We start from the raw sequence: 72,089 nt of genomic DNA on the forward strand, positions 1-72,089 counted from the left end.
CTCCACCTTGGTATTGCAATTGCAAATTTTTTTATATGGAGTTGATTTTGGTAACGGCGAGTACTGATGCTCGGTGTCGAAGGTATGAGTCCCTTGTCTTCTTATTTGTTTTTAATCATTAGGGACAATGATTATATTAAGTTTTTTTTTTTTTTTTTTTGGGGGGGGGGGGGGGGGTAAATCAGTGTCTGATATTTTTGTGTGGTTTATAGTTGATTAGTTAAGTTTTATTGTGTGCTTCATAGATAAAATTTTTGTTTGAGTTTATTTGTTGTTTAAGAGAGTTGAGTTGAAAATAAGTCGAGAAAGAAATGGATGCATGGCCAATGATGAAAAATTTTTGTTTTGTGCTATAACTGAAATCCATGATTGTCTACCTACCTGACAAATATTTTTGAGAAAATGGAACCAATTGGATGAACAATTTCCCATATACTCTGTGATTAATACTTGAATCTGATTTTTGAGACATACAGACATAGATATGATTGAGGCATTGTTTGAAATTTTTGGGCCTGAATTTCATTGAAATAATTTATCCATTAGTTGCCCATTTGAGATACACGTATATTTGTACATTGAGGTACAGAAAATCTGAATTTGTTGTGAAAATCATCGTTTACTGCTGATGATTAGTTTTTCTGCACTGATTGAGATTTTTATGAATTAATTATGGATTAAGATTTGTCTAGAACTAGTTCGAACACTCTTCGAGGCGAAATACTGATTAGGCAATTTTTCTGAATTCGTTTGAGCCTTTCAAGCTACCTATTTATATATTTTATCCCTAGTACCTTGTTTGAGCTTTATTGAAAATTGAATGGCATGCATGTAAACGTGTGATAAAGCCCCCATTCGTCATTGTTCAAGTTCCTACTTTGACTACTTGAATAGCCTATACACTATTTCCTACCTTTAAGGGAGTAATTTGAATGCTAAAATGTTATATGCTCCTAGTTCTTATTTGTGAAAATGGTATGGTGTGGTGGATGAATAGAAAAGATGAAAAGAGGTTTGAAGAGTTGAAAAAAAATTGGGATTGAAAAAGAAAGAAAAGAGTTGTGAAAGAAGTTGTGAAATAAGTTGTGAAAGAAGTTGAAAAATCATTGAAGTGAAGAAGAAGTATGAAAATGTGAATGAAAAAGGAGTTGAAGTTAAATTGAGCATAAATATAAATTACTCCTTATTTTGAATTCGTATTCCTTCATTTGTAGCCATGAGCCAGGCATTACATTACAAGTCGATTAAGTCCTATTGACTGATTCTCAGTTGCCCAATATACTAGTGGAGAAGAGTTGCGAGAATTTAGCCTATGGACTATTTATTGATGCTTTTAATGATTATGAATTTTGATCAAAATACGCACACACTATTATTCTTTGCATTTAACTGATTGTGAGTATTTTTTGATGTCATATCCTTTATTTGATCCTATTCTACTTTTAAAAGTCCTCATGATCTATGAATGTGTGAATTGAACTTGGATAAGGGTGTTTTGAAACGTGAGTTGCGGAGATTGTGAGTTTATGCGGTTATTTTGTTATGGCTGAAACTTTCAAATGTTCGTAGGTTGGATGGGATTGGATTTGACTATTTTGAAATTATTTCTAAGGCCATTGCTCCATAATATTTCTTGACTATCATTGTTGATTTTTGGTTGTTAGTTTTGGTGATTTGAGTTTGGAATTTGGTTTTTATTAGTTTTTGCTCGGGACTAGCAAAAGTCTAAGTTTGGGGGTATTTGATAAGTGTATTTTAAACATTTAATTTATATATGATTTTAATTATTAAATATTTTTTTCGAGCAGATTTATGCGCTAGTTGTGTTGTTTTTGTCGTTGTAGAAATTATTGAAGTGTTGTTGAAAAATGAGATTTAAGAAGAGAAAATGGAGAAAGGAATTAAAAGAATAAAAGAAAATAAAATAAAAAGAATAAATAAGAAATAAGAGAACAGGAGAAGAATCGAGAGATGTTAATGGACTTTTGTTATTGGGCCTTGATTGAAGAAAGTCAGCACTTGTCTTTAGCGCTTGAAGAAGAGCTAACACGCAAGTTTTGTGAAGGAGTGAGAAATTCAGGCAGAGACTCATCCGCGCCCGCCTAGGATTGTGAAGCCCCCGCGTGACAAGATTTTAGAGTTTTATCGGGAAGGAAATATTTTATTTTCTTGGGATTTTGAGTGGGCTTTTGCATGACGTTATAAAAGGGATTTTTATCAGACTTGAGAGAGGGAGCCGCCACACAAATACACAGTGCATATCAGAGAAGAGATCGTGATTTTCCGTGGGATTTTTCTGAAGAATTCTGGGCAGAAACTTGAAGAACGAAGACGGAGATTGATAGACCGGACATGGCATCGACGATGGATTTGTTTTCTACTTTTTATTTATTTAATTCTGAATTTATGTCTGGATTTTTGAACATGATTTGTTTTATTCAGAATTTTATTATGAACTAATTTTTTATAGTCTAGAGGTCGGATAGAACCTGGTGTAGACGCTTTCATGAATTTTTGATTTTATTGAACTGAGTTTCTTCTACATTAATTGTTTTTTTCTAGAATTGATTGTCTTTTCAGTTATCTGATCAATAATTGATTTGTAATATTTATTTAAAATCTGGCACTCGAGAGAGGAGATTTTGAATAGGACCAATAGAAAATACACTGTTATTTATTTATATCGCTCGGGAGAGTGTATAATTTTAACAGAGCTTTTAAAAAGAACATTGTTTTGAATTGATCATTGCAATTAGATTTTTAATAAAGATATTGGAATTGAATTGTAGTTGATATATTTTATTCGGCACTTGGGAGAGGGAATAATACACTTAAGTGTTCTTAGCTATTAATTCATTGAAATTCATGAAGATTAATTAATTAGGATTGATTTTTGTTGAAACCAGGTGAAATCTATACCTCTAGACCATTTTTCTCTGATTGATATTTATCTGAAATTTGTGTGTGTGCTATAAAATCATCTGCTTATTTTTATTTTTATGCAAATCTCTCAAATATTGATTTTCTATATAAAGTTTGGACTATTTTAATTACAAGAACTAAATATTTTCATTTTACTCTCTGTGGGAACGATACTTGATTCATTCACTATATTAAAACTTGACACTCGTACACTTGCGAGGAATTTTCACAACAGACGCATGTATAGCTATGATCTCCTTAAATTATTTAGAAGTATCTATTATCTTAGTTAAGGCTTTTAGAGCTTGTTTAGTAATGCATGATTACTTTGCATTGTAAAGCTGATGATAGGCTTGGAACCTAGAGTGGGACTGCTAGGACTGCCTTTAGTGAGGTACGCAAGTACTGACTGAGATAGCCAGCATGATATATGATATATGTGTTGCATGAGTATGTGCTATGTGTTTTTCATGTTTTACTGCTTTAGCACATGCATATTTTTATATGTACTGAACTGCATCCGCGAGATGTGAGTCATGACAGTTTCCATCGGTGATGAGTTACTCTTTATGGATTTGTTTCTGGGGAGGCTCAGCCCCTGGTTTTTGCTATCACTAGGAGTGAACACGACGGTGGAGTAGTGACCGCTTAAATCGGTATGATTAAGAATCTACTGGCAAGCGTACTAGGTCAAGTAATAGTAAAGTGGACAAAGGTCCAGATGTCGAACCCACAGGGACTGTATAATTATGAATACCAAAATATGATTATTCCTACTTAATCTAGACTAATGAATAAGAGTGATTTCAGATTTTAAACTAAGAAATTAAATAGCAAATAAAATTCAACTCAGTAAAAACGCAACAAAGATTTTGGATTAAAATTCAATTTGGGAAAAGCTCGATCAAGGACACACGTAGGTACCAGACAAATTATGTAACAAGTAGTCGATTCAAGACTCAGATTTAATCTTAATTCACGGAAATTCTCCTAATTTGTTCAAAGGACTATTTCTATAACAATCAAACATATTCAAATATTGACGGATTAATATTTCGTAATTTTAATCAAATTTGAATGCATGAATAACTGTGAGAATTTAGTAAACACCTAAATTGCACATTGAAACCGAATTCTATTTCTAGTCGATTTTACAATATGTTGATTATCAAAGTGATTGAAATCGAAACCTCCTCCGTCGGCTTGGAATCGATTAACATGCAAGCAAACAGTTGATCAGGCTATTCATAAGATAAATATAAATATGATAATCAATAAAATAAAATCAAGTTTAAAAAATCCCAAACAAACATCCAAGTTTTCTACATAAATTTGTCTAGCCCAAACACATGCCCTTGATCGAAAGAAAAACTACTCACGATCCAAAATCATGATTCAAACAATGTTTTAATCATGAACTAAAAATAAAAATAAGAAAAGAAGAAGAAATGAGAAATCTTCTCTCCCAAGTTGTTGTAGCCGCCCTCTGCGTTTTCTGCATGTTGGAACCCTTTAATCTGATGATTAGATTTGTATTTATATGCCTAAGCGTCTTCAAAAGATAGCATCCAATCCGAGCAAGAGTTTTCAAAAATACAAATTCTGCACGCTCCGCTCGCTTGAGCGAGCATAGGTCTCGCTCGAGCAAGCATGACTCTATTCCGAAGGATTTCTGGGTTCGCTTCGCTCGCTCGATCGAGCATGACTCTCGCTCAAGGGAGAAACTTTGTGTCTCGGAATATTTTTGGCACATCTCGCTCGCTCGAGCGAGTGGATTTTTCTGCTCCGCGCGACAATTTTGAAAAATTCATATCCTGAGTTCTATCCTTTGGATCGAGCTGCAATTTGGACAGCAGCTTCAAAACATCTTGAACTTTATTTTGAACAGTGGAGATCGGATTTGGGTCTCTATAAAATTAAATTTGAATTTTTTACCAAGGCTGCTCCGTAATTTATTCTTCAGAAATCCATTTTCCTACAAAATTAACCCGGAGAGTGAAATGCACAAGCATGCACTAAAACTCATAAAAATACATAAAAACAATATGAATGCACACAAAATAGACATAAACCTATCACGAACTAATGCATACAAAATGCACTCATCAGCACCCCATTACTTAACTCTTGCTCTCCCTTGAGCAAGACATACAAAAACAATATGAAAAAAAAACATAAGTAAGAATGAATCATGAACAACATAGCCTCCGATAAATCCAACTTCAAAAATTAAAAACCACAAACTTCTGATTATTCACAATACACTGTCAGTTTAACGTAAACGTGTGTATGTGCCATGTTATTCTAGTTTCGTGCAACTTCAAAAGAATCCATCCTAAGAATGTTTAGCGACCTATGACAATTCAAAGCAAGTATCACAATCCAGCACTCCGTCATCTCAACAATCCCAAACAAAAACATGTACTTTTTTTAGATTAATTACGTACCTCCGGATTTTGCACCCGATATTTTTTTATAAGCCCCAAAAATTACCCGCAAACTTAACTATAACTAAGATAGGATTCGGATTTTAATCCCCTCGTCTATAGCCCGGAAGGAGCATCAATCTCATTTAACCCGCAAACTTAGCTATGAAACAATGATTAGGATTTCAATCATTATCCAAGCCCGGATGGAATTGTTATTTTAAAATTTCAAAATTATTAATCCCATGAAATCCGCATACTTAGTCAAGAACAATAGATTAGGATTTCAATCTCTGCTCGTAACCCGGATGGAGTTAACTTAATTTTCAACAAAAGTTTTTTCAAAAATTTTATAGGTACGCCCAATATCACACATGCAATGTCTAACAATCATAAAGAATCCAAAGGCACTATCATGATCAACAAGCATCTATTGCCGTGCAATGGTAAAAAAAACACTAACTTCATCAATTACTTCGCTACACTACATCAGTCTAACATGCGTGCTTAAGATGATTCACGATTCAACCAACAGTTTCTCATGTTCAATCAAAAGCAACATTTTTCAAAAACAATTTTTTTTCAACTCTATCCTCATCGGCTAACAGTTATCATTCTACTTGTATCCACAACACAAACAACAACACATTGATAGCCATGATTACGAACTATATGCAAAGAACTAAACCATATGAATGCAAAACACAATGATGAACGAAACAAAACTAAATAATACCCCCCATACTTATCCAAATCATTGCCTTCAATGCTTCAGAAACAATGAACAAAATGCATAACAAACACACAAATTCAAGACGAACAAAAACAAAATGAAAAAGTAACACTCTCCTGGTTGCAGATTCATCCGCTTCCTTCTTAGTACTGGGACGATAGCAGCAGGCTGGGTATATCAGTCAGGCACGACAAACTGGCATGGGAAAAAAGTAAAAATAAAATAAAAAGAAACACAAACCAAAAACCAAAAATAAAATAAAAAGCAAGGTAAAGAACACTGGGTTTCCTCCCAGTCAGCGCTAAATTTATAGTCTATATCCCGACTATAGTCCTCTCTTGAGTGGAGACATTCAAGGTGACTTATCCACCATCATGGAAAAACTCAGATCAGTCATGCAACTGCATTCTTCACTTCTATAGAAATTTTTCAAGGGACCAATTCCTGCGGAGAGCTGAACCTGCTGACAGTCCCCCAACATAATTAATCACATCAATAAAATTAACAGAAGAGAAAGATTTTAAATTCGAACTATCACTAGCCGACTTAAACATATACAATACTACTTGCTTATCATTCAAACTCAAAACTAACTCTACCTTTTTAACATCCACTAAGGTTCAACTCATGGCTAAAAATGAACGTCCAAAAATCAGAGGCACCTCACAATTTTCATCTATGTCAAGAATAACAAAATCTACAGGATAAATAAATTTGTCTATCTTGACTAAAATATTTTCCACGACTCCTCTTGGGTATTTAATAGATCCATCAACAAATTTAAGAGAAATATTTGCAGGTTTAATGTTGCATATACCCAATTTCATAGCAAGTGCATGAGGCATTAAATTTATACTTGATCCTAAATCACACAAAACATTATCAACTGATAAACTTCCAATTTGGCAAGGTACAGAAAAACACCCTGGATCTTGATATTTTTGCGGGAGCTTATTCTGAAGCACAGTCGAACACTCCTCATGCATTGTGACCTGCGTCACATCATTCAACTTCTTTTTATTCCTCAGTAAATTCTTCAGAAATTTAGCATAGTATGGCATCTGAGCTAAAGCGTCTGCAAAAAGTATGTTAACATGTAGTTTCTTGAAAGTTTCAAGAAAATTTTTTAATTGAAAATCAAACAATAACTGCTTAGATCTTTGAGGAAAAGGTAAAGTAGAAATATTAACATTATCATTAACCTCAAATTTTAAAGTCTTACCTTTCCTACCTGCCATGGAGGAATTTTCAGTACGCGCGTCCTTCTTTAATTATGAACTTTTCGGCCCCTCCATAGTGTTTTCTTCGTTCCTCTGCTGCTCAAGTTTTTTAGATTGTGATCTATTAACTACCATGATAACATTCACTCCTCTAGGATTTGTTTTGGAGTTACTTGGCAACGCTCCAGTAGGACGAGTAGACAGTTGGGTTGCTATCTGAGCCATCTGAGTCTCCAACTTCTACAGCATAGCTTCTTGATTATGTAGCCGAGCCTTAGTACCAGCCACATATTTCATCATAATATCCTCAAAACTCGGCTTATTCTCCTCTTGATTGGGCTGCCAGTTCTGATTGTAGTTGTTATTGTAGGAGTTGAACGGATGCCGTCCTTGGTTTCCTGCAAAATTAGCCGCTTCAACTTCAAATAACTGTTGTTCCTCTGGCAGATTTCCTTGTACTTGAGTCGTTGGTGCTACTTTCATAAGTTCCACTTGGTGTGTCAGAGCGTCAATCTTTGCATTCAGGGCCATTAAAGCATCAACCTCTAGAATTCCAGCCTTCTTCTCCTTCTTCACATCCGGCCACCCAATGTTACTCTCTGCCATATTACCTATAATCTCCCAAACTTCTGCCGGCGTCTTCCTGAATAAGCAGTCATTAGCAGCAGCGTCCAACATAGAACGCACTGATGGATCTGCTCCATTATAGAATGTCTGCGTCTGCTGGCTCTGAGTGAGATTATGTTGAGGACACATCCTCAACATCTTCTTAAATCTGGTACATGTTGCATGTAAGGACTCTCCCTCCTTTTGCCTGTAAGAAATAATGTCAAAAAATAACTTCGCCATCTTTTTAGGAGGAAAACACTTGTACAAAAAAGTTTGAACAAGCTCAGTCCAAGTAGTGATAGAACCGGTAGGCAGATCATCTAGCCACTCAAGTGCATCTCCCTGTAGAAAAAATGGGAATAACCGTAGTCGCACTGCATCAGATGTTACTCCATTAACCTTGAACGTTTCGCAGATTGACACAAAACGCTCCAGATGAGCATAGGGGTCCTCCACAGACGTACCCCCAAATCTCACTTGCAGTTGGATCAGCTGAATAGTAGAGGGTTTCAGCTCAAAATTGTTCGCCTCAACAGCGGGGTGAACTATGCTAGATCCATAACCTTCAACTGGCGGCCTAATCAGATCCGATACAGTACGGTTGTCCGCCATCTCTTCTTTTGTTTTTGAATCGAGTTCCAGATTAATATCTCTCCTAGCTCTTTGAATCCTGCTAAGTGTGCGCTCAATCTCCAAGTCAAGTGGTAAGAGATCTTTGGTGTGTAGAGATCGGTGCATGCACTAGCAGATGAGTACCTGAAAATCACCAAGAAAACAAGAAAATTTCAGAATTTAATAAAATAAATTAAAATTAAGTCTAATCTCAAGCGAAATAAAAATTCTGATATCAAACAGTCCCCGGCAATGATGCCAAAAACTTGACCGCTTAAATTGGTATGATTAAGAATCTACTGGCAAGCGTACCAGGTCAAGTAATAGTAAAGTGGACAAAGGTCCAGATGTCGAACCCACAGGGACTGTATAATTATGAATACAAAAATATGATTATTCCTACTCAATCTAGACTAATGAATAAGAGTGATTTCAGATTTTAAACTAAGAAATTAAATAGCAAATAAAATTCAACTCAGTAAAAACGCAGCAAAGATTTTGGATTAAAATTCAATAATTTGGGAAAAGCTCGATCAAGGACACACGTAGGTACCAGACAAATTATGTAACAAGTAGTCGATTCAAGACTCAGATTTAATCTTAATTCACGGGAATTCTCCTAATTTGTTCAAACGACTATTTTTAGAACAATCAAACCTATTCAAATGTTGACGGATTAATCTTTCGTAATTCTAATAAATTTGAATGCATAAATAACTGTGAGAATTCAGTAAACACATAAACCGCACATTGAAACCGAATTTTATTTCTAGTCGGTTTTACAATATGTTGATTATCAAAGTGATCGAAATCAAAACCTCCTCAGTCGACATGGAATCAATTAACATGCAAGCAAACAGTTGATCAAACTATTCACAAGATAAATATAAATCTGATAATCAATAAAATAAAATCAAGTCTAAATAATCCCAAACAAACATCCAAGTTTTCTACATAAATTTGTCTGGCCCAATCACGTGGCCTTGATCGAAAGAAAAACTACTCACGAACCAAAATCATGATACAAACAATGTTTTAATCATTAACTAAAAATAAAAATAAGAAAAGAAGAAGAAACGAAAAATCTTCTCTCCCAAGTTGTAGTAGCCGCCCTCTGCGTTCTTTGCGTGTTGGAACCCTTTAATCTGATGATTAGATTTGTATTTATATGCCCAAGGGTCTTCAAAATATAGCATCCAATCCGAGCAAGAGTTTTAAAAAATACAAATTCTGCACGCTCCGCTCGCTCAGCGAGCACAGGTCTCGCTCGAGCGAGCATGACTCTATTCCAAAAGATTTATTGGCTCGCTTCGCTCGCTCGAGCGAGAAACTTTCTGTCTCGGAAGATTTTTGGCATTTCTCGCTCGCTCGCTCGAGCGAGAACAAGTCTCGCTCGAGCGAGTGGATTTTTCTGCTCCGCGCGACGATTTTGAAAAATTCATATATTCAGTTCTAGCCGTCGGATCGAGCTGAAATTTGGATACCAGCTCCAAAACATCTTGAACTGTATTTTGAATGGTGCAGATTGGATTTGGGTCTATATAAAATTAAAGTTTAATTTTTGACCAAGGCTGCTTCGTAATTCATTCTTCAGAAATTCATTTTCCTACAAAATTAATCCGGAGAGTGAAATACACAAGAATGCACTATAACACATAAAAACACATAAAAACAATATGAATGCACACAAAATAGACATAAACCTATCCCGAACTAATGCATACAAAATGCACTCATTAAGTAGACACTATAGTTGATGGGTGAATATACAAGTGCGCCCGCGGACTAGCTATCCAGCACGACGCTGTATATTCATGGCGCCCCTGAGTAGACTGATTTACTCTTGTTTTAAATTCACTTATGTGCTGCATATATTTTATATATCATTGCTTGCGTATTGAGCATAGTCGCTTACGTCTAGTTTTTTTGTATGTCTTGACACCCCATTCGACGGGGCAGGTGCAGTTGCAGGTAGTGCGCCCAGTAGCTTGGAGAGGCCAGCGATCAGAGAAGACAACAGGATTAGCTGTAGGTTTTATTTGCCTTCAGGATTAATTATTCGATTGGATTGTATAATCGAATTTGTTTAGTCGATTGTATTCTGCCGACCAGCATTTATTTAAGTCTTCCGCAACGAATTTATGTATTTAATTTAATTGCATGCTTGATTATGATCTAACTCTGATTAAGTAGAAGATCCGGGTTGGGTCGCTACAATTTGACTTCTCATATATTTTCCAATTTTTCCTTTACATATGTTTTGTCAATTTAGCGAATTAACACCAAAACATAATGTTCCAACAGTTTCTCCTTTTTGATGTTGACGAAACTTATGCTTATCTTAATTAGTTGTCTTAGGCAAAATTTTACTATTGGGTTTATTTTTTTTTTCACTTTTTGTCACGAGTGAATAAGATTCTTGATAAATAGATAATCTGATAGATGTCTAGATAAAATAAGAAGACACATCGTGTAGATAAATAAGAAAGAGTCTTCAATCTTCAACTTCTCTAATGGCTCGATGGCCTCTGCCCTGATGGCTTCTTGGCATATGACTACTTTTCCCCCCATTTTTGTTAATAACCATAGGGGCCACCGATTGAGATTGGAGGGTTGAGGTCAGATGGGCTAACTGAGTGGAAAATAAATCCATCATGGAGGTGATGACTGCTTGGTATATATTGATCTAATTTAGATTCCAATATGGCAGGTTGACTGTTGAAGTGATCAGTTGAAGCAGCTTGATGTCGTTCCAATTTTTTATCAACTAATTCAATCATTTTGGCCAATGATTGGTGATACAAATATAGCTGAGATGCAGCCTGATTTCTAAAGGACTCCGGCGAGAAATACAAGGCGTGCATCTATCTTGATAGAGTAGCAAAATCGGCTGCAATCCTATCTTGTAGCGAGACAATTTTACAATCAGTCAATCGAGATCCAGTGCAGAGCTGGTTGGCTATAGTAATGATAGATACAAGGCTGGTGTTGATATGTTCTGTAAGAAAATCCTCCAAGTCAGATGGTAACTAAGAGTCAGGATCATCTACAGTAACCTTTAAGGATGCAAGAGGCCTACTGGTGCTAGCTTTGCCAGTGGCTTGATGTTGCTGCAGAATAGCTTCATTAGTGTCCTCCTCAACAAATAATATCTCAACTTATGGTTTTGATTGTTTTTGAACCAGTCGCGACCTCAAATTCATTTTCCTTATTTTTCATGGGTTTTTCTCCTTTTGATTGCTCAAAGTCTACAATTTCTTTTTCTTTTTCAACTGGTTCAACCCCTTCTTGGTCAATGTGGGTAGAAACATGTAGTTTTTCAACTTCAACCTTCCCTTGTTATGTTTTGGTTCTTGTTTAGTTGCCTTTCAGAGCTAGCGGTTGTTTCAACATCTTGTGTAGTGGTATTCTGTTGCTGATAACTGGTTAGATATATTAACTCTTTTGAAGTTGCTTCGTCAGATATTGTCGGCTCAGTAACTGAATTTGATTCAAGAATAAGAACATCTCAATTTACTATCATGCCTTGAACAACCCTTTGGATTTCGGAGAGGGACTGTTCATTTACTGTCTCATCATACACTTTCTATGGCACTTCCAATTGCAATGCTATATAAGTAATCATTTTAGTAATGTCATTGACTGGTGCCCTTGGTTCATTAATTTCCAGATCGATGGCTGGTTCTTTCTCCTTCAACTGCAATTGTTCATCCTCAACTTCAATCTCAAAGTGATGGCTCTTATTACTATCATCAATCACCTCTTTTGCTATGTCCTCGGTGACTGACTTGAGTATGGAATCAACATTGAGGAGTGAAACTTCTTCAACTGGACTTGTTGTCACCTGATTTTAGGTATTTACAACTGCTTCAGTGACTGGTTGCTCTGGCTCGACTGTATCAGGATCTTCATCAGTCGCCATGTCCTGATCAGTTCTCTTCTTGATAGATTCAGTCTCATTCACTTAATTGGATGATTTCTTATTTTTAGAACTATGATGAGTAACTGGAGTGAACAGTTCTTGCTCGATCAGTTTCCCAGAAACGAACTTTTATTTGTAGTGTACCTAAGTCCATATCCAGTTGAGAAAAGACTGCATACTCAGCTGGCAATCTCAGTCAGTACTTACGTACATCTAGTAATAGATCAAGTCTAATCAGAGTCTAGGTTCCAAGTCTACAGTCAAGTATCTATCATATCACTAAAGATTCTTTAAAAGTCTTAACTAAGAAAAAATATACTCATATATTTAAATAGGATTCTCGGACCATACTTTCATCTGTCTTCAGCTCGTTGATGTCAATAACCTAGTTTCTACGCACAATTGGCTCCTATTTCAGAAGCACCTCACTATTATTATCGGGCCCTATTATTATAGACATATCATGAACGGAATTAGTGAATTGGTGACTAAAATCTGCAGCCTCAGACCCCTATTTATAGGTGAAGTTCGGAAGCTTCGAACTGGGGTTCGAACGTTCCGAACTCTGCATGCAAGCCATTATTTGGCTGTCTGAGTTCGGACCTTCCGAACCATGCATGAAATTGCTGTGTCACAATGGTTCGAACAACTAATGGAAAACTGTCTTGGACTGAGATCAGATCTTCCGATCAGGGGCTCGGAACTCCGAAGTGACCCTGTGGTTCCGAACTCAACATACAGACTTTGTTGCTTCCGTAGTGAGGGTTTGGAGTTTCCGAACTGAGCCAGACCTTCCAAAGTGCCCTACTTCCAAAATTGTAACATGCACAGTTTGGTTCTTCCGAACTCTCCGGTGGTTCCGAAGTCCAGAAATATTTTAATTCAATTTAATCTCTTGATTTGTTTAATTAGTAATCTTTAATCATGTTTAATATTAATTAACTTAAAACAGGATACGGGTTACTACACAATCACACAAAGTCTATCATATGTCTGGCTTACATGGTTAGTAAAATAAGAATAATAACCAAAAGAGGTGCATTCTAAAATAAATGTAAGCGACAGTATAAAATTTAATATGATAGAAGATCAGATAAGATTGAAACGGATTATGTGGATTGTGGTATGTCTGTGAATAGAGTACTGAAACAAGAAAAAAAAAAGAATGATATTGTCAAACTGAATTATTGAATCAAGATGAATAATGACTTGACAAAATAGAAGTCTTACTCAAAATGTATAATAGGAGACAAAAATAAAAGAAAAAAAATTTATACAAAATATAGTATAGAAAAATACAAAGTCTAAACCATTGAGCAAAGTGAAAAGAGAAATCAATTTAATAGGTTAACTGAGAGGAGGAAAATATAATTTGAGAAAGATGCATATATTTTTTTTAAAGACTAATAAGCTATTTTGTATCTAATATTATTTAAATCCAAAAAGAATTTTGATCAAGTCAATCTCCATAAAAAATTTTCTTATTGGCATATCACTATTAGTTGAATCCAATTTACTTAAATTATGTTACTTGGTTCTATCAAGTTCACTAAAAGCACTGTCCTTTCGGCATGTTTCTTTAGCCGGACTTTTCTTAATTTCTACCTATGAGGATTATCTAATCAAATTCATTATATAGAACTAACAGTTGAATTCTTATCTAAATATATCATGAACCATATTTTTATATAATTAGATAACCAAGTCTAAATCCCTTTCACCGAGTTTTTTTTTTAACTTGGATCATCCATAATTGGTTTACCTTTGGCTAAATGCACATGATATTGCATGAAAAATTTATGACTTAAAATTTCTCCTTATGATATTCTTCTAAATAAAGAGTTATTATGTTGCTTTTCAGATATGCCTACTTATATTGGCTCTTTTTTAGCTACATAGTTTTCTCTAATTGGTGTTGGGTTCTAGCTAACTTGATTTCATTGCACGTCCATTCTTTATTCAAAAGTGAAGCTCATTCTAGTATAGTAGCCAATTTTTACTAACTTGATCTCTTCCCTTAGTCATCTCTTTTCATCCCAACTGGTTAATTGTTCTAGTTGGTTTATCTTAACTAGGGTTGCTTCACAACTGAAATTTCTCAGCAAAAATTTCCTCCCAGTCGGATTATAAACCTGGAGGCTCTGATACCACTTAAATATCACATCCCAAAACTGTGGTTGTCAACATCGGAATTTTTAACAATTTAACATTGAAAAACAAGCTTCGTAGTACAATTCTTACCAAATACCAGTATATTTCATAATATAAAAAGTTATCTTTACAATAAAAATACGAAAATGCGAAAGTGAATTAAATTTGACATAACAAAATTTAGATAGGTTTGATCTTGAACTACTCCTTCCTCACCAGCCCAAAAACATGTCTTGTTCATCATCATCTATCTGATCTTCATTCTTATCGGGGAGGGAGAGTAAAGGAGGAGGGTGAGTGTTTGGAAATACTCAGCAAGTGAGGGCCGATCGTCCACAGCAAATACCAAGGATACATATACATGTATGCGTATACGTACAAAATCATAATTTCAAAAATAAGCATGTTGAATATAATACCGAAAAAAATGCAAAAATAGCACAAAAAATCATCTCATTTTCATAGTTTACTCATCAGTCCTCTATATATTACTCCTCCAAGAGGCGAGACCAAATGAACGGTTAACATATACAACCCCATCAGGGCCACTCAAATATCGGAATTTTCTTTGCCATTTCTAACTCGAATCATTACAATGCATTTCAAATAATTCAAACATGCTTTCGAATATTAAATTTAATATCTAAATAAAAATGTATTCAAAGTAGCATATCAACATAAACGAACATAGCTCACGCGGATCGAGTTTTTCAAAACCAATAGAGGATTTTGTAAAACTTTAAGCTCACTTAAGAAGAAGTATAAGTGTGAAAACTTATCTCACAAAATAGACATACAAAAGCCCACTTACTTGTTTTTTTTTAATCAAATGTGAGTGCAACTTGCTGGAATGATCGAACACAAAGGCTTTGGAATTCTTGAACTTGTTCAGAATTCGATGCTCAAAATTTACAGTATCTACTTGTCTTTGGATAATGGCTCTTTGCTCGATTCTTGGACATAACTTCAGCTACTAGTGTGCATTAAAATTTGTCAGAAATGTGAAACGAAATCTGTTGCATTTCTTGCTCGAAAATAGAAGAGCGAAATAAATTTTCTGATTTGCATATACTTAGAAATCAATCACATTGCAGAAGTGTTTGTGACAAGTTTAACCGTAGGATCGAGATAAAACTTGGACAACACATTTATACATAACTGAAAGAAATTCTTAACGGTGAAGATCTACTTTGAATGAAATCTGGATTGGTTTCTGGGCGACAAATAGAAGTTGTTTTCTTCTCGCACAAAATTTGTGCAGTGTTCTTGAGAAGACCTTTTGCACAAATCTAACATTTGGAAGTTTCTGAAATTTGGACCCAAAATTTAGAATGTTTATCAGTATGTTCTACACGGTGGAGATCGAATTCTAATCTCTCCCACGACAGTAATAGATTCTGGAGAGTGGACCTTTTGATGTGCTTTCTTCTTTTAGTTTAGACACTATTTAAAAGTTGAAATGGGCAGCTGAATGTCAGCATTATAGGCCAACCCTACTTAATAACCACTGACTCGGTTTTTAAGTCCTTAATCAGCCTTTAAATGGGTTGTTATGAGTTGTGTTCAATGTATGAATAATGACATCTTATTGCATGTGATATGAGGTGAGGGGCTTCGGAATACATCATCAATTACATTTGACCAAGTGATTCAACCATCGGCATCATTAGCACAAGAAACTAGATTTTAAAATTTAATAAACTTTATTAAAATCTAAATTATATTCAAAATTAATCAGACATAAAAAAATTATGTGTTTAAAATTTTCATCTGTATGTGTATCTTATTTTTCTCCATTAATAATTTCCAAAATATATGAATCCTTACTAAATAAAATTTTCTTAAAATCTACATATCTTCATTATCTACCTATAAAACATAAATCAATACTAGCGACGGAGCACACATATTGTGTGTGTAAAATATTATATACAAATATAATGTATTGTATATTGAATAATTTGTTAATTTTAAAGTGCTTGTTTATTTTTTTTTTGTTTTTTTTTCAAATATAAAAAAAATAGTTATGAATGAATGGATGATGCGAGCAGTTGAGAGAAAAATGTGGGATAAGTGAGTTGGAGAGAGAGCGTAGAGGTATAAAAGGAAAAAATTGAAGAAAATTCACCATGACACCAAAAACATTTAAAATAGACTACCCACACTTAATAAAATAATAATAAAAATATTGAATAAGTAAAGAACATAAGCCAATAGTTTATAAATAAAATTAATTTTTTTTAATAATTAATAAAAAATTTTAGGTGAATGAGAGTGATTGATTAATAATTAATTAAAATCTAATTATTTGTAATAACATTGTCCAACCCAAAAATCATTAAAACTTTGAATTGAATATACCTTCTAGTTCATTTTGACTTGATGAAAGAAGAGTAGAAAAATTATTATTCAATCCGTTATTTTTTTTCTTTCAAAAAATGTATATATTGTCTTGATCAAACGGATAAAAATCAAATTGATGGCTTTGGTGAATTATTTGTTTGTATTTTTTAGGTAAATATTTTTAGATTAGAAAATGATTTTGGGATTAACAGCGTGTGAATATGAGGAGAGTTGCAAAGCAAAAGACGAGATAGAAACACGTAAACGAATTGGGTCCAAGTGTAATGCACACTCACCATCCCACCACTCATCTTCACCTCCATTGACCATTTTTCATTGGCATTTCTCTGATCAGTGAATTGTTTTGTTTTTGGGTTCTTCTGGGGAATGTCAACTTCTTCTGCCGCCGGATTTAACCAGCTGGAAGGGATTCAAGATGTCCAGGATTATCCATGGGTGAGTGAGTGAGTGAGTATGCATTAATGCTTCAGATGAATTAATGTGTGTGAGTAATTAATGGATAGTGCATGCAGGAGAATGAAGAAGAATTATCATCAATGTCGTCTGAGAGATATCGATCTTTTTATCATCTCATGCAGATGGGAAACAAGGCATTCCGTGACAACCGATTGGATCAGGTCGGTTACACTTTTTTTTTTTTTATGTAAAAACATTTGGATTCAAGGTGTTTCATGGAAATTGGAAGAATTAGTTGTTTTCTTCAGTGGCTTAAAGTAATGGGATTTTTCGATTCAAGGTGTTCTCTTCCAACTTGATACTCTGAAGCAGGGCGATCGCTGCTAGAATTTCTGTGAAAGTCACCTTTGACTATCTTTTTGACTTGTCTTTGGATTATTATTACGGCCCATGGATTCTATTCTATTGTACCAGTATGGAACATGTCTGAGTTCAGTACAGGGTGAAATTATCACCGAGAAATTCATGTGTCAATGATGGAGTACTGTTTTGATTGACCGGAAAGGTCCACTTATTTGTGTCGATTTGTTCTTTTCGGAATCAATGTGTTCAAATGTGAATGCAATGACAATAAGTGCTTTGTGAATTGAGAAGCGGGAGTGTGGGCTGAAGAGGCCGATTGAGATGTGGCATCACAATGTCTCAAGTTTTCCTTTTTGTGGCCGGCGGTGGTCGCCTACTTCGATTAGTTTTGTGCTCGTGTTTCAGATCAGTATCAAGACCAACTTTTGTTGATATAAGCTTACACAAGAGATTAATGATTGATGTGACCTAATTTCTGATGGAGTAAGAGTAATATTTTTTGACCTGTGCTGCTTGAAAACAAGTGCTATTCTGGTTAATTGAATTAAATTCTGGATAATAGCACATGTTGCCAATTACTTTCAGTGTTGCCTCATCATGAAATTTTTGCTATGGCGGTCAGAATGGATGGTCTGAGCAAGGAATAGGGAATTCGTTGGAGCATGCGATGGCAAATCATTGTTGTTTCCAATAAGAATGTGATGTGTTATTATTCATCAACCTCAAAATTACAACTGGACAATTCCTGTTTGACATCCTTGTGATCAAATGTACCAGAACTTTGCATCTTGATGCTTATTTTTTATGGTTTGATGACGAACACTGTTTTCATGCAGGCAATTGACTTTTACTCGAGAGCCAACAGCATTAAACCAAATGATTCCATCGTTCTTAGCAACAGATGCACTGCATATCTTCTGTTAGTATGATTTTAGATGTGAATTGTTGTATGTTTTTCATTTGGCTTTTTAATCATGATATTTTGTTGAATGAACTTTGCAGCTGTTTCATAATATTGATCACGTGTTTCATGTATCTTACATGGTGAATACTGAATTGTCACCAGGATCAGCCAGTTTTTCAAACACAGGCCTTCGTCTGCTTCTGAATACAGGCCAATGAGCGGGTTGGATCCAATAACTCATGCAGGGGTTTGACCACTATTTGATCCATTTCATTGATTTTCCTTTCCCACTCCTTTTAGACAAGTTACAGTACCTCAATTTTTGTTCTTAAGTTCAGCTTGCCCTGAAGGATGCTGAAAAGTTGATGAGTTTGCAAAGTAATTCTGTATCATCATACATTCGTAAGGCAAACGCTCTAGTCCTGGTGAGATGACCTTTTCATTGAATTACTATTTATCATCTATATGCTGTGAAACTTAATGTGTAAGGTTGAAAATGACTGAACGGTTCTGGTAAAGGAGAATTTGTGTCACAGTTACGCTCAAATAATTCGTAGCGATTTTAAATTCCACCGGTAGTTGTTTAATTTCAGAGCTAGCAATCTGTGTTTTGATATATGTTTTAGTGCTATTTTGTCTGTCTATTTGTTTGATTTCATGATGCATGAACTTTGTATCATGTTGTGCCATCTTTACTTGTGTTTTTTGGCTAAGTAAAGCCTTTAACCATGATACTCACCTTGATGTTTCGAGCAGCTGGAAAAGTATGAGCTGGCTTGCGATGTTATTCTTGAAGGCCTTCTAATTGATCCTAAGAGGTGATCAAGATGATAATCATAATAGTTTTGATGCTTCAGCATTAATCTTGTATTGGCTTAACTTGGTACGGTTTTGTTTTCATTTATGAATTGTTTTACAAAGAAAAGGTCTCCTTGTGCAGCAATTCTCTTCTGAATATGCAAAAATCAATAGCAGATACATCTATGAGGAGAAGCAATATAAAACCACAGCGTACAGATGATTATGATTGCACAGTGTGTTTGAAGTTGCTTTATGAACCTGTTACAACTTCATGTGGGCATTCCTTTTGCCGCTCATGCCTGTTTCAGTCCACGGACAGAGGTGTTATTTTACTCACTATACTTACTACCATTGATTTTATAATGTCTTGTTAAGATCCATTTGCTTCGTCTTGTGGATATAATTTCAGGCAACCGTTGCCCGCTTTGTCGTACAGTTCTGTTAATTAGTCCCATTACATGCGCAATCAGGTAAACTTTGCAAAGCTGAAATATCAAATGATATGCTCAAAATTATAGAATACACTATGCAGAACATGGAGACAGAAATTGATGTGCAAGAAGAAAGTATAAATATTTCTAAACTTTGTTGGGCACCAGGAGTGAAAATTATTCTCGTAAAGTGAACTGTTAAGTATGCAAGTGATTTTTCTCGGTGTTTGATGTAGTTTTGTGTGCCATCAAGATGTTTGTTGTAAATATATGTCAAAGAAAGCATCAGTTTCCTTTGTTTATTATCAACAAGAAACAGAAGAGATTCCTTTATCGTATGCCAGCTATGGTTTTGAAAGTTGATGTTTATTGGCTTTTTTCCAGCGTCACATTGAAAAATATCATTGAGAAAAACTTTCCAGAGGAATATGGGGAAAGGAAGTTGGAGCATGAGAGTCTGACAAAACTTGCTGTTGATTTGTTGCCTCTTTTTGTCATGGATGTTATTTTGCCATGTCAGAAGTTTCAGCTTAACATATTCGAACCTCGCTATAGACTTATGGTGAGTTGATCTAACTATTCAGTGATAAGTTCTGGACAAATATTGTTGATCCCTCGAAGGAATTGAATAAATTTGCGTTCTCAAAGAATGTAAACATTTGAATGAAGCAATTATTTAGCTTGACGTCAGGCATAGGTAAAGGACCTGAAAACGTCTTAGTTCCCTTCTTGTAGCGTCCCATTAGTTAAACGTTCATATGTTTCAAATTTCCATGTGGTCAATGAGTGGGACTTGAACTAAGATACCCTGTGCTGCATCTAAAGAGCATCATGTCTACCAGTTTCACCTAGGTTGTGTTTTTTTCCCTGACAAATGCAAACGACCATCTACTTTCATAGGGGATGTATTCTCAAGAAGATAACCAAATTTAAGTTGAGTTTGACTTGAAGAATTTCAAAATCCATTATTTATATAGTTTATGGCTTTTTATGGATAAGTACTTCAAACCCATTTTTATAAGTGAAAATAACTTAAAACATGTGTTTGGACAAGATTTTTGTAAAAAGTTTATGAAAATCTTTTTGAAAAATTGTTTTCCGAGTATAATTTTAAAGAATAACGAGAGATATTTTTTTATGTTTCTAAAAAGAAAAAACGAGTCAAATGGGTAGTAATTGGAAACAGGGAAAAAATGAGAAAAAATTATAATAAAAAAGTTTTTATAGAATAGTTATCCGAAACACCTTGTTCTTTTTTTCTTAACTATAAAAAATATTTTATAGAATAGTTGTCCAAACACATTTATTTTCAAAACAACTTTTAGAACATTTTATGAAAAATATACTTTGACCAAACGGGGCCTAAATGTGTGGATGAATTTGATCAAGTTGTACTTCAAATTCATCCCTTATCAATTTATACTCTTGCATCAATATTTGTAATCAGTTGTCAAATGTACCCAGCATTGGTTTCATATGAAACTATGCATAAAGTCTTTTTCCCCAATCAAATCCTTTCCACCTAACAAAACATAGGTATTGGGCCAAGAGCAAGAAAAAGAACACTTGATGCTGATTGCAGTAGATGATATGATCTATGGTGCATATCTGAAATTTCTTCCGAAATTAATCATATTTATCAGCGTAAAGCATTTTCGTTCAGTTAATCTGTCCACTTGTTGAATATTTCCCACTTTAGTACGTAATTTTCATCTTGTTGATGAGTTCTAAGTTCCATATGCATTGGAGCAGGTGAGGAGGATAATGGAAGGAAATCGCCGCATGGGAATGGTAACTTAATAGTTCTAGAGTGTGCTCTTGTTTTCATCTTACAATATAGTGGTTTTATAACTCCTTGATGTTCCGACATGCCGATCCTTTTTTATGATGTAGGTTATAAATGATTCGATTCTAGGTTCAATAGCCGATCATGCATGTGAGGTGGAGATAACAGAGTAGGTTCTCTTATATGTTGTTATTTATTTGATCATAGCTTTAACTATATGAGTTATATTCTGTCATTGGATACTTTTATTGCCATTCAAGTGCGTAGATGATGTTTATGCTCATTATTCATACAGTTGTGAGCCACTTCCGGATGGTCGCTTCTTTTTAGAGGTAACAATTAGCTGAAACTTGATGTGATTATGTTATATCGATCTTTTTCCTTGGAGTTGGAATACTTATATTCATCTAATTTTACTTATTTTGACTGTCTTTCTCTTATTTTGTCATCTAATCTGTTGTTTGAGTTTCCAGCTTCATGAAACCCATACGCAGCAGAAAAACCAAAACTTTTGGTCCATGTGTTTAATTATAAATGGATTAAATCAAATGAACTCTTTATATAATAATATAAGTAATCAAAGTTTGATAAATATTCTATACAGAACCTTTACCAAATCGAATAATTATATATGTATAAAAAAATTCAATGTAGTTTGCGAAGTCTCTATTTTGCTCATCCATTTTTACAAAATCAACCTTTTGCATTAAAAATACAAAATCTGTGGCTTCGGTTGGATTTTAATCCAAATATCATTAAATTAAATTACCAATTTTGATAAAACAATTGTGCCAAATTGAAGGGGTAACTACTAATTTAGTTATGCTTGAGCCTGAAACCGTTTGGGTCCCTTTTATTTGCATTGCTCCAAAAAAGATGCCTTGATTTATGACTTCTATGCTTTTGGTGCCTCATATTTGTTATGGATTATGCAGGAGCAATCATGACGATAATAATAACGGAATAAAATAATCAACAAGAACACCAAAGATTTACGTGGTTCACCCAATATATGCTACGTCCACGGAGCTGCTGCAAATATTTATAAACCGGAGAAATATTACAAGTGTATACAAAACACTATATCTCACCACACCCAAGCCCCGAGTATTACCGAGAAAATATTTCTCTAACTCACACAAAAGAACCCTCGAGAAAATACCTAAAAACCCTTTTCTTTTGTTTCTTATTTCCTATGCTCTCTGATTTTGGGAAGAATGAAATGGAGGAACGAGGGGCTCTATTTATAGGCATCATCCTTCGTGTGAAAGGCCTTCACAAAAGAAATCAATTCTGATTTCTTCAGCCACAATTTTAGACAATGCATGGGAACATATTAAATGGTTGGTGGGTTGTCGGTCAACAATTTCCAACTTTCAACAATCTTCCACTTGAAGACTTGATTTCAATCATGGCTTCACACAGTCAATGCAACAGCTCATGCCTCCTTTCTTTACGCTTGTAGTCCAACTGAAGTCGAACATAACTTCAGTTTGTCAGTTATCACCTCATTTGTGAACATATCAGCTGGATTTTTGCTTCCAAGAATTTTCTCAAGCATCAAGATTCCATCTTTCAAAACTGATCTGATGAAATGGTACCGAACCTGTATATGCTTCGTCCTAGCATAATAAACAGGATTCTTTGCCAAATGAATAGCACTCTGACTATCACAGTGTTATGTGCTATCCTCAAGCTTCTGACCCAACTTCTCAAGAAATGATCTCAACCATATCATTTCCTTGCTAGCTTCTGTCACTGCAACATATTCAGTTTCAGTAGTCGAAAGTGCAACTATCTTTTGCAACTTGGACACCCAGCTTACTGCCGTACCACCCAATGTAAACACATATCCAGTAGTACTTTTCCTGCCGTCTAGGTCACCACACATGTCGGCATCGACAAAACCTTGTAAGCCTGAATTTGACTTTCTGAAGCACAAAGATGAACTGATAGTACCTTTCAAATATCTGAGAATCCACTTCATTGCTCCCCAGTGTTGTTTTCCTGGATTGCTCATAAACCTGCTCACAACTCCCACTGCATGTGCTATGTCTGGTCTGGTGCACACCATTGCATACATGAGACTTCCGACAGCAGATGCATAAGGAACCTTATTCATATAAGCATGCTCCTGCTCCGTCGATGGTGATTGGGCTTTGGTTAGTTTGAAATGACTAGCCAAAGGAGTACTAACCGGTTTAGCTTCATCCATGTTGACTCTGCTAAGCACCTTTTTCACGTATTCTGTTTGAGATAACTTCAAGACTCCGTTCACCCTATCTCTCAAGATCCTCATTCCAAAAATTTGCTTTGCAGGTCCCAAATCCTTCATTGCAAATTCCTTTGATAACTCTCTCTTGAGCTTATCAATCTCATTCAGACACGCTCCTGCTATCAACATGTCATCCACATATAGCAGTAGAATGATATAAGAACCATCTATCTTTTTCACATAATAACAGTGATCCGCCTGACACCTCAGGAAACCGTTGTTATTCATGAATCCATCAAACTTCTTGTACCACGGTCTTGGAGCTTATTTGAGACCGTACAAGCTCTTCTGAAGTTTGCACACCATTTTCTCTTTTCCTCGTACTTCGAATCCCTGTGGCTGTTTCATATAAATTTCTTTATCCAGGTCACCATGAAGAAACGCCGTCTTTACATCCAACTGCTCCAAATGTAAGTCTTCCTTCGCCACTAGTTCAAGTACTGTTCTGATAGTGGTTAACTTAACCACTGGAGAGAAAATCTCGGTGTAATCAACGTCTTCTCTTTGTTGAAAGCCTTTTACAACAAGTCTTGCCTTGTACCGTTTGCTGCCATCAACTTCTTCTTTGATCCGGTACACCCACTTGTTGTGTAATGTCTTCTTACCTTCCGGAAGTTCTGTCAACTCCTAAGTCTGATTGGATGAAGTGAATTCATCTCGTCTTTCATGGCTAACTCCCACTTGATTGAATCATCATTTTGCATCGCTTCTTCAAGGGTCTTCGATGCACCTTTATCAGTCAGCAAAATATAGTGAAGTGCAGGGCAGTATTTCTGAGGTGGTCTAATTGTTCTCGACGATCTCCTGAGTTCAATCACCGGAGTTTGTGGATCAACTTCTTGTGCAGTTTCTTCTTCCTGGTTACTATCCTCCGACTCATTCATAGGAATATCTATCAATGACACTTCATTTGACTTCTGGACTTCAGGACATTTATCTCCTGCTGCAATGTCTGACTTGTCATTGTACAAAACTTGCTCATTGAAAATGATATCTCTGCTCCGAATGATCTTTCGATTTTGGTCATCCCAACACCGATAACCAAACTCATTATCTCCATAACCAATAAAGAAACACTTCTTTGATTTCGGATCAAGTTTCGTTCTGTTGGCTGAATCGATGTGAACATATGAGAGACAACCAAACACTTTCAAGAACGAAAGGTTTACTCCTTTGCCGCTCCTGACCTCCTCTGGTATTCTGCAATCTAGTGGTACCGAAGGTCCTCTGTTGATCAGATACGCTGCAGTGTTAACTGCATCAGCCCAAAATGATTTCGGCAGTCCAGCGTGCAATCTCATGCTCCTGGCTCGCTCATTCAGGGTCCTGTTCATCCTCTCAGCTACACCATTCTGTTGAGGTGTACCAGGAATGGTTTTCTCCATCTTGAACCCGTTCTCTGCACAATACTTCTTGAACTCAAAATCTTCATATTCTCCTACGTTATCAGACCGTAAACACTTCACCTTCAAGTTGGTCTCATTCTCCACCATGACTTTCCACCTCTTAAAGGTTTCGTAAACGTCAGATTTATTTTTCAAAAAATAAACCCAAACCTTCCTGCTCGAATCATCGATAAATGTGACATAATATCGTGAGCCGCCAAGGGATGTCACAGGAGATGGCCCCCACACGTCACTATGAACCAGCTCCAACTTTGATGCTTTCGGTTCCCTACCGCCTTTCGAAAAGCTCACCTTATTTGCTTTCCAAGAACACAGCTTTCACACAGTTTGTGTTTGACAGTTTTTAACTCCGGTAGCTTTCCTTTTGATATTAGCATCTTCATTCCCTTCTCACTCATATGTCCAAGTCTACAGTGCCATAGACTTGAGTTAGCTCCAGCATCCACAGCTGCTAACATGTCTATGCAACTGGAAGTCATATAAAGGGAATGATTAGCCCAGAATGATTTCGGCAGTCCAGCGTGCAATCTCATGCTCCTGGCTCGCTCATTCAGGGTCCTGTTCATCCTCTCAGCTACACCATTCTGTTGAGGTGTACCAGGAATGGTTTTCTCCATCTTGATCCCGTTCTCTGCACAATACTTCTTGAACTCAAAATCTTCATATTCTCCTCCGTTATCAGACCGTAAACACTTCACCTTCAAGTTGGTCTCATTCTCCACCATGACTTTCCACCTCTTAAAGGTTTCGTAAACGTCAGATTTATTTTTCAAAAAATAAACCCAAACCTTCCTGCTCGAATCATCGATAAATGTGGCATAATATCATGAGCCGCCAAGGGATGTCACAGGAGATGGCCCCCACACGTCACTATGAACCAGCTCCAACTTTGATGCTTTTGGTTCCCTACCGCCTTTCGAAAAGCTCACATTTTTTGCTTTCCAAGAACACAGCTTTCACACAGTTTGTGTTTGACAGTTTTTAACTCCGGTAGCTTTCCTTTTGATATTAGCATCTTCATTCCCTTCTCACTCATATGTCCAAGTCTACAGTGCCATAGATTTGAGTTAGCTCCAGCATCCACAGCTGCTAACATGTCTATGCAACTGGAAGTCATATAAAGGGTTCCAGTTTTTGTTCCTCGAGCAACAATCATGGCTCCTTTGCTCACTTTCCAAGAGCCATCACCAAAGGTCACTTTATGACCTTCGTCATCGAGTTGACCCACTGATATCAAATTCCGGGTCAACTTTGGTACATGTCTCACTTTGTTGAGTTTCCAGATAGACCCGTTTGACATTTTCAAACTGATATCACTCATACCAGCTATTTCCAACGGTTTTCCATCTGCCAAAAAATTTTTTCCGTAATTACCAGCAGTGTAATTACTGAATACCTCACGATCACCGGTGGTATGAAATGAAGCTCCCGAATCCATAACCCAAGAATCAACCGGGCTTTCCATGGATAGTACTAAGGCATCATGTACATCCTCAGTAACAGTGTTTGCATTATTTTTGGGTGATCTGCAGTCTTTTTTCATGTGACCAGTTTCACCACAGCTCCAGCACTTTAATTTCTTTTCGAATGTATTTTTGTCTTTTTCACTCCTTGATTTGGATCTGCCAAGCCATCGGTTAGAACCTTTTTCGCTACTTCTGCCCCTACTTCTGTTTTCGAGATTTAGGGTAGATCTTGATGATGTTGCTTCTCCCGAATCTATCCTGCGAACTTCTTCACCAAGGATTCGATCTCTGACATCATTAAATTGTAACTTTTCTTTTTCAGCAGAATTGCTAACCGCTGCACGCATCGGCTCCCAAGCATTTGGTAAAGACGCCAAAAGAATAAGTGCACGGATCTCATCATCAAACTTGATTTCAACCGATGTTAGGTGAGAAACAATCGTGTTGAATTCATTGATGTGTGCCGCCACCGAAGCACATTCCTCCATCTTTAAGTTGAATAACTTTTTCATGAGGAACACTTTATTATTTGCTGATGGCTTCTCGTACATGTCCGACAAAATGGACATCCTTCTAACGACTTATGCATTCTGTTATCATTTTCAATTGGATGATCCTTTAATCCAACTAGTGGAGGATTTCAAATGGATCGATTTTTTTGATTTTCATTGGAGATTAGGAATAGATGGACTTTCTATTGGACCTATTTTACTGACAGGATTCATCATCTCCTCCGTGGCTTTTGCCTTCGCCACGTTGTGTGCCACATTCTTTGTTAGGGTCAATCGTATTACCCTAACACTTGTCGGTCAAGAAGCTCCCACTCATCATCCTCTATCTTTTCTGGCTTCACTCCGGATAGAGGTTGATGTAGCTTTTTGCTATACAAATAATCTTTAATCTGTAACCGCCAGAACGTGAAATCTGTACCATCGAACTTATTGATTCCAGGTCCCGATCCATCATTTCCGGCCATCGCTTCACCTGCCTTGATAAAATTTCAAAAAATCTTTTCTGATGTGGAAGATCAGACAAAGCTGCAACCACAGAGCTTACTCAGAATTTTAAGAAATTTTTCACCAAGGCTCCTGGACACCGTAACAGCTCTGATACCAGTTGTTATGGATTATGACGGAGCGATCATGACGATAATAATTGCGGAATAAAATAATCAACAAGAACACCAAATATTTACGTGGTTCACCCAATATAGGCTACGTACACGGAGCTGCTGCAAATATTAATAAACCGGAGAAATATTACAAGTGTATACAAAACACTATATCTCACCACACCCAAGCCCCGAGTATTACCGAGAAAATATTTCTCTAACTCACACAAGAGAACCCTCGAGAAAATACCTAGAAACCCTTTTCTTTTGTTTCTTATTTCCTATGCTCTCTGATTTTGGGATGAATGAAATGGAGGAACGAGGGGCTCTATTTATAGGCATCATCCTTCGTGTGAAAGACCTTCACAAAAGAAATCAATTCTGATTTCTTCAGCCACAATTTTAGACAATGCATGTGAACATATTAAATGGTTGGTGGGTTGTCGGTCAACAATTTCCAACTTTCAACAATATTCGCTGTTAGAAACTTATGAATAAGAGCACAATTTCCCTCAAATTTGGTTACTTCTCTTAACAAGATAATTACTTATTTTCGTCCCAATTGTTTAGAATCGAAACTTCTATATGCACTCTTCTGTCGCTAGAAATGTTTATTTGAAATGAATCCATGCACACTATAACTGATCTAGGACAAAAAAGTAATTGGGGTTTTGGTTTTATGCTTTGCATGGAAAAATATCGATCTCTTGTAAGCTGTATTGCCATTTCCAATATGAATATGCGAATTAATATAAGAACTTCTAATTTGCATATTCTACATTGTAAATGTTAATATCATCCCATTAACTAAAAATTTACTTTCTGTCAAGCATTGGTCTTTTTGTTGTCTTAAACAAAACCTTAGTTCTTGATTGGTTTGAGTGGCTATTTGATGCAGGTCGAAAGTCGGCGAAGGTGTCAGATTATTAGACATTGGGATCAAGATGGGTAGGTTTTAATTATCTAGTATCTGATGACATTCATTTGCATGACTTTCATTCTCTGCTCATGTTCTTCATTAATTAACTATTTTTTTCACGTTGTGATTGATGTGAAGGTATCGCATTGCTGAAGTTGAATGGTTGCAAGATATTTGCCCACAAGAAGGTACTAAAGAGAAAGAAGATGTAAGTGAAGACATTATATGATATCTTATGATGATAAGTGAATTAAGACTGATTGAAAGACTTTAGTTCAAATCATGGAGTAGTGGTGATTCGATTTTCCTATGTGAATAAGACTGATTAACAAATGTTTATAGTGAAATCTTGAGGATCGTAGGAGTGTATCTACTTATTAGACATGATTGCAAAATGGGAATATGACATTGATGATGAGGAAGATGAGACTTCTTGGTAGCGGGATAGAGTACAATGATTCTTGCAATAAACAATTAGTCCTATGAATAAATTGTTTTTGCTTCAAGTTTGATTAAAAAATAGGGGATATATGAGTGCAAAAATTTTTAAGAGAAAGTGGTGTATGTTAAAAGGCCATACTCGGCTTTGATTAATGAATTTGTCAGATTTACAAAGCTTTATAGCTTTGTTATGATTTTGTTAATGCACATTTTAATATTTTAATAATATTGGAATGAGAATATGAAGTTTATCTAGTGACTATAACAAAAGGAGTTTCCAGGTGAGGTCAAGGAGTATTGGTCATAAGTCAGGGTACAACTTAGGGTTGCAAATGAACTAAATCGAGTTGGATACCATTTGTATTGTTCTGTCTAAGCTCGAGCTTGAAACTTTTTAGCTAGCTCAAAGCTCATAAAATTGTACTATTTCAGGAAGGGTTGAGCAGAATTATAGTTTTGGGTTAGTTTGGTTTAAACTTAATGACCGAGCTCTGTTAAGTAATAACTCAAATATAACTCAAGCTTTATAACTCTAGTTCGATTATTTAACGTGATTTGAATAATGTTTGAGTGTTCGAAAAGTTCACGACCTTTTAATTGTCCTACGTCTGCTGGATAAAGTTTTTGAGAGTTCTATATATGGACTTGGGCAATCATCTCCATTTGAGCTAACTTTTGGAGTTGAGTTAGGTCCAGATCTTGATCTTAATATGGTATCAGAGTACAGGTTCCACTGTTATGCGTTGGATTGCCCATAATGAGGTTGGGCTACCTGTTAATGTCTTCACGCTCTAGTTGTTCATTCCTAGGCGTGATCGACCAGATAAAATTCTTGAGAATTGCATATATGGAATTGGACAATCCTCCCCCTTAAGCCAGCTTTTGGGGTTGGTGTTAGGTCGAAGTCCATGATTTAGCATCGTATCAGAGTCCAGACCTATCGCTATGTATTGGACTGCTCATAGTTCGACTACTCGTTGTCTTGTAAACTTCATGTTCCAGATGTTCATTTTTTGGCGTGAGGGGGGTTGTGTTAGTTGTCCACATCTGTTGGATAAAGTTCTTGGAAGTTTCATATAAGGACTTGGACCATCCTCTCCCCTTGAGCTAATTTTCGGGGTTGAGGTTAAGTCCAAGCCACCAACTTTAACATGACCTTGCCTAATTTTTCCTCTAGTAAAACCAAAAAAAATTGAGTCAAATGCTGTTCATATTTTTGTATTTGAACTCAAACTCAAAGATTTTATACGATTTGAAGCTCATTGTAACTGATTTGCTTAATTTTAATATAATTTTATAGTTTTATATAGAATGCTAATGAAAGAAATAATTTGTGATCAAATTCATCAGCTTAAAAGATATATGAACTTACTCGGGATTGACCTGAGTGTCCTTTGCAGCCAGAGCCCAGGGGGTGAATAATGTGTTTTTCTATTCCGCATAACAGATTACTGTTATTAGAAAAAAAAATGATCTCTGGAACTCGCGGTCAGGCATTAGTAGTTTGCAAAATAAACCGTTTTCATTTAGTAGCTGGACAGGGTGTGCTCCAAGAACTTGAGCTTTTGATTTCTTCGATTTCGGAAGTACTCGACAAGGCCTCTGAAGCATAGTTGAAGAAATTGTGCGGGACCTGTCTGATTCTTGAACTGTGCGTACTAAAAAGTGTAGTTCAGTTTATTTAACTATGTATTGTTGTAATTACTATGAAAATGATGAAGGCAGGAATGTAAGGAATGAAGGGACTGGAATGCAACGAAGACATGGAGTGATGGAGGTTAGACATAAATAGAAGGAATGAAATTATTGAGGTTGGAAGAGTTATGAATACACCTTACTTGGATTGTGGTTGTTCTATTAGAGTTTGACTCGGACTGCACTCGAGTTATGCTGAAGTCCAGATCATTTTCACATATTTAACTTAAACCGGTTGCACTTAAGTTGCGTCGGTGCTCGATTTTTCAAGCATCTATCTTGTTATCATCCTACCAAAGTATAATAGAAACCTGCAGTCGGAGGATTAACATAAATCGGTTGTACACCATGTTCAATGAACATTTCACAACTCTTTAGATGTAGAATATATCCTTTTCTGCAACTATCAAAATCACCGTTGCCTTTCAGTTGGAAAGTTTACATCCTGTACGTGTTGCCTTGCATGATGCATAAGGTTCTTCAAATCTTTAAAATTTTCATGGATTGATATCTCATTTATTGCAGTTGCTGGAGATGACGAATAAAGCAGCTGTATACGCTCGCCAGTGGTTACAAGAGACACAAGAAGAGGCACGAGAAGGTTATAACCTTCATTCTTTTATTCACAATATTTTCTCCGTTGGCATTTCAAACAAAGTGTTCGTTCGTGATAAGGTGTTTGCTTGCAGATAGAGCAAGGAGTGCAGAGCTTCTGAAAATGGAAGCGTTGATGCCTTCAACGAAGGATCCCGAGCGCTTCAGTTTCTGGGTATGCTTCTCAGCATGCATTCTCATTGATAGTCAGACATCTTGTAGCTTGTTAAATGACATGTTGTTCGAATGCAGCTGGTGCAATTAACTGATCGAAGGACATCGGAAAGATTAGATCTCCTTCGCATCAGAGATACAAAGGAGGTATTGTTGTTTAGCTTATCCAATTGTCTTTTCCCTACCGTAATCAACCAAGGAAAAAAAGTGTTTTTCGGTTACCACAATGGTTTCTAAAAAAGCACTTATTTAAGTGCTTTTTTAATAGCAAAAAATTTTGGCTTTTAGACTTCTGCTTCTATTTTATTTAAATTTTTATAATAGCAAACTTTTTCAATGTTTATCCAAACGCTAAAACCGTTTCTGGTTTTTTTTTTTTTAAATATAAAAACACTTTAAAACGCTAGAGTTATTTAAGTTTTCTCACTGAACTCCCTTGTCAAATATTGAAAATACGCACATATCTTGTGAAAATTTAATAGGCATCTCAACCCTTAGATTTTTATAATAGTTGCACGTGTAAAGTTACTGAACATATATCGTTATTGCGTTTAAGTAACCATTTTTTTAACATTATTCGTCTATTATACGAAAATGTCCTCATATTATAATAATTTCTGTATCTACTCAAATATATCACATTTATTTGTGAAGAAAAATTGTGAATTCTTATGTAGGTGATATATTTGAGTATATAAGAAAATTATTACAATAACAGAAAAGCATTTTCGTACCTAGACCTAATATTGTCAAAATATTGGTTAAATAGGCGCAACAACAGCGCGTGTTCAACAGCTAGCCATGACTAAGGCAAAACATGCAAATATTATAAAAAGTTATGGGCTAAGATATCTATTAAATTTTACAGTGGATAAATGTGTATTTTTAATATTTACAGGGGATTTGGAGCAAAAAAACTCTAAAAATGTGTTTGTTAATTAGAAAACAGAGTAAAATTCCTGTGGGACAGTCTCACGAATATATTTTTGTGAGATGAATCGACTCGGTCTATACGTGCAGTGAAAAATAATAATTCTACATGAATCAGGTCAGAAAATTGTCTCACAAAATTGATCCGTCAGATTGATCCATAAAAGTTTCTACGTAGAAAATATTCTTTGAATCTTGTTCACCTAAATCTAAACTCTTGGGTAGGTCAATATTAAGTAGAATAAGTTGTGGATATTTCGCCTTGATCATTGCTAAAGCTATGTGTTATGGAATTTTGATGCAGAGAATCAGACGAGGATTGCTTTACATTAAGATGGAAGAGCAAAGACGAAGCGTCTGATACAGAAGAGAATGTGCTCATGTGCACGCTATTAATACATTCTTAAAAGGAATTTAGACCAAAAATTTAAATTTGTATTGTCTTTGATGTTTTGGGTCTCGATGTTTTTAAATTTCAATCTTAATCCAGCTTTTTTCTTGACAATTTTGGTTATTTTGTATTGAGAATGTTGATGTGACATCATTGTACATAATAGTGCTGCATTGGTATCATTTCGACGTTATACCAAAGAAAAGATTAAAAGTTGTTAGATCTTTTAGTTTTGGTGATAACAAAGAATATTTCATTGTATAAATCAAATTGTTTTTGTTTGTAAATCTGGTACTTGATCGCTTACATTGAAGACTCAAAGAGTTCTCAAGCAGCTAAGAGTTCTCAACGGTTCAATATTACAAGAAAGATCTACTCGCCCGCCCCAGTAACAGATAGCTTACTCGACCGTTCACACGCTTGAAAAATATTTGAAAACGGTTGTAAAGATTTCTTCTGATTCAAGTTTCACAACTTACAAAATATCCCACATATTTTATCAGAAAATTTAGTTGTCAAGACATGCACAACTAACAAAGTATCAGAAAATCCGACTGTTTTTCGGATCTGAAATGCACACTGAAGAATTTGCGCACAGAAGCTGTATGTGATTGTTGCTTTTTACATTTGGGAAGATCGAAATATCGCATTTATTGAAGTGTACTCCATATCAAGAAAAAACGGCGATAACAGTGCTTTTGCATTAATAAGCTAACATTCGAACATTTAATGATCTCATGCAAAAGTCACTATAACTAGATGATGCATCAGAGAGAAAACTCTACTTAATGATCTAAATTATTCTGCATTTTTTCAAGAACTCTGTAATAACCCGTAACCTGAATTAAGTTAATTAAATATTAAACAGGATTAAAGGGTTACTATTTAAACAAATCAAGGGCTTAATCCAGATTAAAGTATAAATTCCAAGCTTCGGATCCATCGGAGGGTTCGGAAGCATCGAACAAGAGCCTTGGGATAGTTCGGAAGCTTCGAAGACCAACTCGGAAACACCGAACTTGATTGTAAGCCAATGTTGAATATCGGATGTACTGAGCAGTTCGGAAGCTCCGATCTTCTTGCAGTCAGGGGTATGAGTTTTGATTTGTGATTGGACTTGACAGAGTTCGGAAGGTTTGAACTGTGTCGGCAACAATGAGTTGTCCAATCAGAGACACGCGTTCGGTGGCTAGTGTTCGGAATCTTCGAAGAGGGAGATCGAACGTTTCGAAGTGCATTCGAAAGCTCCCAATTAGGATCGGTGGTTTCGAATGATACCTATAAATAGGGTCCGAGGTCTTCACTTCTCATTGCCAATTCCTCAGCTTTTCTCTCGTTCTCAGCCTATAATTATTAGAGATTTCTAGGCATCTTCTCGTAGGCTAAACAATAGCAAGGCGTTACCGGGTCGTAGCAAAAGTTCTACCTAAGATTTGGGGCCATCGTCATCAGTGGAAAGTCGACGGATGCAGGTGATACTCTGAGTTCTTTAAATAGTTTGAGTGTATCCATTAGTTTAGTTAAAGCTTTTAGAATAGTTTACATTTGATTATAGGCTTGGATACTAGGCTGTTCACCTAGACTTTGTTGGAATACGTGTTCAGATCAATTAAGAATTGATACCCGGTGCAGCGAAAGTTTAAAAATTTTATTTTTATATATGGAACGATTCCATATCATGGGTATCAAAACTTCACGATTAAATTATGCAAGTAAAAATAAAATCACAATTAAATTTTTACCTCTTCAAGCAACGACTTGATTATGGACACCAACAGAATTTAATCTGCTCTTCTTGTATATCCCGGGAACCGATGGCTTCACGATCAATCTCCGGAATCAGGTCCACGAACAGAAAATAGAAACCCTCTGATTGATTGCACTAGAAATCAATCAGATGTTTATCGATGAGAATAAACAGATTTGATCTGTCAATTCAGAATGTAATTTTCCGCAAAAATCACAAACTGAATTTTCTCAAAAAGGGACATAGGATTTCGAAAATCCCCTTGAAATAATATGAGTGATTTTCGAAAATTGCTAGAATGAATTCTTGTGATTTTCAAACACTACTCATCTATTTATAGATAATTTCTAGACTAGATTAAGTTATGATTGTATTAGGACTCTAACTCCTTAGGGCCCACAATCCATAACTTAAGCCCAAAAATCCAAGCCCGTTATTATAGAAATAAATATAAAATTCATCATGACTCCGATTGATAAAACGATTTCACCAATGTGCACAGAAACCACTTCTGTACCTTTTAAAGTCAAGATAATTTTTCTGAATCCGAATTCAGTGATTTCCAAAAATGCCCATCCCTATGTCATTTTAGAAAATTTCACTCCCTTTTAGTTAAGAAGTCCAATTCTCTTTCATTAAATTTAACTCTTTAAATTTAACTATCTCAACGGGGTTTAGTAATTCATTACTTGTGTGACTCTCAATGGTTCAGGGATACAGCTAGCCGTGGGCTCACAACTCCTTGTGACTCGAAACAACAATTTCCGACTTGCCCAACGAATCATGGTAAGAGCGTCTAGCAACATCGCCCCATGATTCCCTAGGTATCACTGATAGTGCCTGCAAGAACCAGTAGATTTTGGTTAGCGTACAGTACGGCCCCTTCATCCATATATCCCGATCGAATCAACAACCATTGGTGCATCGAGAGTCGTTCAAGATTCGATAACTATGCATTACATCTTGGAGATCAAATAGTGACATCGCATGTGTTACTAGGAAAACCGAGTAACCTAAAACACATCATGTACTCTGGCCTGAGATTCGTCACACTAATATCTCCTCAGATCGCATAGGATATCCACACTCGCAAGTATGTGGTGAATCCTTGACAACAAAGCATCGACTCCTATATGTGTCGTAACTTTACCCAATCCCGACACCTGTTGACCCCAATAGGGTCGGTAAACGAGTCAAAGTACAGTACTAGCATATAGAGTCTCAATGATGTTTCAAGTAGTAAGGACTAATGGTATACAACCAAAACCGCGAACTTTATCCACTCGATAAGTGATAACCACTTGGAAAGTCCGAATAGGGTAGTTCGATCATTCATCATATGAATATCTATTTGCATGCTTTGAACATCTCCATGTCCATTACCAATGAAACGTGGTACTTGGCATCACAAATGCTAGTCTCAATCTCGAGCGATCCTTATCCTTATTAGCGGACGACTCAATTGACTAGGAACTGTTTAGAATATACAGTGACTATAAGATGTGTTTCATAATAGTGATCTCTCCTTATTCACTATCTCATCTTACTTACACTACAGTATATTCAAGGTCTTTATCAAAACATCAATAGTATATCACAATATAACAATATGAAGAAAGACAAAGAAAATGCCATTAATGAATGTAAATTATATTAAACAAATATTGTTTATACATAGAGTCACAAAAGCCCTTAGCCACAAGTTGGCTAACCGGGCACCCACTCTTTCAATCTCCCACTTGCCCTAAAGCCAACTAGTCACACTACGCAATCCCATTGCTTTGCGATGTTTGTCAAACAATGGTCCTGGCAAGGGCTTAGTAAGTGGATCAGCGATATTGTCTGTAGAGGCCACTCTCTCGACAGTGATGTCTCCTCTTTCAACAATCTCCCGGATGATGTGGTATTTCCTCAGTACGTGATTGGATCTTTGATGAGACCTTGGTTCCTTTGCCTGAGCAACGGCACCAGTGTTGTCGCATTACACCGGAACTGGACCAACAGCTTCAGGAATTACGCCCAACTCTTGGACGAAATTCCTCATCCAAACGGCCTCTTTAGCAGCAGCTGATGCTGCAATGTATTATGCCTCAGTGGTGGAATCCGCTGTGGTGTCCTGCTTGGAACTCTTCTAAGAGACAGCACCGCCATTGAGCATGAATACAAATCCAGAGGTTGACTTCGAGTCATCCACGTCGCTTTGGAAGCTAGAGTCGGTATAGCCTTCCAATTTCAATTCTCTTCCTCCATAAACCATGAATATATTCTTAGTCCTTCTCAAGTACTTAAGAATATCTTTCACGGCTTTCCAATGCATTTGACCGGGGTTGGCCTGATATCTGCTCGTGACACTCAGAGCAAAGGCTACATCCGGTCTGGTTGATATCATCCCATACATAATACTACCTATGGCTGACGCATATGGTATGTGTGTCATTTTCTCTATCTCTTCGTCAGTCTTGGGACACATAGACTTGGATAGAGAAACTCCATGACACATAGGTAGATGTCCTCTCTAGACTCATCCATAGAAAACCTTTTCAATATGGTGTCGATGTAGGTTGCTTGAGTAAGTCCTATCATTCTCTTAGATCTATCTCTATAGATCTGTATCTCTAGAATATAGGATACCTCACCCAAATCCTGAAAGAGTTGATGCCCCGTTAGCCAACTTGTGGCTAAGGGCTTTGAGAGTCTCTTTTTGTAAACAATCTTTGTTTAATATAATATACGTTCTTTAAATGGCGTTCACTTTATCTTATTATTATATAATGATATACTATTGCTATTTTGATAAAGACCTTGAATATACTAAAGTAAGATGAGATAGTGAATATAGAGAGATCACTATCATGAAACACATTTTATGTTCACTGTATATTCTAAACAGTTCTTAGTTAATTGAGCCGTTCACAAATAAGGATAAGGATCGCTCGAGTTCTAAACAGTTCTTAGCATTTGCGATGCCGAGTACCATGTTTCATTGGTATGGAACATAGAGATGTTCGAAGCATGCAAATGGATATTCATATGATGAATGATCGAACTACCCTATTGAGACTTTCCAAGTGGTTATCACTTATCGAGTGGATATAGTCCGCGGTTTTGGTTGTACACCATTAGTCCTTATTAATTGAAACATCATTGAGACTCTATATGCTAGTACCGTGCTTTGACTCGTTTACCGACTCTATTAGGGTCATCAGGTGTCGGGATTGGGTACAGTTACGACATATATAGGAGTCGATGCTTTGTTGTCAAGGATTCACCGCACACTTGCGAGTGTGGATATCCTATGCAATCTGAGGAGATATTAGTGTGACAAATCTCTGGCCAGAGTACAGATGTGCTTTAAGAAATGGTTTCTTAGTAGAACATGCGATGTCACTATTTGATCTTCAGGATGCATTGCATAGTTATCGAATCTCGAACGACTCTCGATTTACCAATGGTTGTTGATTCGATCGGGATATATGGTTGAAGGGACCGTACTGTGCGCTAACCAAAATCTACTGATTCTTGCAGGCACTATCAGTGATACCTAGGAAATAATGGGACGATGTTGCTAGACGCTCTTACCATGATTCGATGGGCAAGTCGAAAATTGTTGTTCCAAGTCACAAGGAGTTGTGAGCCCACGGCTAGCTGTATCCCTGAACCATTGAGGGTCACACAAGTAATGGATTTCTAATCTCCGTTGAGATAATTAAATTTAAAGAGTTAAATTTAGTGGATAAAGAAGTAGGACTTCTTATTTAAGAGTAGAGTGAGTAAGATTTCCTAAAATGACATAGTGATGGACATTTTTGGAAACCACTGAATTCGGATTCAGAAAATTTGTCTTGACTTTAAAAAGATGCAAAAATGGTTTCTGTGCACATTGGTGAAATTGGTTTATCAATCTGAGTCACGATGAATTTTATATTAATTTTTGAACATGCGGGCTTTGCTTGTCAGGCTTGAACTTATGTTATCAATTTTAATCGTAGGAATTTGATACCCATGATATAGAATTGTTCCATATAAAATTTTAAAACATCCGCTGCAACGGGTATCACTTTTTTTTTCGATCCGAAGAACGACCGTGTTCCATCAGTGGTATCAGAGCCAGGCTGTTCTCGGATTTTACGATTAAAATTTATTCAATTGTACAAGCCTCGATTTTTCAGAAAAATAAAACGAAAAAAAAAATATTTTCCCGGGGACTGCCCGCTGCCCGAAAGGGCAGCGGGCAGCCGCTGCCCTGCGCGCAGCTGGGCCGCGCCCAGCGGCCCAGCGACGGGGCTGGGCCCCCGGCCCGAATGTCGGGGACTGCCCGGGATCGTCCTGGGCAGCCCAGAAAAATTAAAAAATTTTATTTTATTTTTTTTTAAAATTTTGAATTTCGGCCCGTTAATTGTTATCGGGCCTAGTTTTTGGCCCGATTAAAAATTGTTTCAGTTGGTCCACGAGGCAATGGGTCAAAATTGTTTGAGCCCAAAATTTTTAAGAAAATTAATTTTTGGATAAATTTTGAATTTTGGAAATTTATAAATTTAATCCAATAAATTAAATCTTTAATTATTAATTTTGGTACAATTGATAATAAAATATGATTTTATGTATAAAATTGGATTTTATATGTAAAATATGATTTTATAGATAAACTAGATAAAATATGATTTTATATATAAAATAAGATTTTATGTATGAAATATGATTTTATCTATTTAAATTTTATTGCCATTGCATGTTATCCAATGAATTAATTTGGAATTAAAATTATTGGATAAGGATGATCGATTGCCATGACCAATATTATAAGTGTATGTTAGGTTGTTTACATTTGGTTTTATTATTGTTGTTGTGTTTTATTAATGGATCTGGTTTATGGCCCAATATGAATAGTCATATGTAATAAAAGTGGGCCTGGTTTATGGCCCGTACCCACCCCTTAAATATGTATCCCCTACTTGTCATCGAAATTTATTGTAAATTTATTAGACTTAGTGGGAGATAAGGATTTGAAGATAATGGTGGGTCCAGCAGACAGTGAGGACCGAAGAAATGTAAATTGGAAGCACAATGTAATAGGATTGCATTGCATACTTGCATATCACCTAGGATTGGACTTAGACTCGTGATTGGCAACCACGGGTCGATTAGTAAATGGGATCGATCATCCTCAAATAATATATGATATTATTGTTGTATGCATGTTTAGACTAAATTGTATAAATCCGGCAAGCATACAAACATTGCATGATGAGACTTTTTCAAAAATTAAAAATCCCTCATTTTAAATTTGATTTAAAATTGATATCAAGGTAAACAAAAGGGAATTTAAATATTTTTTAAATGTTCCTTCCTTCCATCAACGATTAATGTATGAGATGCTACCCGCGGGCATGATCCGGCTCATATTATTGGGGGGCTCATTCATCGGAAAGCTGTACATTGGATCGACACATGTTGTAAGTTGGGTGGAACTCCCATGGGATTGGCTCATATTATTGGGGATCCACATGGCGACCGTCCATCACAACTTAATATTGATGGGTCATCTTGACATGTCACAATAAACGGCGTCATATTATTGGGCCCTTATTGGACATGAGGTAAATAACATGGGGATTGTTTTGGAAACAATTGGGCTCTACCTTTTGAAGAGCATGGTTGGATGATATTATTCGGGACCATGTTTTGTCAATTGGGCTCCATGTTCCCACTAAAGAAAATAATTATCTCGTTTTCACTAGAGGGTGGTGGAATCGTTAAAATAGTGGGAGTGTAATTCATAAAATTAAACTCGCCTTATTTTATGTCTTAGTAAATTAATTAAACAATCACTGATTATTGTCTGTTTCTTTTCAGTATTTCATTAAGATGAATTCGCGCAATCCACTATTCTCTATTCTCGAACAAAACAAACTGACTGGCGCAAACTATACGGAATGGTTCCGTAAGTTGAAGATTGTCTTGACCTCGGAGAAGATGTTCTACGTGTTAGAAAAATCTCCTCCGAAGGAAGCACCAGCTGATATGAGTCCGGAAGAGTTGGCCAAACTTGATAAATGGTGGGACCATGATATCAAGGCCAAATGCTATATGCAAGCTTCGATGTTTGATGAACTCCAGAGGCGATTTGAGGATACCGTGAATGCTGCTGACATTCACGTACAACTCAAGGAACTTTTTGGGGCTCAATCGAGAGCTGAAAGGTTCGCTACTGTAAAAGAGTTAATGACGTGTCGCATGCGTGAAGGGACTTCGGTCCGTGATCATGGGGTACGCGTGATTTGGCTCATTCAGAAGTTGGTAATGCTTGAATTGGTATTGGAGCATGAAATCAATGTGGACTTATTACTTCTCTCTCTTCCTTCATCGTTTGACGGTTTTGTGGTGAATTTCAATATGAACAAGATAGAGGCTTCCCTTGAAGAGATGGTCAATATGCTTGTAACTTATGAAGCCACTTTAAAGAAGGATAAACCGGTTCTCTTGGTGGGCTCCTCTTCTTCTGCTAAGAAGGGGCCAAGTACAAAGGGTAAGAAACATTCTGCCACATCCAAGAAAACCGGACCCGAGAAGAAAAACAAGACAAAGGCTTCAAACGTGGAAAAATCCAAGGATGTTTGCCATCACTGCAAGAAACCCGGTCATTGGAAACGTAACTGCAAGGAATATCTCGAGCAGTTGCGAACTGCGAAGGGTATGTTTTATATTGAAATAAATGTTTCACTATAACTACTTCTTGGGTATTGGATACCGGATGTAGATCTCACATTTGCAATGATTTGCAGGTGATGACAAGAAGTCGCAAGCTTAGGATGGGTGAGACCCAGCTGAGGCTCGGAAATGGTTCTCGAGTTGAAGCCAAAGCTGTGGGAGACATTTGTTTAATTTTGCAGAATGATTTTAAGTTATTTTTGAGAGATGTTTTATATGTGCCAGATTTGGTTAAAAACATTATTTTTATTTTTATGCTTGATAGAGATGGTTTTTCTTGCAATTTTGTGAATGAGATTTGCAATATTTACAAGAATGAATGTGTAATTGGATGTGGACAACTTGAAAACGATCTATATAACTTAAAATTAAAAGACGTTCCAATTAATTATGTTGATAAACCGGTAACAACAAATAAAAGGAAAATTGATAATAAAACCCGGCAAACCTTTGGCATACTAGGCTAGGTCATGTTTCCTCAAGGAGGATGAATAAGCTAGTGGGAGAGGGCATGTTTGATATGTCTGATATTAACTCTCTACCTACTTGTGAGTTCTGTCTGAAAGGAAAAATGACTAAATCTCCTTTCAAAAGAAAACCTGAGCGTAGTCAAAATCTATTGGATTTGATCCATACAGATGTTTGCGGACCATTTAGCATTGGTACAAAATTTGGTCACACCTACTTCATTACCTTTACTGATGATTATTCTAGGTATGGGTACTTATATTTGATGAAATATAAGTCTGAATCATTTAAAAAGTCCAAAGAATTCAAGGCTGAGGTAGAAAACAAACTAGGTAAGAGTATTAAAGCACTTTGATCAGACCGAGGTGGAGAATACTTAAGTACCGAGTTCTTGGATTATCTAAAGGAGAATGGGATTCTCTCTCAGTGGACTCCTCCTATGACACCTCAGCTGAATGGTGTTTCGAAGCGTCGCAATCGAACCTTGTTGGACATGGTTCGATCTATGATGAGCTTTACTGAGCTCCCACCTTCATTTTGGGGCTATGCTCTTGAAACGGCGGTATTGTTGTTGAACAACGTCCACACTAAAGAAGTGGACAAAACACCATATGATTTATGGAATGGCAAAGCTCCTAAGTATTCGTACTTGAGGATTTGGGGATGTCCTGCTTACGTGAAGCAGACAGTGGGAGATAAGTTGGATAGTCGATCCACCTTATGTTATTTTGTAGGGTATCCGAAGAATTCAATCGGATATTATTTCTATCATCCTATTGAAACAAAAGTGTTTGTTTCAAGGAATGCCACCTTCTTGGAGAAGGAGTTCTTATTGGATAAGAAAGGCAAGATGATGGAACTCGAAGAAATTCGAGAAGAACCCGAGATACAAAATAACGATCCTATACCTCAAGAATCATCACAAGACACGCCTAATACTAGAAGATCCGAGAGGACTTCTAGGCCTCCTATTACATATGGTCTTCTTCTTGAAGGGGATCAAAGTGAACCCGACATTGGATGTGATCCGAGAAACTTCAAGGAAGCAATTTTTGATGCTGATTCGAACTTATGGCTTGAAGCTATGCAGTCGGAAATAGACTCAATGCATGCAAACCAAGTTTGGCCTTTAATAGATCCTCCCGATGGAATAGTTCCAATAGGGTGTAAATGGATCTACAAGAGAAAGCTTGGGTCTGATGGTAAGGTACTGACCTACAAGGCACGATTGGTTGCAAAAGGTTATACTCAAAGACAAGGAGTTGACTATGATGAAACCTTTTCACCAGTCGCAATGTTCAAGTCCATAAGAATCCTTATTGCCATAGCATCTTGGTATGACTACGAGATATGACAAATGGATGTGAAGACCGCATTTCTTAATGGAAACATTAAGAAAGAAATCTATATGATGCAGCCCGAGGGATTCACATCCATGGGAAGTGAGCATAAGGTATGTAAGCTTCAGAGATCGATCTATGGTCTCAAACATGCATCAAGAAGTTGGAACCAGAAATTTGATGAAACAATAAAGGACTTTGGTTTCATCAAGAACCCGGAGGAACCGTGCGTGTACAAGAAAGTAGTTAAGGATGCTGTGACATTCTTAGTACTTTATGTTGATGACATCTTACTCATTGGGAATGATGTAGGGATGTTGCAGTCAACAAAGATATGGTTGTCAGGTAGATTCTCGATGAAGGATTTGGGTGAGGCGTCCTATATTCTTGGGATACAGATCTATAGAGATAGATCTAAGAGAATGATAGGACTTACTCAAGCTACCTACATCGACACTATATTGAAAAGGTTTTCAATGGATGAGTCCAAGAGAGGATATCTACCTATGTGTCATGGAGTCTCTCTATCCAAGTCTATGTGTCCCAAGACTGACGAAGAGATAGAGAAAATGACATACATACCATATGCGTCAGCCATAGGGAGTATCATGTATGGGATGATATCTACCAGACCGGATGTGGCATTTGCTCTGAGTGTCACGAGCAGATATCAAGCCAATCCCGGTCAAATGCATTGGAAAGTCGTGAAGGATATTCTTAAGTACTTGAGAAGAACTAAGAATGTATTCATGGTTTATGGAGGAAGAGATCTGAAATTGGAAGGCTATACCGACTCTAGCTTCCAAAGTGATGTGGATGACTCGAAGTCAACCTCTGGATTTGTGTTCATGCTCAATGGCGGTGCTGTCTCTTGGAAGAGTTCCAAGCAGGACACCACAACGGATTCCACCACTGAGGCAGAATACATTGCGGCATCAGCTGCTGCTAAAGAGGCCGTTTGGATGAGGAATTTCGTCCAAGAGTTGGGCGTTATTCCTGAAGCTGTTGGTCCAGTCCCGGTGTACTGTGACAACACGGGTGCCGTTGCTCAGGCAAAGGAACCAAGGTCTTATCAAAGATCCAAACACGTACTGAGGAAATACTACATCATCCGGGAGATCGTGGAAAGAGGAGACATCACTGACGAGAGAGTGGCCTCTGCAGACAATATCGCTGATCCACTTACTAAGCCCTTGCCAGGACCATTATTTGACAAACATCGCGAAGCAATGGGACTACGTAGTATGACTAGTTGGCTTTAGGGCAAGTGGGAGATTGAAAGAGTTGATGCCCCGTTAGCCAACTTGTGGCTAAAGGCTTTGAGAGTCTCTTTTTGTAAACAATCTTTGTTTAATATAATATACGTTCTTTAAATGGCGTTCACTTTATCTTATTATTATATAATGATATACTATTGCTATTTTGATAAAGACCTTGAATATACTAAAGTAAGATGAGATAGTGAATATAGAGAGATCACTATCATGAAACACATCTTATGTTCACTGTATATTCTAAACAGTTCCTAGTCAATTGAGCCGTCCACAAATAAGGATAAGGATCGCTCGAGGTTGAGACTAGCATTTGCGATGCCGAGTACCATGTTTCATTGATATGGAACATAGAGATGTTCAAAGCATGCAAATGGATATTCATATGATGAATGATCGAACTACCCTATTCGGACTTTCCAAGTGGTTATCACTTATCGAGTGGATATAGTCCGCGGTTTTGGTTGTACACCATTAGTCCTTATTACTTGAAACATCATTGAGACTCTATATGCTAGTACTGTGCTTTGACTCATTTACCGACTCTATTAGGGTAATCAGGTGTCGGGATTGGGTACAGTTACGACACATATAGGAGTCGATGCTTTGTTGTCAAGGATTTACCGCACACTTGCGAGTGTGGATATCCTATGCAATCTGAGGAGATATTAGTGTGACAAATCTCTGGCCAGAGTACATGATGTGCTTTAAGAAATGGTTTCTTAGTAGCACATGCGATGTCACTATTTGATCTTCAAGATGCATTGCATAGTTATCGAATCTCGAACGACTCTCGATTTACCAATGGTTGTTGATTCGATTGGGATATATGGTTGAAGGGATCGTACTGTGCGCTAACCAAAATCTACTGGTTCTTGCAGACACTATCAGTGATACCTAGGGAATCATGGGGCGATGTTGCTAGACGCTCTTACCATGATTCGATGGGCAAGTCGGAAATTATTGTTCCGAGTCACAAGGAGTTGTGAGCCCACGGCTAGCTGTATTCCTGAACCATTGAGGGTCATACAAGTAATGGATTTCTAATCCCTGTTGAGATAATTAAATTTAAAGAGTTAAATTTAGTGGATAAAGAAGTAGGACTTCTTATTTAAGAGTAGAGGGAGTAAGATTTCCTAAAATGACATAGTGATGGACATTTTTGGAAACCACTGAATTCGGATTCAGAAAATTTGTCTTGACTTTAAAAAGATGCAGAAATGGTTTCTGTGCACATTGGTGAAATTTTTTTATCAATCTGAGTCACGATGAATTTTATATTAATTTCTGAACATGCGGGCTTTGCTTGTCAGGCTTGAACTTATGACTAATGGGCCCTAAGCTGTTAGTAGCCCACATTATAAATAAGTTATTGCAGTACAGAAATTGGACAACCAAGGTCATAATTTCGAAAACCTAGAGAGCTTTCTCTCAAGGAATTCGGCCGCCCCCCTTTCCTCACAGTGTTCGAAATTCAGTCTGCAAATTTCTGAATTTGCAGTCTGATTTAACAGATCAAATCTGTTCTATCTCATCGTAGAAACTTCTGATAGACTTTCTAGTGCAGTCTATCAGAGGGATTAAACTTCTGTTCGTGGACCTGATTGAAGAATTGTTCGTTCATCAGTTCCTGGGATATACAACAAGAGCAGATTAATCTGTTGGTGTCCATAATCTCGCATCGAGATTTTAAGGTAAAATTTACATTGTTTAAATTTTATGTTATCAATTTTAATCGTAGGAATTTGATACCCATGATATGTAATTGTTCCATATAAAATTTTAAAACTTCAGCTGCAATGGGTATCACTTTATTTTTCGATCCGGAGAATGACCGTGTTCCATCAAATCCTTCATCGAGAATCTACCTGATAACCATATCTTTGTTGACTGCAACATCCCTACGTCATTCCCAATGAGTAGGATGTCATCAACATAAAGCACTAAGAACGTTACCGCATCCTTAACTACTTTCTTGTACACGCACGGTTCCTCCGGGTTTTTGACGAAACCAAAGTCCTTTATTGTTTCATCAAATTTCTGGTTCCAACTTCTTGATGCTTGTTTGAGACCATAAATTGATCTCTGAAGCTTGCATACCTTATGCTCGCTTCCCATGGATGTGAATCCCTCGGGCTGCATCATATAGATTTCTTCCTTAATGTTTCCATTAAGAAATTCAGTCTTCACATCCATTTGTCATATCTCATAGTCATACCATGCTGCTATGGCAATAAGGATTCTTATGGACTTGAACATTGCGACTGGTGAAAAGGTTTCATCATAGTCAACTCTTTGTCTTTGAGTATAACCTTTTGCTACCAATCGTGCCTTGTAGGTAAGTACCTTACCATCAGGCCCAAGTTTTCTCTTGTAGATCCATTTACACCCTATTGGAACAATTCCATCGGGAGGATCTACTAAAGACCAAACTTGGTTTGTATGCATCGAGTCTATTTCCGACTGCATAGCTTCAAGCCATAAATTAGAATCCGCATCAGAAATTGCTTCCTTGAAGTTTCTTGGATCACATCCAATGTCGGGTTCACTTTGATCCCCTTCAAGAAGAAGACCATATTGAATAGGAGGTCTAGAGGTCCTCTCGGATCTCCTAGATATAGGCGTGTCCGTTGAAGGTTCTTGAGGTGTGTGGTCGTTATTTTGTATCTCGGGTTCTTCTCGAATTTCTTCGAGTTCCATCATCTTGCCTTTTTTATCTAATAAGAACTCCTTCTCCATGAAGGTGGCATTCCTCGAAACAAACACTTTTGTCTCATAAGGATGATAGAAATAATATCCGATTGAATTCTTCGAATATCCTACAAAATAACATAAGGTGGATCGACTATCCAACTTATCTCCCACTGTCTGCTTCACGTAAGCAGGACATCCCCAAATACTTAAGTACGAATACTTAGGAGCTTTGCCATTCCATAACTCGTATGGAGTTTTATCTACTGCTTTAGTGTGGACATTGTTCAACAACAATACCGCCGTTTCAAGCGCATAGCCCCAAAACGAAGGTGGAAGCTCAGTGAAGCTCATCATAGATCGAACCATGTCCAACAAAGTTCGATTGCGACGCTCCGAGACACCATTCAGCTAAGGTGTCATAGGAGGAGTCCACTGAGAGAGAATCCCATTCTCTTTTAGATAGCTCAAAAACTCGGTACTTAAGTATTCTCCACCTCGATCCGATCGAAGTGCTTTAATACTTCTACCTTGTTTGTTTTCTACTTCAGCCTTAAATTCTTTGAACTTTTCAAATGATTCAGACTTATATTTCATTAAATATAAATACCCATACCTCGAATAATCATCACTAAAGGTAATGAAGTAGGTGTGTCCAAATTTAGTACCGATACTAAATGGTCCACAGACATCTGTATGGATCAAATCCAACAGGTTTTGACTATGCTCAGGCTTCCCTTTGAAAGGAGATTTAGTCATTTTTCCTTTTAGGTAGGACTCACAAGTAGGTGGAGAGTTAATATCAGACATATCAAACATGCCCTCTCCCACTAGCTTGTTCATCCTCCTTGAGGAAATATGACCTAGCCTAGCATGCCAAAGGTTTGCCGGGTTTTGACTATCGTTTTTTCTTTTATTTGTTGTTACCGGTTTATCAACATAATTAATTGGAACCTATTTTAATTTTAAGTTATATAGATCGTTTTCAAGTTGTCCACATCCAATCAAACATTCATTCTTGTAAATATTGCAAATCTCATTCACAAAATTACAAGAAAAACCATCTCTATCAAGCATAGAAACAGAAATAATGTTTTTAACTAAATCTGGCACAAATAAAACATATCTCAAAAATAACTTAAAATTGTTCTGCAAAACTAAATAAACATCTCCCACTGCTTTGGCTTCAACTCTGGAACCATTTCCAAGCCTCAGCTGGGTCTCACCCATCCTAAGCTTACGACTTCTTGTCATCACCTGCAAATCATTGCAAATGTGAGATCCACATCCGGTATCCAATACCCAAGAAGTAGTATTAAGTGAAACATTTATTTCAATATAAAACATACCCTTTGCAGTTCGCAACTGCTTGAGGTATTCCTTGCAGTTACGTTTCCAATGACCGGGTTTCTTGCAGTGATGGCAAACATCTCCAGATATGTTCACGTTTGAAGCTTTTGTCTTGGCCTTATTTTGTGATACAATTTTCTTGGGTGGGGCAGAACGTTTCTTACCCTTTCCACTTGGTCCCTTCTTGGAGTAAGAAGAGGAGCCAACCAAGAGTACCGGTTTATCTTTCTTTAATGTGGCCTCATAAGACACAAGCATATTGACCATCTCTTCAAGGGTGGCCTCTATCTTGTTCATATTGAAGTTCACCACAAATCCGTCAAACAACGAAGGAAGGGAAAGAAGCAACAAGTCCGCGTTTAGTTCATGCTCCAAAGTCAAATCGAGTATTACCAATTTTTCAATGAGCCCAATCATGTGTACCCCATGCTCACGGACCGAAGTCCTATCTCGCATGCGGCATGTCATGAGCTCTTTGACGGTGGCATACCTCTCCGACCTTGACTGAGCTCCAAAAAGTTCCTTGAGGTGCATGTGTATGTCAGCAGCATTCACGGCATCCTCAAATCACCTCTGGAGTTCATCAGACATTGAAGCTTGCATATAGCATTTAGCCTTGACATCATGGTCCCACCATTGATCAAGTTTTGCCAATTCTTCTGGACTTATATTAGCCGGTGCTTCCTTTGGAGGATTTTTTTCTAACACGTAGAAAATTTTCTCCGAGTTTAGAACAATCTTTAATTTACGGAACCATTCCGTATAGTTTGCGCCAGTCAATTTGTTTTGTTCGAGAATTGAGTATAGTGAATTGCGCGAATTCATTGTAATGAAATATTGAAAAGAAACAGACAAAAATCAGTGATTGTTTAATTAATTTACTAAGACAAAAAATATGGCAAAATTTAATTTTATGAATTTCACTCCCACTATTTTAACGATTTCACTATCCTCTAGTGAAAACGGAAAACTTGTTTCCTTAGTGGGAACATGGAGTCCAATTGACAAACTATAGTCCCGAATAATATCAGCCAACCATAATTTTCAAAAGGTAGAGCCCAATTGCTTCCAAAGCAACCCCCATGTTTTTACCTCATGTCCAATAAGGGCCCAATAATATGACGTCGTTTAATGTGACATGTCAAGATGACCCATCATTATTAAGTTGTGATGGACGGTCGCCATGTGGATCTTCAATAATATGAGCCAATCCCATGAGAGTTCCACCCAACTTACAACATGTGTCGATCCAATGTATAGCTTTCCGACGAACGGCCCCCCCCAATAATATGAGCCGGACCGTGCCCGCGGGTAGAATCTCATACATTGATCGTTGATGGAAGGTAGGAATATTTAAACAATATTTAAATTCCCTTTTGTTTATCTTGATATCAATTTTAAATCATATTTAAAATGAGGGATTTTTAATTTTTTAAAATCTGTCTCATCATGTAATTTATGTATGCTTGCGGGATTCATACAATTTAGTCTAAACATGCATACATCAATAATATCATATATTATTTAAGGATGATCGATCCCATTATCTAATCGGCCCGTGGTTGCCAATCACGAGTCTAAGTCCAATCCTAGGTGATATGCAAGTATGCAATGCAATCCTATTACATTGAGCTTCCATTTACATTTCTTCGGTCTTTATCGTCTGCTGGGCCCACCATTGTCTTCAAATATTTATCTCCCAATAAGTCTAACAAATTTACAATAAATTTCGATGATAAGTAGGGGATACATATTTAAGGGGTGGGAACGGGCCATAAACCAAGCCCACTTTTTATTAAAAATGACAATTCTAGTTGGGCCATAAACCAAGCCCATTAATAAAATCCAACAACAATAAAACCAAATGTAAACTACCAAACATACACCTACAATATTGGTCATGACAATCGATCATCCTTTTATCCAATAATTAATTCAATAATTAAAACATTGGATAACGAGCAATGGCATCATAATTAAAAGATAAAATCATATTTTATCTAATACATTCATAAGATCATATCTTATCATCAATTGTACCAAAATAATTAATTTTAAAAAATCTAATTTAACGGATAAGATTTACAAATTTTCCAAAAATTCAAATTTATCCAAAAATCAATTTTAAAAATTTCGGACTCAAACAATTTGATCCGATGCCTCGTGGACCAATCAAAAACAATTTTCGATCGGACCAAAAACTAAAATTCCAAAATATTAAAATTTTAATTAAAAAATCAATTTTAATTTTTCCGTGCTGCCCGGGACAATCCCGGGCAGCCCGCGCCCCAAAATGGGTCCCGGGCAGGGCAGCCCATCGCTGCCCCTTGGGCAGCGACGATCGCTGCGCTGCCCCGGGCAGCGACGATCGCTGCCCGATGTGCACATTAAAATTTAATTTTAAATTTTTGTTTTTGTTTCAAAAACCCGAGGCCAAAAATTTTATACAATTGATTAATTTAATCATTTGATCTGAGAGCAACCTGGCTCTGATACCACTGTTGGAATACGTGTTCTGATCAATTAAGAATTGATACCCGGTGTAGCGGAAGTTTAAAAATTTTATTTTTATATATGAAACGATTCCATATCATGGGTATCAAAACTTTACGATTAAATTTTGCAAGTAAAAATAAAATCACAATTAAATTTTTACCTCTTCAAGCAACGACTTGATTATGGACACCAACAGAATTTAATCTGCTCTTCTTGTATATCCCGGGAACCGATGGCTTCACGATCAATCTCCGGAATCAGGTCCACGAACAGAAAACAGAAACCCTCTGATTGATTGCACTAGAAATCAATCATATGTTTATCGATGAGAATAAACAGATTTGATCTGTCAATTCAGAATGTAATTTTCCGCAAAAATCACAAACTGAATTTTCCCAAAAAAGGACAGAGGATTTCGAAAATCCCCTTGAAATAATATGAGTGATTTTCAAAAATTGCTAGAATGAATTCTTGTGATTTTCGAACACTACTCATCTATTTATAGATAATTTTTAGACTAGATTAAGTTATGATTGTATTAGGACTCTAACTCCTTAGGGCCCACAATCCATAACTTAAGCCCAACAAGCCAAGCCCGTTATTATAGAAATTAATATAAAATTCATCATGACTCCGATTGATAAAATGATTTCACCAATGTGCACAGAAACCAATTCTGCACATTTTAAAGTCAAGATAATTTTTCTGAATCCGAATTCAGTGATTTCCAAAAATGCCCATCCCTATGTCATTTTAGAAAATTCCACTCCCTTTTAGTTAAGAAGTCCAACTTCTCTTTCATTAAATTTAACTCTTTAAATTTAACTATCTCAACGGGGTTTAGTAATTCATTACTTGTGTGACCCTCAATGGTTCAGAGATACAGCTAGCCGTGGGCTCACAACTCCTTGTGTCTCGGAACAACAATTTTCTACTTGCCCAACGAATCATGTAAGAGCATCTAGCAACATAGCCTCATGATTCCCTAGGTATCACTGATAGTGCCTGCAAGAACCAGTAGATTTTAGTTAGCGTACAGTACGGTCCCTTCATCCATATATCCCGATCGAATCAACAACCATTGGTGCATCGAGAGTCGTTTGAGATTCGATAACTATGCATTACATCTTGGAGATCAAATAGTGACATCGCATGTGTTACTAGGAAAACCGAGTAACCTAAAACACATCATGTACTCTGGCCAGAGATTCGTCACACTAATATCTCCTCAGATCGCGTAGGATATCCACTCTCGCAAGTATGTGGTGAATCCTTGACAACAAAGTATCGACTCCTATATGTGTCGTAACTGTACCCAATTCCGACACCTGTTGACCCCAATAGAGTCGGTAAACGAGTCAAAGTACAGTACTAGCATATAGAGTCTCAATGATGTTTCAAGTAGTAAGGACTAATGATGTACAACCAAAACCGCGGATTTTATCCACTCGATAAGTGATAACCACTTGGAAAGTCCGAATAGGGTAGTTCGATCATTCATCATATGAATATCCATTTGCATGCTTTGAACATCTCCATGTCCATTACCAATGAAACGTGGTACTTGGCATCACAAATTCTAGTCTCAATCTCGAGCGATCATTATCCTTATTAGCGGACGGCTCAATTGACTAGGAACTGTTTAGAATATACAGTGACTATAAGATGTGTTTCATAATAGTGATCTCTCTTTATTCACTATCTCATCTTACTTACACTACAGTATATTCAAGGTCTTTATCAAAACAACAATAGTATATCACAATATAACAATATGAAGAAAGACAAAGAAAATGCCATTAATGAATGTAAATTATATTAAACAAAGATTGTTTATACATAGAGTCACAAAAGCCCTTAGCCACAAGTTGGCTAACCGGGCACCCACTCTTTCAGACTTGACCTATAAAGGTACGTAAGTACTGACTGAGATACCCAGCTGAGTATGCATTCTTATGTGTTGCCTTTTATCTGCCATGATATGAATGTATTTACTGTTCATATGACGCATGATCATTTATCATGTTGATCTGTATCTCCTTCAAGATAACCATAGTTTAGTTGGGTCGCTCAGCCCTATATTGTAGACGATTGGACGTCACGAGTCACATGGCCTACGGACACGAAAGGCTGTGATGTTCAAGGATATTCCCAATCGACATCCGAATGTCGTGCTAGTAGTCTAGAGGGGTACTTTTGAGTTATACTAGCCACCTTGGCGCCTCCAGTCTGAGCTCCGAGGCGAGGAGCAGCACCGTTGAGATTCTCGGTCGTCTGGTTTATTGGTTTTATTCTGTTTTGGTTTGTTACACTGTTATTTGATTTGGTTGTAACTTAAACATCATTTTAGATTGATGTTTCAGAATTGGAATTTATGTTTTCCGCTGAATTACTGATTATTTCCATTTAAGATTTAAATTGCATGCGTAAAGATTGCTTAGTAGGTTATTCCGGTGCTGGTCGCTATATTGCTCGATAACTTGTTTTGTCAATTTCATAGTATGTCTATGTACTGGAAGTTTGATTGGAGATCTGTTTGCCATCAGATAAGAGTAGATATCAAGATATTCAGGAGTGTTTCTGTAGTAGTCCAGTTTCATTTTTACAAGATTAATTTGAATAAACGTGTTTAGATCAAGTAAAACATGATTAAGGGATTTTAATTTTATCAAACAGACCAAGAAATCGGATCCAGAATGTCCAAAAATGGTTAGTGGGCTTTATTGGGCTCAGGTAGTTTGGATGGTCCGAACTACAAAGCTTAAAGGGCTCGGATGGTCCGAAGCGTTCGGATGGGGCGAAGTAGTTCGAAAGCTCTAAAGAGTTCGGATCGTCCGAATCAGAGATCGGATCATCCGAACAGAGTTAGGCCATATGCATTATCGACGTGTCATCTTGCTCGGACACGCAAGAGTTCGGATCGTCCGAAGGTGGGATCGGAGCATCCGATCTTTGCATTTCTGCAACGTGGCTTGCATGCAAGTTTGGAGCATCCGAAGAAGAGTTCGGATCGTCTGAACTCCGCCTATAAATAGGGCATCCGAGGCTCATTTATAACTTGACTATTCACAAACTTCCTATCTCGTTTCTTGAGTAGTTTAGGGGCTTTCCAGCCTTCTTTGGCAAGCGACGGGCCTTGGCGAGGCGTCTCTGGAGTAGTAGCCAAGTTCCGGGGCATTCGACATCAACGAGCTTACGACGGATGAAGGTATAACCCTAGATCCTATAAATAGTTTGGGTGTATCTATTAGCTTAGTTAAATCTTTTAGATATTGTTTAGTGATATAGTAATATTGTGATTATAGGCTTGGACTATAAAGCTGGTGTAGCCTGCCTATTAGTATTAAGGTACAAAAGTACTGTTCGAGATACCCTTACTGGGTATGCATATATTATGTGTTGCATCATTTATATGACATGACTTTATCTGCATATATTATGTCACGTTATTATGCTTCATGCATGATCATCTTGAGCTTGTATCCTTGTGATATCTTGTAGTATGGTTTTCACCCTATCTTGTTATTGGATGGTTGGACACGTAGATTCGTGATCAGGTCACCTATATCTACTGTTGGGTATGTGAGCCACCTCCTGGTGCGACGTCGCAGAGTGGTACATACCTAGGGCTCGAGTCTGTTTTTGATTATAGATTCTTGACCCCGAGTCTTGGTAACCCATACACTTGCATTCATGCACATATAATATTTGTATACTCACGCTCTCGTGCTAAGTGCAGTTCGCTCACGTGTTTTATTTCTGTGATTATCGAACACCCTATTCGATGGGACAGGTCTTAGGTTAGATAGCGCAGAAGATGCTGGGAGATCCTAGGTGCCGAGTCTTTTTGAGGAGTTTATCCTTGTGGTGGTGGTTATTGTTTCAGGGGTGTGGTTACTGAGAATATTGTTATTCGATATGGTTGTAATAAATTAAGTTTGCAGATTTATTCTCTTGGGATTGTATAAATTTATCAGTTTTCGCAGTTTAACTCTGATTATGTTTTTATTAATATTATTGCATGTTTAGTTCTGATTAGTAGGTGATCACGATGTGGGTCACTACAGTTTAAGTATAAGGTTTATACCTTATAGGTTTCCAGTAGTGCCATTTGTTTTGAAAAATGCGCCAGATGTGTTCATGAAAATTTTCGTGATGAGTTTTTTAGACTACTTAAATGAGCGTGCTTTGGAAGTTGTCAACGACAAATTGGTCTTTTCGACAGTGTGCTTGATGTATCTTTACTGAGATCATTGTAGAAGCTAAGTTTTATATCTGTTCGAAGCACATTTTCATGCTGGTTTAATATTTGTTGAAAGATCTATTCGTAACATAGATCAATAAGTTCATGTATTTTGGATTAAGATTGTTCTGTTGGGTTTCGATCGGTGACTAACATGAGGTATTAGGAAGTTACTTGTGTGATTGAGTATAGTTGTACTCCATAGTGGTTAGGAGTTTGAGTTGAATCTCAGTCTCATTGTAATTAATGTGGTTACATTCTCAGGTATGACCCAGACCTAATTTCGAGGATGAAATCTCTTAAGGTGGGGAGAATGTAATAACCCGAGTTCCATTTCACATGTTCAAAAGTGACAATAAGTTTTAAAAGTGTCAAAACATGATTAAGAATTCAATATTTGGGAAAAATAAGTGGAAAATCAGCTCTAAAATGTCCGAAAATATTAGGAAGGGTCCCGAGGGCTCGAACAATTCGGAATTAACCGAACCAGTTCGAAAGGAGAAGAAGCAATTTGGACCTTCCAAAATATTTCGGACAGTCTGATCTCAACAGCCCCTTGAGGTATTAAAATGAGTTATGTGCATTGAAAGTGAGGTGCAGTTCGGACCCTCCGAACTCTAGCTGTCAAAATGTTTTCTACACGTGGAATTCATCCTTAGATCAGAGCTTCCAAACCTAGATCGGACCTTCTGATCCCTGGCCTATAAATAGGCGTACAAACCTCAGTTTTAGATGCAAAAGTGGAGAGGATTTCAAATATTAGTCCATATTTTTAGTGTTTCCAGCCATATTATTGAGGTTCGGGCACTAGCGAGGTGCTACAGATCTTATAGCGGAGCTGTGCTTGGGTCAGGTCCTTCGACAGCAGTGGGCTGACGATGGACGCATGTATAATACTAGACTCTAGCAGCTTTTGGCAGTTGCTATTAGTCTAGTTAAAAATTTTAGATAAGTTATAGTGATATGATATTCACTTGACTTGTAGGCTTGCACTATAAACAGTTGTTCAGCTATACCAGTAGTTGAGGTACATAAGTACAGACTGAGATAGCCAGCTGAGTATGCATGTTTATGTATTGCATTATTATCTGAATATGATGAATGATGTTATTGTTCATGATTATGTATGCGGCATATACATATGATGTTGAGCATGTTATCCTTTTGAGATAACCTGCTATTTCTAGGGTCTCTCAACCGTAGTGTTCCCTTGTACGATTGGGTACCGTGTAACATTCATTGGATCGATGGGACAACGTGTGTGGTTTTCCCAAGACGTTGATGGTCTAAGATCGGGTTCATTATTTGTGACACCCACTAGATCTTTGGAGAAGCGTGCGCATACTAGAGTCACCTATGTTTTGAGCTTGATATTCCAAATCTTGATCCCAGTTTACTAGAGAATTAATATTTCATGTTGCATGCATCATTTAGACTTATGTACTCATATTTAAGTACTGAGCATTAGCGCTCACGTCCCTGCTTTTATCTCGGTTATCCCATTTGACGAGGCAGGTTTGCAGGTAGACCAGAGGGAGAGATCAGTGGTTGGTCAAGTGACCAAGGCTTGGTAGCAGGGGTCGCCGGCGGATCATAGTTTAAGATATTTCGGTATTCTTTATTTATTCGGTTGGGTTGTTTATTAATTCTTGGGTTTTGTATTAATTTTTCCAGTTGTATTCTGTCAGATTGTTATTTATTTAAGTTCCACGGTTAGCTCTGATTATGTTTTCTATTTTAAGTTAATTGCATACTCAAGTTTCTGATTAGCAACTGATTTGGGTCGGGTCACTATACCACACAATTAGATAGTATCTAATTTCACAATCAGCTCGTTTACTCTAATCATTGTGCTCAAAAGTGTCTCAATGCAAATAAATAATTATATCAAGAATAGTGAATGGCATCCAAGAAATTCAAGAACACGTATAACAACCATTATTTTCCTCATGCAAACTTAAATGGGAAACAAATTAGTGCGTTTAATCAATAGATATAGGACCAAGTATAATACAAAAATGCCTAAATCATATCCGTTCTTGTAAAAATATATCTTGATGTCAAGTGAAATTCACATAGTATGTAGGAATTATTTGTCCATTCAAATTCACCAAATTCACACAATCGTTTTCCAAATATTTAAACTGGAATATGGTCACGGATGATGTGCAGTAAGATGTATAAATTTTTTGGAATATTCTTAGTTGTCTGACTCACTTTTCTCATCATTGGTCGCACTAACATTTCTTTCACGACCTTGACACGAAAAAAGATACTTTTTTATATTACGATGAACAACAACGCATAAGTTATACAAAACTGAAGAAAATGACTCACAATCATGCAATAACAAAAAATTAACAAAATAAAACAAATAAACCCACCAAACTTCAAACGGTGCATTGTCCTCAATGTACTGAAGCAATATAAACTGAGGAATGCACATACCTTGGGAAACGACCATCGGTGGTTGTAGCCATCCTCATAGTCAGACTCCTAAAGTGGCGGTATACATTGAGGTGACCATTGTGGATGGTGTGGGAAAGGAATAGCAGAGGAGGAGTTCACTAGAAATTGCTGGGATAGAACCGATGTGAAGTTCATGAAACCCATGAAAACATCGGATCGGTGGCAGAATTCATCCTTTTTTTGCCACTGCTATCTTCCTTCCTGAATTATAAGGGACACTCAGTGGTTGTATTGCTGCCTATTGGTGATTTTCTAGTGTTGGTTTTAAAGTGACCCGCACCGTGATCACATAATGATTAGAAACCTAAGCATGCAATTAAGCTTAAACATAAAAACCAAAATCAGAGTTACTATGGAAACTTAAACAATCTATGATCCAACAGAAAACAACTTAAATTATTACAACCATATCGAATAAATATAGAATAAAATCTTAATATAGAAATCTCTGGTGACCCCTGCTACCAAGCCTTGGTCACTGACCAATCACTGATCTCGCTCTTGGTCCACCTACAAACCTGCCCCGTCGAATGGGGTGTCCGAGATAAAAGCAGGGACGTGAGTACTAACGCCCAATACAAAAATATCGAGTATAAAAGTCTATATGATGCATGAAACATGAAATATGAATGCTCTGTAAACTAGGATCATAACTGGAATTGAAACGACTCTAACTTCTAACTTTTAAATAAATAAAGAAAATACGGAAAATTTTAAAAAATTTTGGCATGACCTATTTGTTTGAATAATAAAACTACCTGTCTCAAATAGCAGTTTAAATAAACCTCAACCCGAGGTGAACAACAAACACAAGCATGCAACACAATATCTAATTCGATGCCAGACGAAGGGACAAAAGTATAATGTTTACATGCCAACATAATTCGCAGGGAATATCACATCCTGCCACTGAAAGGGGAAACAACAACGACACAGTATAATTATTACATAGACATAAATGCAGAAAAAAAAAGAAAAGAGCTGCAATGGTCAGGGTGTGCCTCCGAACACCTATGTGCCCTGGAAATCCTGCCCCGCAGCCTCATCCAAATGCTCACCTGCACCAAGCATAGTAGTGAGCTTAAAAGCCCAGCAAGATTTAAATAATACAGCAAGGGTTCAAAATAATGCATAAAGTCAAGACATGCCCGAAGTAAAAACAATAGCAACATGCGATAGAAAACACATTCATGAAACATTTATCCTTTACTTTACTATTGATTTTGGATCCTCGACTGTGACTATGATTTCGATCGATCGATGGCTATAGTATACAATGCCGGCAAGGAAGTCAAGATTTCTCCGGACCCCTCATTTCCCTTTAATTGGTAGGGAAATCGAGATTGCTCCCGACCTCGTACTACACGTCCATTTGGTAGGGAAATCGAGATTGCTCCCGACCTCGCACTACACGTCTATTTGGTAGGGAAACCGAGAGGTCTCTCGACCTCGTACTACACGTAATTTGGCAGGGAAACCGAGATGTCTCTTGACCTCGTACTACACGTAATTTGTCAAGTGAATCAGGGCATCCCCCGACCCAACATTGCACGTACAAGTCACAACCAACTCACTTCATTGTTTAACCTTTTCTTTCATTCAACAATTTCTCATTTCAACATTTAATCCTTTACAAACATTTCTTTTGATACTATACTTCGGGACTAGAATATTAAATAAATTTTGAAGTCACACACGCGAATAAATGACGTTGAATAATGTAAACGAAATAAACTCAAAAGATAGCATAACATAAATTTTATGGATGATTGCAGTGTAGGGGAGCACCCTAGGCTTAAAGCTTTACTCCCATTTTATTAAGTTTACGCTCATAAGGCCCAACTCGAGCGGTTAACCCATAAAATCCAAAACTCATCCTATTAAAATCCAAAAGGTTTCCCGTTTGAACCAGAACTTCAAACACACCTTAAAATACTCTAAGAACCAGTATTTACATTTTTATAATGGTCCAAACCAACTCAAAAACTTAGACACCCGGACAGCCCGTAAACAAGGGAAAAATCTGCTCACGTCACTCTAACTTCAAACGTACATAACCCAATCGATTTTTATCCGAAATAGGCCCAATTTACGCCGACACGATCCTTACATCCTATAATTTAAGAAAATCAGAAGTAACCCCTGTCCAGGCCTCTAAAACCGAACCCACCATAATTATTTCCCAAGACTTGACGCAACGGTAAAAATTCTGTTTTGACACCTTTGAAGCTAAGGTCACTCAAAATTACTCCTCATGCTCTAACCCTTCAACAACCCATCCAAGCGACTCATTAGCATCCCAATATGTCAATCTATGGCCCTTGAACTAGTCTCTTGCCCGATGCTATCTCATTACATTTGTTTCATCCAATACGATTACCCGGCGCCCTCAAACTCTTCAATCCAACACCTCAACCAAAATTCTATTGGACCAGCCCCTATCATGCACCCCAAACCTCATTCAAAACACATGTTTAAGACCCATGAACACCCCATGGGCAGCCACTCCACTCCTTTCATCCATATCCTCCAAAACTTCAATTCAAACGCCACAAACTCAAAGCAATTTATAACATTTCAATGCATAAGCATCAAAAAACTTGACCAACACCATGAGGAGCTTAAAACCATCATACACCCACCTCAAGTGAACAAACCACAGCAATATACATACTGAATTTTTATCAATTTGCCAATACATTTCAAATTATGCAAGATTTCCACCTCATTTCAATCAATAAAACATTCTAGCAATGATAGAAGCAAAATTTCGAAATTCAAAGCTACCCCTACTGAAAATTCGATCCATACACACCCCTCATGCACGAAATATTGTCAAAAATTCGAAATCAAGGTGAAGAACCAAGAGAAATACATATCATATGCTTGGGTTTTAAAAGAGAAGAGAATTTCTTGCCTAGACTTTGCAAATCCAAGAAAAGAATGGGGCGGACAAGGGCTGTGGCTCACAACCAGCAGCAACTTGGGCTCCTCAAGGTGGTCCTAGGGTGACTTCATGGCGGCTAACGGAAGGGAAGGATGGCCGGAGTTGAAGGGAGAAGGGGAATGGTGAAGCCGATGGTTTTCTTGGGGAGGAAGTGGAAAGAGGCGTGAAGATGGGATGGTGGGAGAGTATGAGGCAGCTAAGGAGAGATTAGGTGTGTTAGGGTTTAAGTTTGTATGTAATATAATATGTGTATGTATGTATAGGTGTGAGTGTGTGAGAGTAGGACTAGTCAAAAGTGTTTTTTGACCAAGTAAAAGTGGCTAGAATTGATTTTAAAATTTTTTCTTGTAGAATTCCCTCTAATTTAAATATCTAAGTCTAGAACCCTAAATTTTAAATGCCAAGAATGAAATTTCACTTGTCCGGGTCCAAAAAGGCTAAATTGGGAAATTTAAAGAATTACGCACGAAAATGCTCTTACGCGATTTTCTTGAGTGGAAAAATCTAAAATAAATATTTTTATTTTATTTTCCTCACCTCTCAAGAAATTTAGGTCACCTAAATTAAAATAAAGAATTTTCCCGTTGTGTCCGCCTTGTAGAGAAAACAGAGATTGGATGAATAATTGTATTTGAATGAGTTTACAGACTACAATATTTATACAGTTTTCTATCCTTAATTACAAGGAAATCCTATTAACAAGAGCAGGATTTTGAGGCTAGCTGTTACAGAATTGTTGAGAAGAATCTGGTAGAGATATTATTAGTTTGTATTCTCTAACAGGCCCCCGCAAGACGGTGCTCCCATTGGAGATGCCGATCTTGGACCGCAGATTCTTGAATGGAACAACTGATATTGGCTTGGTTAAAGCATCAGTAAGTTGATCTTTGGAAGAGATGTGAGTGACAATAAATGATCCTCGAGTAACATGGTCATGAACAAAGTGATAGTCTATGGCAATGTGTTTCATTCGAGAGTGAAACACGGGATTGACTGAGAGATATGTTGCACCAATGTTGTCACAAAAAATTGTGGGAGAAGGGAGGCCGACAATGTGCAACTCTTGTAGTAGATTCTTGACCCAAAGGACTTCAGTGGCACATGAGGCAAGGGAGCGATATTCGGCTTCGGTTGATGATCGAGCTACTGTTTTCTGCTTTTTCGAGCACCAAGAAATAGGATTTCCGCCAAGATAGACAATAAATGCTGAGGTCGAAGTGCAGTCATCACGATTTCCAGCCCAATCGGCATCAGTGAATGCAGTGACTTCATGTTTCTGATGACGTTTGAGGAAGAGCCCGTGATGAATCGTGCCTTTGAGATACCGTAAAATGCACTTAGTTGCTGTCCAATGATTTTCAGTTGGCTTGTGCATGAACCGTGCCAATTTGTTGATTGTAAAGGAGACATCTGGCCGGGTGAGAGATAGGTATTGAAGTGCACCTATGACCTGCCTGAATTTGGTTGGATCTGTAGGTGCAGAGCCATCAATAAGCTGCAATGATGTTGTGGAAGACATTGGTGTGACACAATCTTTAGCATTAGTCATGTTAGTTTTGGCCAGCAGATCTTGAATGTACTTGTGTTGAGTTAATAATAGCCCATCTTCGGTTGGAAGAACCTCAATGCCAAGAAAATAGTGAAGATCGCCAAGGTCTTTAACTGAGAAGCGAGTAGCGAGAGAAGGAAGAAACTTGTTAAGGAAGCTGGTGTTGTTACCTGTGACTATTAAGTCATCCACATAAACCAAAAAATATAGGGTAATATGTGATGTATGATAAATAAACAAGGAAGCATCACTGTGAGAATTAAAAAACCCATAGGAGATTAAAAATTCCTTAAGCTCGTCGTACCAAGCCCGTGGAGCTTGTTTAAGACCATATATTGCTTTTCTCAATTTGCATAGAAAGGTTGGCTTGGATTGATCGATAAATCCCGGAGGCTGATGCATGAAGACCTCTTCCGAAAGGGTGCCATGAAGAAATGCATTGTTGACATCCAACTGTTGGAGTGGCCAGCCGTTTGATATGGCAATAGAGAGAACGGTTCGAACCGTAGCTGGCTTTACAACTGGACTAAAGGTTTTATGAAAATCAATACCTGGTCTTTGGTGAAATCCTTTTGCCACTAGACGTGCTTTGTAACGAGATATGGAGCCATCGGGATTTCGTTTGATTCGAAATACCCATTTGCAGCCGATGATATTCGATGAGGTAGTAGGGGGCACTAGTTCCCATGTTCCATTTCGAAGAAGAGCCATAATTTCATCAGACATGGCCTGCCTCCATTCAACTATTTTGATTGCTTTGGAGACACAAGTTGGTTCAATAGATTCCGGGAGAGGATGAGCAGTGGTTGTAAGATGGGCATTTTTTGTTTTGAAAATATTATTTTTTGATCTAGTTATCATGTGATGAGATTGTGTGTTGCTAGTGTTGGATGTTGTTGTCAGTGTAGAAGAAGAGGGATTACCTGTATCGACAGAAGTGACTGGCGGTGAAATGATGACTGGTTGCGGCAGAAGATGCACCGGAGCCTCCATAGCAGTAAGATCTGGACACTGTTGCATAGGAGAAGAAATTGGACACGAAATGGAATATGTGGTGAGAGGAGTAGACCAATTGGTGACAGATATGTTAGAGGGATTTGTTGAGAAGGGAAATTCATTTTCAAAAAATCTAACATGTCGGGATGTATAAATTTTATTATTCGTTAAGTCCATGCAAAAATACGCACTTTGATTAAGTGAGTAGCCAAGAAATATGCAAGGGGTGGATTTTGGTTCAAGTTTATGTGAAGTATAAGGTTTTAGCCAAGGAAAGCATAAGCAACCAAAAACTCGAAGTTTATTATAATTGGGTGTGTGGTTAAATAATTTTTCATATGGAGAAAGAAAGTTAAGATTTGGGGTTTGAAGATGATTTATTAGATAGACCGCAGTTTGGAAGGCATAAGACCAATATTCAAGTTTAATTTTTGATTGATGGAGAAGAGTTAGACCGGTATGCACAATATGTTTGTGACGACGTTCAGAGATTCCATTATGTTGAGGTGTGTAGGGTGATGTCTTAAGATGTTGAATTCCCATGGTGCTAAAGAAATTTTTGAGAGCAGTGTATTCTCCACTACCATCGGAATAGACAGAGATGATGGGACGACCAAAATATTTTTCAACAACTGCTTTAAATTTGTGAAAAATATTTGAGACGTCAGATTTAAATGGTAGGGGATAAAGCCACGTATATTTTGTAAAGTGATCAATAAAAATAACATAATACCTAAATCCATCAATAGATTGTATTGGAGATGGACCCCAAACATCGGTGTAAATAAGATCAAGAGGACCACGACTTTCTAAGCTAGACTCACCAAATGGCAGTCTCTGACTCTTATTACACATGCAAGAATGACAAATGAAATCAGTGGAGAGTGAAGGGGAAAGAGAAACTAAGCCAGACTGAGCAAGATTGTGGATTATTTTTTAGGATGGATGACCAAGACGTCCGTGCCAAATAGTTGGAGAAGTTTTTGCAAGAGTCCCCGTTGATAATGCTATGGTTTGTCCTTTATTTGCATCATTCTGGTGCGCCAAATAGTTGGAGAAGTTTTTGCAAGAGTCCCCGTTGATAATGCTATGGTTTGTCCTTTATTTGCATCATTCTGGTGCGGCAATTCATAGAGATCATGCCGGTTCCTTCCACGAAGTAGAGGAGTCCCCGTGTGTAAGGCCTTGACAATAAAATGAGAAGGAAAAAACTCAATAGAAGTTTGATTAGTGTGACAAAATTGAGATACCGAAATAAGATTGTGATTGATGGAGGGAACACATAAGACATTTTTGAGATAAAAAGGAGAGAAGTTGACAGAACCCGTGTGAGATATTTTTAAACCTGTACCGTCACCAATGCAAATATCCTCGGGACCTTCATATGGTTGATGGAGAGAAAGGTTGGTCATGTGAGGTGTGACATGGTGTGAGGCACCCGAGTCGAGAATCCATGGAGTAATGGTTGGGGCAGCGGAATGTATGGCAGTGTGGTTGACAGAAGGTCGTGAAGGGTGAAGGTGAGGGAAGAGTTTGTAGCATTTGTTGGCTGTATGACCAGGCCTATCAAAGAATTGGCAGGTGATCGGATTGTGTACTGCTGAGGTGGATTACTGTTTTGGGCCTTTAAATGGGGTTCGGGGAGTTGGTAGTAGTCCAGGAGCTGGTGAGGAGGCTTTGGGCTTTGGGAAGCGGTGGTGTGGAGACAAATGTTGTGCTAGGTTTGCGGTGGGTGGGTTTGAGATGGAGTTGTGTCTTTCATTTTGAAGGAGGAAGGTTTCATGATCGATGATCTTATCGAACAATTCTTCAAATGGAACAATGGAGTCACGAGTGCGCAATGCGGCGATGAGCTCATTGTAGGCAAGGCCTAAACCTCGAGTTGCATAGATAAGTAAATCTGCGTCGATAGGAGGACTACCAAGGACGGTGAGTTCGTCGACAATCTGTTTGATTGTCACAAGGAAATCAGTAACAGAGAGATCTCCACGAGTTGTCATGGACAGTTTATCTTTGAGATAAATCATATGGGTGGTCGATCTTTTGGCATACAGACGAGAGAGTCGAGTCCATGCATCATGACTCGTTGAAGCTGAAGATACCAATGGAATCACTGATTCACTGAGAGATGCTAGAATTGCATGAAGAATGAGTTGATCTTGACGACGCCAGAGGCAATAGTTGGGATTCGAAACCGTTTGGTTATCTTGCTGCAGTGTTGAGGGAGGACATGAAAATGTTCCATCAAGATAGCCAAGAAGATCGAGGCCGAAAAGAAGTGCACTGAACTGGGCTTTCCATGAGAAGTAGTTGGATTTGGTTAGTTTAAGAGGAAGTTGAGATGCTGCATTAATAGTGATGAGGGTTTGAGAATTATTAACAGAAACATTTGTGACAGTGGTACTTGGTGGAGAGGTCATTTAGAAAGAAAAAAAAGAAAGTGGATCAGTCTCGTTGGAGAGTGACTTCTGATACCATGTAGAGAAAACAGAGATTGGATGAGTAATTGTATTTGAATGAGTTTACAGACTACAATATTTATACAGTTTTCTATCCCTAATTACAAGAAAATCCTATTAACAAGAGCAGGATTTTGAGGCTAGCTGTTACAGAATTGTTGAGAAGAATCTGGTAGAGATATTATTTGTTTGTATTCTCTAACACGCCTTTGCCGTGTACCGAAGCCGAAAGTCACCAATATAAGCAGTTTAAGCAATTAAATTTTAATATCATGCAAATAAATTCTAAGGAGATTTAAATCATTTAAATTACCAGGAATTTTAAAATTTTAAACATTAAAACTAATTTAGGCATGAAATTTAATTTATAGAATTTAGGCGTCACAAAAACAAATAAACGTTTGAGGAAATTTAAACATTAACTTAGAAATTAAAATCAATACTTTAGTTGTTTTAATGTCACAATGTTAAATAAAATATTTAAATAATAGACAAAGTGATTATAATAATTTAATTAAATTAAATGATTGTTTAAAAGTCATTTAAATAAAATACACAAGCGGAATAAAAATCTTTAAAACGACTTGGACAATAGAAAACATTTAAATAAATAAGTTAGACATTTAAAATGATTTAAAATAACTAACCGCTAACTTAAGTTATTTAAAACAAATAAGTTGGACCATCCAAAAATATTTAAATAAATAAGCTTCACAGTTAAAATCATTTAAATAACTATCCAATAAACTTAAATCATTTTAAATAAATGAGTGGGACAGTTAGGATTATTTAAACGAATAAAATAAATAATAAAAATCATTTAATTAAGCAAACTTAAACCTTTAAAATATTTAAAACAAATAAGTTGCACAATAAAAATCATTTTGGCAATTAAACTTAAGCAATTAAAAGTATTAATTAAATAGTTAGTACAATAAAAACATTTAAATAAATAAATAATATTTCATTAACAAATAATTAAGATAAAGAATTTTAAATCGATTAAACTTAAAAATAATAATCATAATATTTATTTAATTTAATGCATGCGATTTAATAGATTAGATTTTAGGTGCTACAGGAATAACATGCTCAGAACATAAGGGCCTCCAGTATGCGCACGTTGCTTCGAAGATTCAGTGGATACCACACATACTGAATCTGATCTTGGACTATAATCGTCCTTGTTAAATCGCACACGTTGCCCCGTCGGTTCAGCGGGTGTCACACGGTACCCGATCGTACAAGGAAAAACCCTAGGGTTGAGCGACTCTATAAACACTAGCTATCTCGAAAGGATAACAGGCTCAACATGGTATGCAAATGCCGCATACAAATCATGAACAATATATCATCATGCTTCTCATGCTAGATAATAATGAAACATATAATAATACAACACATAAGCATGCATACTCAGCTGACTATTTTAGTCTGTACTTACGTACCTCCAATAATATCAGATAAGCTACACCAGCTCTACTGTCCAAGCCTATAAGCTAAGACAATACCATATCACTATAACTTATCTAAAATCCTTAACTAGACTACTAGCTACTCCCAATAGCTACTAAGATTCTAGACTTATACCTGCGTCCAACGTCAGTCTGCTGATCTTGAAGCCCCTGACCCAAGCACAGCTCTGCTACAAGCTCCTTAGCACCTTGGTAGTGTCCGGCCCTCGAGAATATAACCCAAAACACTCAAATATAGACTAATGGATCGAAAATACTCTGAATTTGCATCTAAAAAATGAGGTTTGGAAGCCTATTTATAGGCCAGGGATCGGATGTTCCGATCTGCGCATGATTCCCACGTGTAGAGAACATTTTGACACCTCAGGCTATCGGTGAGTTCGGAAGCTCCGAACTTCCACTTGTACAATCCACATTGACACCTGGTTCCTGTTGAGTTCGGAAGATCCGAATTGGTTCGGAAGTTCCGAACTGCTCCGCTTCTTTCGAACTGGTTTGGCTGCTTCCGAACTGTCCGAGACCCCTGTGACCCTCCTTACCATTTTTGGATGTTCCAAAACTGATTTTCACTTATTTTCACCAAATAATGACTCCTTAATAATGTTTTTGAAAAGACTCCATCTTTCCAAAAATTCTGCATTCCGTCGGGTGCAGCGACTTTACCTTTCATACTGTTTTCTTTTCTGATTCATTATTTTTCATATCCTTTTCCGCTACCCTTTTTTCCACCATTTATACCAAAATTTCATGACATTACTTTACTTACCTGCAATGACAAAAACAATAACCAAAATGCATAATTCTACTCAAGAATAACGAAAATTCCAATTTAAAATATATGAAATAAATGTACAATAACTGTCACTTATTATATATAATAGTATTTAACCTGTACAATGCATGTATTATATCTCGTGTATAATATTTATTATAATTGGATAACATGAAATTTTTACTCTGAAATTAAAACGTAAACAAAATTTAATTTTATAATAACTAATACGAATAATGCGCGGAAAAAAATACTTTTAAAAACTATAAACCAAAACTTCCTTAAATATAAAATTTGTCATGCGATGCACGTGATGTTATTTTATACAATTAATGATAAAAATCAATAAGCACAAGCATTTGAACAAATTGAAATACAAATTAACTAAATGGATTATATACCGTACATGTATGTATCGGCTTCAATTTCTCAAGGTTGCCATATTTTATGGTTATATGTATGCGTGTTCCCTGTTAAATTGAGAAAAACAAAAACTCTGCTAACATTTTTAGATAGATAGATATCAATAAGATAAAAATGTTATATACCTCATCATCTTGAAATATACATTTTATTGTAGGATCCCCTTTGTTTTCATATGGAGGTAGATCGTAACAATGTACCAATCGCGGTTCAACGCCCAGTACCAGTTTGAAGAGTCTAATTCATGGATAACTTTAAACAAAGGAGCCATTTGGTTTGCACAATACAAGCAGTTATTTGATAGAAATATTATATCATCGTTTTTGCAAGTGAACAATATTTATACATTCAGTGTCTTTAAATCAATTTTGGAAATTTTTTGATATATATGGTAAGTTTTCAAAAATTTAATGGTTTGCAGAATTAAGCGGTGGTTTTTTTGAATTTTAAATGTATAATTTTAAAATTTTCGGATATATTATGTGTACATACAAATACATTCAATCGAAAAAATATGGTACAATAGCTAAATTTGGTAATATATATATATATATATATATATATATATATCATTTATAAAATATTTCGGTTATATAATATATATTTGTATATAAATACATACATATGTATATGGTAAAATAGCAAAACTTGGTAATATATATATATATATATTCAAAAAAGATTTGAAAAGAAAAAATTATGGATCGAATCCCAAACTTATGGGATTTTTTTTGTAAATGTTCTTGTACGTATGTTAATTTTTCAAAAATTTAATGGTTTGCAGAATTTAAATGGTGGTTTTAATTATTTTAAATTTTCGGTTATATTATGTATATATATATATACACACACACAAACATACATACATATGTCTATACACATACATACAAATATGGAAAAATATCTAAATTTGGTAATATATATATATATCAATAGAATGATTGATTTTTTGTATCTTTTATTTATTTTTTGTATCACGTATTGACAATTCTCGATTTTATTATAGATAGTGTATCAATATATTGTAAAAAAAAAAAATAGTACTGTGTATTTGGAAAGTGTGCATTTATCTTAGACATTTTTCAATGTTATTATGGAGTATGTGAGTATATAGTGAAAAAATCTAACTTTTTTGTTTTGTATAAAAAGATGATGGATATTATAATATATTTAAATATTTTATATTATATATTAAATATTCAAATTTTGGTACTCCAAATATGAAGTAATTATTTAAATATTTTATTAAAAACAAGTTTTATTTCGAATACATATGGTAAATGTATAATTTATGGAACATTTTATATGTAATTGGGCAATCCTAAAATTCTCTGAGCTTTTATTTTCGAATATATATGGTAAAATGTATAATTTATGGAGCATTTTATATGTACGTAATTGGAAAATCCTAAAAATTCTATGAGATTTTTTTAATATATATATATATATATATATATATATCATTTATTTACTATTTTGAATATGTATGATTTTATTAATCTAAATTTTATTTCTGATTTTAGAAAAAAATTGCCATTTTTAGCAATTTAATTTTGGCGGGATTTTACTATCAATAGCAAACAACTCTGCTTTTATATATATTAGTATCTCACCAATGCGTTGCGCGGGATGTTATTTTATACAACTAATTAAAATACAATGAGATAAATGAATTATATAACGCACAATTACAAAACAGACAAATTCAGTAAACAACAAATGTTATTTATTAAGAAATTTGTAAGTGAACAAAAAATGATATAAAATATAAGCCATCTATAAAGACGAAAAACATATCAAAAGTTACGTTTCATAGGTGACATTCGCACTTTTCAAATCTTGAAAACTATTAAATTCAAAAAATTTTACGGAAAAGTTTCATCGAAAATCTCGTATATATACATTGTTTTGTCTATAAAATTGATTTTATATTTATTAGTTTTTGTTTTATATTTCAGTCTATTTTTTTACAACACTTACGTTTTTAATAATAATATAAAAGATGACCTTCTCTGAAAAATGGTTTCACTTTATCAAGAACGACATCTTTAATTGTTACATGTATGTGTAAATCTTAAAAAATAGAGAAAATAAAAAATATATATACTCGTATACTTACAAATAAAAATCAATAATAAAAAAATTACATACTTCGACATCATGAAATATGCACTCAAACGTGTGAGCTCTCTTGTTTTCATATGATGGCAGCTCGCAACAACGAATTAATTATCACATGTATTTTGTATTTAAGTCATATTTATATATGATTGTGTGTGTTTATCATTTATAATAAAATTTATTTACATATAACCGATTGAAACCAAATGAATTTGAAATTGTGATTTTTTTCAAAAGAAGCAAATAGCTCTAATAGGTAATTAACAAAAATTGTGATTGACATAAATAGCTTCAACGGAAATTTATACATTATTACACATTAATATTAACATTTATCACTCTTTTGTTTCCTTTTTTTTTTTTTTAACACAAATAGTTTGAAAATAAATTCGAATTTGTGATTTTTCCAAATGAAGTAAATTGGTAGATTGTAATACTATTATTTTAAAATTTTAGCAAATTTTCGGGGAAAAATTGCATAAATCGATCCATTGTCATTATATATAAGTTTATTACACTTTCTTTACTTTTGTAACAAAAATATTTTTAGAAAATTCGAATTCATGAATTTTGTAAACAAATCAAATCCGAGATTGTAATTTTGTTATGTGTCTATATATATATATAAATTTTCAGCTGCTCAACCAATGATGCCCAACTCCTCCCCGACAACTAAAATCCGGTAGTGGGTTTTAGTGATACGAAATTTTTAAAAAAAACTAAAATCCGATAGTGGGTTTTAGTGGTCGGGGACGAGTTGGGCAGGAATGGTTGGGCAGTTGAAAATTACTCTATATCATTTATTACATTTTTTTGATATATAAGGTAAACTTTACAAAATCTTTACTAAAACATATTTCAGGAAAAAATTATTAATTATTACGTGCACTTTATTGATAAAATTAAATAAAATATCTTGTCGTAAAAAAATTGTTGGTGATTAAATCAAAAGTTTTGGTGATTAAAAACAGATCAAATAAAACCAAGTACTAAATTGATAAGATCATTAAGGGCAAATGGAAGCATGATTTCAGATCACACTAATGAGTAACAATGGACTCATACAGATCGAATAAGACAAAATTGATCTTCACTACTCTCCAGATCAAGTTTCCGATAAAATTGGATCAGTTCGGATCAAACAAACATTTGACCTACATACTCTCGCAATCCTTTTATTTTAACAGATCAAATGGTCATACTCTAGAAGAATAACCCAGATCGATCTAGTTCTCATGCTTTCTGCCAGATCGAGTTCAAATCATAATTGGCTAAAATATATTCCGCCAAGATCAAATATTTTCTCTTTACCCAGATCAAGCTCGAACGTCTTCAGCCAGATCATATCAAAGAACCGAATGAAACCATTCAAGATCAGTTGCCGCTATTTTTCAAAAGGTTGTTGAGCTAGAAGGCAGTCATTTAATGAAAATTTGAACGTTGGTTATTATATCCAACAATTTCAAGATTTGTGAGCCAATTTATGAGATATGTTGACGGCTCATTCTCAGAAGATGTTGGC

The 72,089-nt window shown here is 36.4% G+C and overlaps 1 protein-coding gene across 2 annotated transcripts; it reads left to right on the forward strand.

The window, feature by feature from the left end:
• Positions 1-17,208: 17,208 nt before the first annotated feature.
• On the forward strand, positions 17,209-33,224 carry LOC140882011 (uncharacterized). 2 transcript variants are annotated; one of them, XM_073287719.1, is made up of 18 exons: positions 17,212-17,394; positions 17,472-17,576; positions 18,555-18,637; positions 18,785-18,869; positions 18,961-19,047; positions 19,379-19,440; positions 19,563-19,744; positions 19,833-19,893; positions 20,239-20,416; positions 21,607-21,645; positions 21,748-21,809; positions 21,936-21,972; positions 28,797-28,846; positions 28,956-29,025; positions 31,479-31,554; positions 31,643-31,722; positions 31,800-31,868; positions 32,956-33,224. In XM_073287719.1, exons 1-18 carry the CDS (start codon positions 17,326-17,328, stop codon positions 33,010-33,012), a joined length of 1,452 nt encoding a protein of 483 aa, XP_073143820.1. In that variant the 5' UTR covers positions 17,212-17,325; the 3' UTR covers positions 33,013-33,224. The 2 variants fall into 2 exon arrangements, 1 of the variants encoding a protein (XP_073143820.1); XR_012150119.1 differs by lacking the exons at positions 31,800-31,868; positions 32,956-33,224 and having other exon boundaries at positions 17,209-17,394; positions 28,956-29,005.
• The last annotated feature ends 38,865 nt before the right edge of the window (positions 33,225-72,089 follow it).

The sequence above is a fragment of the Henckelia pumila genome, chromosome 2 (genome assembly GCF_033568475.1).
Source record: "Henckelia pumila isolate YLH828 chromosome 2, ASM3356847v2, whole genome shotgun sequence".
NCBI lineage: Eukaryota > Viridiplantae > Streptophyta > Magnoliopsida > Lamiales > Gesneriaceae > Henckelia > Henckelia pumila.

Coding starts and splice junctions, on each gene's coding strand:
- LOC140882011 (XM_073287719.1), top strand. CDS start 17,326: ATGTCAACTTCTTCTGCCGCCGGATTTAACCAGCTGGAAGGGATTCAA. Junction 18,638..18,784: donor AGATGCACTGCATATCTTCT/GTTAGTATGATT, acceptor AATTGTCACCAG/GATCAGCCAGTTTTTCAAAC. Junction 29,026..31,478: donor GTACTAAAGAGAAAGAAGAT/GTAAGTGAAGAC, acceptor CATTTATTGCAG/TTGCTGGAGATGACGAATAA.